Raw genomic sequence first — 72,089 nt, forward strand, 5'->3', positions numbered from 1 at the left:
CCACTGTCTGGGAGCTTAATGGGGAGGAGAAGCAGGTGGCAAGTGTGCGTAGGTGTACCTGGTTCCCCTGTTCTTGGTCTAGTCCAGTGATGGCAAACCTATGACACGCGTGTCAGAGGTGACATGCGAACTCATTTTTTTGGTTGATTTTTCTTTGTTAAATGGCATTTAAATATATAAAATAAATATCAAAAATATAAGTCTTTGTTTTACTATGGTTGCAAATATCAAAAAATTTCTATATGTGACACTTCACCAGAGTTAAGTTAGGGTTTTTCAAAATGCTAACACGCCGAGCTCAAAAGGTTCGCCATCACTGGTAGTCCACCTGTTCCAGGTGTTCACCGTGTCCCAGGAGGAGACTTTTTTCAAAAGCAAAGCTCCTGCTAGATGAGGGAGGACCAGCTGGCTAAGAGGAATCTGGTGTCACTGATTCCCAAGCTTGTTGATGTTTTGCAGTGTAAACTGAGTACACCACACTGAAATCAAGTACACACAGTCAGAGCATCTGTACAACTAACTGCTTTGCTCTTAGAGTTCCATCATTCAGGTAAAAGATTCAGAGAGAGGCAGTGTGGGCTTAGGATCACACTGCATATTTTTGTGTGTTATACACAATGGAAATAATAGATTTACATATTTCTGTGTTTATGTAACACAGTAAATAACATGTTTATGCTTTATAATAAACTAGGGGCCCACTGCACGAATTTGTGCACCTTGAAAGGAACTGTGGGCCGTGAGGTTGCGGTGGGCACAGGGGCGGGTCTTGGCCCATCCTCTGCACCCCCACTCGGCCCCTCCCACCACGGCCCCGGTCCCCTCTCTGCTGGCAGCCCCGCTCCTGCCACTGCCGCTCTCATACACTGATGGCGCCGGCCCTGCTCGCACCCGCTGATGGCATGGAGCGATTGGGGCTGGTGCCTCAGTGGGTGCGAACAGCCACTGCTGTCCCGATCGTCCCTCAGGAGCGGAGTGGGGGTGGTGTGGAGAAGCCCTCAGGGGTGATTGGGGCTGGCAGTCGCCTCTCACACCTGCTGCCAGTGACGGCCCCGCTCGCACCCGCAGCTGGCATTGAAGCCGCCGCTTGCACCCGCTGCCTATGCCTGGCACTGGTCCCGATTGCGCCATCAACGGGTGCGAGTGGCGGCTGCTGGCCCCTATTGTGCCTCAGGAACAGGGAGAGGTGAAGCCCTGAGGGGCGATCAGGGCCAGCAGCCGCCGCTCCCACCCGCTGACAGCACCAAGCAGTCGGGGCTGGTGCTGGGCGCCAGCAGCGGATGTGAGTGGGGCTGGCATCCGCAGTAGGTGCAAGCGCTGGGTGGGTTGGGGGGGACGACCGTGGCACATGGGAGCAAAGAATTTTCAGTAACCACCAGAGGCTTGTCCCAATGACAGTGACCAGCGCCCCACCTTGGTCTGATGCACCTGCTTCACCATCCTGCCACTGCTGATGCCTGCAATGTTCCGTGCACGCCCCCTGGTGGTCAGCACATGTCATTGCGACCTGTTTGTTTGGTTCAGCTGTTTGGTCTATTTGCATATTAGGGTTTTATATATATAGATGACATGCTACCTTAAAATTATATTTAATTTATTAAAAACAAGTACCTGACTAGTGTTTGTTTTTTTTTCAGAATTTAAATGAATATGTTGAAGCATTAATCACCTTGAAGCAAAAAATTATTAATACAGAGTGAGTATATTCATGTGTTTGACTGAACTTCATGGACCTGGACAGACAAGCTGAAGTGGGAGACGATGTTAGACCCCTGAGCCTGAAAGGCGAACTGGAGTTTATCTTCTGAAGCCTACATGGTGTTGTGCTGATTATAACGAAAATCCTGTCCTCATCATTAACCTTCTGTTATTGGCCTTTACAACAACGTTCATGTCTTAGGAAGCGATTTTTTGCTAAACTGGCAATTTTTGTAAACCTGTCTTATATCTTCAAAGCCTTCTTAGTTTTAGGAGAGGGCCTCAAATTTCCTCACAGTATTTCATAGCTGTGGTGTGAGATTCAATTTTTTTTTAAATTCTAATGAAGTCACATAATTTATAGACTAAGATATTAATTAGATCAAAGGGATTTTTAAATGAAAAACTCATATATCGATACAGTGTTTTAAGGAATTTAAGATAATATGTACATGTTTGCATATATATAATTAAATTTATTGTGGGGGAAGAAAGGTGCCTTGCATATTTTGAAACATAGTTTAACATAGTATAACAATTCTTTTCTTTGTTGCAGTAATTTGTTAACAGAGTACCAGAAGAAATGTGATGATATCCTTTTATTGGCTTTTTTCTTTGAATTTTTAAATTTACTTATATATAATTTTTTAAAGAAATGTGAGATTTTCATGGTTATCTTTTGGAGGGCACTATTTACAGACTTAAAGGAGGGAGTATTTCTACCAGGCACAGTAAACAGTTGGTTTTTTACTGTTAATACATTTTCTGATAAAGACTGCAGGTCTCCTTATTTTAGAATTTTTTTTTTGTCATTGATTTTGATATTCTTAGGTTTCATAAGCTTTTTAATGAGTAGGTCTTTTTTCTTTATATATACATATTTACATATATATATATGTAAATATGTATATATGTATATGTATTTCAGAGAGAAAGGCAGAGGGAGAGACAGAGAGAGAGAGACATCAATGATGAGAGAGAATGCCTCCTGTACGCCCCCTAATGGGGATTGAACCTGCAACCTGAACATGTGCCTTGACTGGAAATCGAACTGTGATCTGGTTCATAGGTTGATGCTCAATCACTGAACTGGACAGAGTAGGTCTTTTTCATTGTACCCAGGACGTGCTATATGTTCTTTAGGCTCAGAAATAATGTGAAGCTGAATATCAGAATATTTGGGCATTTCTGCAAGAAGGGCCCTGTAGGAATATTCAGAATGTTAGAAAACTGACTTGTGTTTATCAGTGTTGTGACTTGTAGAGATTAATGTATACCTTGAGCTCATAGTCACCGTTTGTTCAACAACCATGTAGGGCACTTGTGTTATATTTGGCCTTTGGTTAAATAATTTCTTGGCAGGGTGAAAATGGTGTGTATAATTGATCCTTTCTCATCTTGTGATGATGACACTTACCCTGAATTATTTCTCTCCCATAAAATAAAATTTCTCTCATAAAAATACATGTATATTTTCAGGGAGTCACTGAAGTACAGCTTCAGCTTAAATATTGGGACAGATTGTGCTGGTCACCTTTGGCAGTTACTCGAAGCCTGCTTCATTCGGTATTATGTCTGACATCCTGGACTTATTTGTTTGTGTTGAAACCATCATATCTAATTTGTTATTAAAGTGATAAAATCAGGGTATAACATTGAGACTTACTTTTCATATCTGGTTTTTTACATTAAAAAGTATAAGTCATTGAAATTTCTTGTGCCTTATTTGTTGAAACTATCAGTCTACTTAACTATAAATGTGTATTATTGCAAGAATAATTTGTTTGCTTATAAAAACTACAGAAACAGTTATTGCAGTCCTTCTAATTATACAGAAAAATAGGTAGGCGATCAATTCTATTATTAGAAGAGTATGTGTTCATCCTTTTTGGAAGAAATGGTATAACCTTTTAGAGATAATTGCACAAGTAAGCAGGAAAATTACTTTTCTAAAAGTTGTTAGAATAGATTATTAAAAATTGATAAAACTTTCTATTATTATTGACTTTCCATTTGTGATATAGTAATCTGCTTCTGTCTCGAACCCACAACCTACATATGTGCCCTGACCAGGAATTGAACCCCCAACATTTTGGTCTACTGGGATGATGCTCCAACCAACTGAGCCACACTGGCCAGGGCTAAATACAGATTTTTGAAAAAACACATTTGGCATTTGCCCCAAATATGTATTTGCTATACCTCAAGTATTTAGTAATTTGCTCTATAACTTGAGGTACCAATGTTATAGGGTTTGTATGGCTTTCTTATATAACTTGCTTTTTTACTTTTTTTTGTAATTCTGACCATTTTGTTGTTTGTTTCTCTTTCTAAAGGGAAGAGCAAGTTTATTTCAGCAGATGTTTTTTGAACTTTTCTTGCAAAGACTGCAGTAATTTAGGTTGAATAAAATATATTAGTTAATCTTGAGAAGTTTATATTCTAATAGAGGAGGATACAGACTAGTTACAAATAAACATTTGCTATATTGTGATATGATTAGGAATTTATAGGAGATGAAACTTAAAGGAATTATTATTTGCTATCTTTATAACATTACTGGCAGCTTGAGATGGGGAATGAAGTTATCAAATTGTGTAAATTGTAAAAATGAGTGAATATCTAGATTTTATGTTCTCCTTGTCTTTCCTCATTACTCATTGGATATAGTTATGTGTAGTTTTAGTAAGAACATATTCTTATTTGATAGAATTATTGAATTATTCTCTAGATCAACGGTTCTCAACCTGTGGGTCATGACCCCTTTAGGGGTCGAACGACCTTTTCACAGGGGTTGCCTAAGACCATCGGAAAACACATATATAATTACATATTGTTTTTGTGATTAATCACTATGCTTTAATTATGTTCAATTTGTAACAATGAAATTGGGGGTCACCACAACATGAGGAACTGTATTAAAGGTCGCGGCATTAAGAAGGTTGAGAACCACTGCTGTAGATCATTTGAGAAGTGGAAGACAAGTTATTTGGTTGTTCTGATGTATATATAGGATTCGAGGGATTATCCATTGGTTTCATATTGTCTTTATTCTTGGAATTTAATATTGATCATTTAATCAGATGCCTTTTTAATTTAGAGAAGTGGATATTTTTACTTTTAGTACATGTTATAAATAGGAATAACTCAGTAAAAATCTTTTCACTATGTTATATGTATGTTATATATGGAACTTTGAATATTGTTTTCTAGGAATTATGATCTTACCTATATATACATTGCAATGTTATTTTTAAGTGAGTTTTGTCTTCAGACAAGTATCAGTAGATAAAATTCTCAGAGTTTTCTTTAACAAGTTTTACAGTTGCAGTTTGCCAGAAGGTAAGCTGTCTGTTTTCATATTTGATTTGGGGGAAACATTTCTCAGTCTATATTTTAAATGGATGGATTTGAAAAAAGAGCCACTTATGTTTGACCCATTATTTAGAATGTTGCTTTGATACTCATAATAAAAGAAGATTCATGTTTCACAAATGAATTTCTTATTAAGGTATTAAATTATGGCCTAGTTTGACTTTTCAATAACTTTTAATGACTATTGAGATGAAGCTTATTGCCATATAATTGTTGTTGTCTATGTGAATTGCACTATTTAATGTGGTTATTTATTTTGTATATTTGAAACAATTTTAGATAAACTTATGCCAAAATTCTAAACTGATTACATTTATCACTTAGAAGGAGGCAAAAAAAACATGGTTGTTAACTGCATCACATAATTGTCTATCATTTAATTTGAATAAATGGTGATGAGTTCAAGATTGGAAGAGCCAACTTACTTGGCAGATTGCCCTTTAATGTTTTCTCCAGCAGATTGAGAATCTGCTATATCTGCTTCTCAAGTGGCTTTTTGATACACTTTTATTAGAAATAGACTATAATGCCAAAGAAATAAAAAGGAATGTGAGGGTCATGTTGGTATAAATAGAGAATGTATTTAAAAAGATAAATTCTTTCATTCCTTTTTGTTTCTATTTAGAAAATAATCAAAAGTCACCAATAGATATATTTAATAATTCACTGTAGATTCTTTTGTATAATGTTAATGCATTGTCCATTTTCAGGGAGAATAGTACTCTGCATCATCAAGTAGAACAGATGCTTCAAAAAATTTCTCCTCTGCAGAAATGTCAGGAAGAACTGGGATCTTTAAAAGCTGAGCTAGAAGAGAAAAAGGTACCTAAAATAATTTTCCTCCAAAATCATATCTTCAATTGCTTAAGAGCTGCTAATTCACTGTAATTGGGATAACGAGACACTTTCTATGTTAACAAAGGAAATCAATACTAATCAAAACTCTTAAGTGTGTTAGTACACTTAGTGAACATTGAACTAGTTGATTTATGGCCTGATCCTTACAGTGATCATTGGATTTGTAAATCTGTGTTAGTTTCTTATGCTTTATGAGAGGTTCAGTAGTAAAGGATTCTTCTAGTTGTGATTTTTTATGGCTCCATGTGTCCTGCATTGATTACCTTTTCACATTGTTTTTATTGTTTGTTTGTTTTTTTTGCTTTAAGTGTAAAATAACATACAAAAATTTAAACTTAAAAGTAGCAAAATCATATTCTCTATTTCAAGATCAAATTATAATAAAACAGTTTATTTAAAATAGTATAAGCTTGTTTTTCTATATAAATTTTGGTTTAGTCTTTATAGGAGTCTTAGAAAAGAATTCCTGGCTTTTCAGATGAGAAATATCTGAAGCCAATAAGTGAGGTGATTTGTATAAGCAAATTATGGTCAATCTGGGATGATTCTTGGCTTCTTTACCTGTTCTTTAAGCTCTTCTCAGTATTATTGTGCTGTTCAGTCTTCAAATTGTAGCATCTTAATAATGCCATGCACCTATCTGAGGTCGTACATACTTTAACAGTGATTGATTTTCCTATTTCTGGAGAAATTCTATTTTACATATTTTACTATTCAATAAAAGTTAAAGAAAAACAACCAAGACGTTGAATTTTGTCTACCACTGATCTATATAAATATAAAAGCCTAAGTGACCGTATGACCAGTCAACCGAACAACCGGTTGACCGGTCGCTTTGATGCACACTGACCACCAGGGGGCAGACGCTCAACAGGAGCTGACCCCTGGTGATCAGTGTGCTCCCACAGCCAACCTCCCGTGGTTCCTCCCCCTGGTCGGCTGGCATATAGTAACCTTTAGGGTATATGTATTGATTGGTGTTAACACATTTTCTCCAGTTACTGTTAAGTATAATGACTTGTTTTATATTTTTGCATACTGGTAACAATAGCTTATATTAAGCTCTAAAATTTCTTTAGGTTTTGTTGAATTTTAATTGGTTGAGACAAAAATATTAGCAATTCCATATTATGAAGATTTGGACTTAAAAACTTTATAGCTTTGATTGGACTATTAATCATATTATTGTAATATAAAAAGCTAAGTGACCTACCGCATGTCCGACCAACGGACGACTGACCGACTGGTTGTTACATATGATGCACACTGGCAATTTAAAAAAATAAATGTTGACTCGCGCATGCGCGATATACATAAAGCTCTCACTGGTGCCAATTGCATGCATGTGTTTCAATCTGTTATTGTCGATTGTGAATTTGATTGTTTTTGTTGACATTCAACGTAAACCACATCGCGATTTATTCATCGACAATTCAACCAGCCAGTACATATGATGCACACTGGCAATTTAAAAATAAATGTTGACTCGCCCATGCACGATACATACAAAGCTCTCGCTGGTGCCAATTGCATGCGTGTTTTAATTTTATAATAGTATACTATATATACTATTTTGATGTAATTTTTTTTGAAATATATTTTTTTATTGATTAAGATATTACATATGTGACCTTATACCCCACGTTATCCCCTACCCCCCCATGACCTTCACCCCCCCCTCCCCAATGTCCGTGGCGCTTAGGCTAGGCCATAAAGGTTCGCATATTGTGGTAGATTTTATTGCGGTATTGTAGTTACCGCACCAATCTTTCCTCTAATTAATTTCCTTTCAATGTCCACGAATCCGTGCACCTGCCCACTAGTGTTTAATAAGGATCTAGTCATAGCCTTTACAATGTTCAATGAATTTTACTTTGGTTTCCTGCCTAACATATCTGTTCAGTTAATTTCATACTAGTAAATGATAATAATTTAGGTTTTCTAGGTCAAAGTAAGTTATTACTGATGGTCATGACTTTCAGATTGATAGTATCTATCTATTTTTTAAGAGTTCTCTAAAGTTATATCAGGAAACTCATCAGGAATATGCTCGTATAAAAGAAGAATGCTTGAAAACTGATGCTCAGTAAGTAATTTTAAAATTACTTTGGAAATAGGGATTTCATCTTAAAAAATTCTTAAATCAGTAGTGTTTCTCTTTTCTCTGTCTTTGGGTTTGTTGGCCGTAATTAACTGCAATCTTGAATGTCTTTCAACCTTGGTGTCCACATCTGTAAAGTGGAAATTATAACTACCTTGAAAGGTTATAAAGAGGGTTAAATAAACCATCACAAGTCAAAGGACTATGCAAAGAGAAAACTCTGTAAACATGTTAATATTTATATGGCATGCATGCTTGTGTATCTCTGTGCTGTGTGAAAATACTATTTACTCCTTTCGTTGTACCAGTACTTTTAACAGCTACCATACAGAATGGATGTCTTTGTTGCCATTCATAAAAAGGGCTGTTGAGAAGCATCCAGTTGATTATTTTGAAATTTTAATCCTATATTCACATTATTCAACAAACTTGTAAACTACACAAATAGTAGTTAAATTGATGTAGCAGAAACTCAGAGAGTACCTCTCTTCTCTGACTCAAATCCATCCAAAAACAAGTGCACATCTCCAGCCACGGCCTCTCTTAATAGTGGTGTTGTGAGTACTCCCGCCATCCGTGCTCTTGAAAGTAGCATTGCCTAGTTAGAGGCTGCACTGAATCTAGGAGACCATCCAGACTATCAGCTTGATTCTTAGTTGAAGCCACTGCAGTTCAGAGAGAGAAGTACATATTTCTTTAGTCCATTTTACAACTATTACATACTAAATGGCATAATATTTTTCTTGTTCTACCATTGGAATAATTGCTGGTAATTTTAATGGTTGATGTGTGATGCTCATTGTGACTGACATTTACTTTGTTATATAAACATCAGTAATTAAAAATAAATGTACCACAAACTAATGTATATTTTTTTTTACCATTTTAACATGTAAAATTTTTATTTTTAGGAAGAAGAAACTGGAAGCCAAGGTGAAGAAGCTGGAAGGTATTGGAACTATTGTTATCTAGCTACTTACTGGTAACTATAAGATGTTGGAGTACTGGATTAAGTAGTTGAGTAGTCGTGGTTTTGATGGCATATCCCTGGGTGATTGCTTTAAGGATACCATTAGGAAGAATCTGGATGCTATATTCCTTTCATTTACCAGATAGTAGCATGAAAATGAATGTGGCAAATCCTTAAAATGTTGTTCCATTGAAAGTAGTAGCAGCCTATACTTTTTCTGTAAAAAAACAATTAATAAAAGGATTTAATTTTGAAAGTTGAATCTCAGAGCTTTTTCATTTTTTTTTTTCTAATGAAATCAATGGTTAATAGAGAAAGTTACTACTTTTAGTACCCAGAAACTTGATGCATTTAGATAGTTATGACTATACCCATGGAGGGATTTCCGTGAAATTCCCTACTTTGGGGATTGTCACTTTGTCCTTGATCCTCCCCACACCCCATTGTCTGCTTAGGGGCTTCTAGTCCACACTGGGTAGGCAGAGTACAGAGGGACCACTAGGAGGATCTGGTCAGTCCTTATGGAGCAGCTATTAACCCTTTCAGGAATTGAATGCAAGATCTTTCCTTCTGTTTTCTTCTCCCTTCATTGAGTGGTTGGGATGTGGAAATAACATCCAGTAAAGACCAGCAAGACTCTGCCAGACCCATCCCTGGTACATGTTTTTCTCATTCCTGCTGTGCTTACTGACCCTGCTCTTTGATATTTCATCATACTTGCAGTGCTCTGCTTCAGAGAATGGTGAATTTTTCACTTAGAGCAGCGGTTTTCAACCTGTGGGTTGCGACCCCTTTGGGGGTCGAACGACCCTTTCACAGGAGTCACCTAAGACCATCGGAAAACACATATATAATTACATATTGTTTTTGTGATTAATCACTATGCTTTAATTATGTTCAATTTGTAAGAATGAAAATACATCCTGCATATCAGATATTTACATTATGATTCATAACAGTAGCAAAATTACAGTTATGAAGTAGCAATGAAAATAATTTTATGGTTGGGGGTCACCACAACATGAGGAACTGTATTAAAGGGTCGTGGCATTAGGAAGTTGAGAACCACTGACTTAGAGTGTGAAGCAAGGATTTAAATTTAGTTGGATCAGGACATACAGATAAAGGAAAATGTTTCTAGTCATCAGTTTACCTAGATTGAACTTGAGTATTTTTGAACATAACTATTAAATATTTTAGTAACAGTTTTTTCCTTGATTTGGTTGTTGCACAGACATCAATAATATGGCAGTACGTACAACAGCACTGTGTATCTATTGAAGGAAATGCTTTCAAAGGGGCCTGAAATGCCTGTAAGAATATATGCAGCTTTTAGAACAATTCCTTTGAAGCAAAAGTGTAGCCTTTGTTTTCCCTGTGACAAATTTTTTTTTTTTCCAGTAAATGATAGAGCATAATAATCCGGTAAAGAAATACTTAGGCTTATTAAAAGGAATCGGGGCAGGATTATTATTCTGGTGTTTTATGGCATTTTACTTTCCATAGCAATTGTGAATGAACATATTTAGTACTATTCAGATTCCTAAAGTATACTTGGATGATACAGTGCTTCAGAACCAAAAACAGAAATGAATAATTGGCTGAAGATTCAGAGAACAGCTATAAATATGCCTTAACAGTACAGTACAGTTGATCCTTGAACAACTCAAGTTTTAACTGTGTGGGTCTATTTACACATGGATTTTTTTTCTATAAATTGTATTTTCTTTTTCATATGATTTTCTTAATAACATTTTCTTTTCTCTAGCTTACTTTATTGTAAGAATACAGTATATATTTCACATAACATCCAAAATGTGTGTTAAGTGACTGTTCATGATATTGTTAATGCCCCTGATCAACAGTAGCCTATTTAGTAGTTACTTTTTTGGGGATTCAAAAGTTATATGTGGATTTTCAAACACTTGGTGGTCGGCGCCCCTAACCCCAGGTTTGTTCAAGGGTCAACTGTAGATCATAATAAAGGTATTAGCAGTCATGATATTAGCTTATTGAAATAAATTCCAGAAAGGAGTAACAATATAGTAAGCATAGAGAAGATTGTCCCTTCCCCCAAATAAAGAGAATGATATTAACTTTATTCTAAGATAAAACCACAGTTCTATAATCTATAAACCATGAATGTTGCTGATGAAAAACAAGGAGGGGGACTATGGCCTCCTTCTCTTTAAAGGTTACACGTGTTGGAAACTTTCCTATCTAGAGGGTTTGAGTTGGCTTGTCCTGGGATTGTAAAGGTTCCTAAGGGCCTGTGCCAATTCTATGGTTTTGTAGGTGATAGAAATAATTTTTTAAGTTAAAAGTTTTTCTCCATTTATCCCTGATTAATAAAATGCTGAAGGCATAGGAATCTTTTACACAATTTTTTTTCAAAGTTTAAGAAATGAAAAAACCGCCGAAACCGGTTTGGCTCAGTGGATAGAGCGTCGGCCTGTAGACTGAAAGGTCCCAGGTTCGATTCCGGTCAAGGGCATGTACCTGGGTTGCGGGCACATCCCCAGTAGGAGATGTGCAGGAGGCAGCTGATCGATGTTTCTCTCTCATCGATGTTTCTAACTCTCTATCTCTCTCCCTTCCTCTCTGTAAAAAATCAATAAAATATATTAAAAAAAAAAAGAAATGAAAAAACCTCAGTAGATTAGATTTTGAATATTTTATTAATGGTACTTGTAAAGTTGGTAAATTATGTTTCTTATTTCCTTGTACTCTTTAAATAAAGAGGCTGCTGTCAAGCAAACTCAGGACTTCAAGCAACTAAGGAATGAAAAGAAAATACTTGAAAAGGAATTTAAAAAGACACAGGTAAAAGATAACAGCACACACACGTTAACTTTCTGGCTTCAGGGCTCCTTAGTGACCTTGTAAAAATGCAATGTCCTGCTCATGCAGGAGTCAGGAATGAGGCCCCTGGTGGAAACAGCCAGCAGTACTGTCAGGCTGCCCCTTTCTAGAGTGGCTGCACTCCTGTACATTCAAACACTGTTAGTGTTTTGTTTCCACAGGAAAGGCTTGATGAATTTTCTAAACAGAAAGCTGAAAAGGGTGAGTATTCAGTTAATGGCTTACATAAAAATTATGTTTGGTACACAAAATTCTTCTTTTAACTATTTTTCCCTCCATATTTTTAGAGTTGAGAAACGTTGGAACACAAATTTCAAGTGATACTTCCGGAAGCATAAATAGAAGTGAGTATATTCCAAGTTCTGTTTTTATTTCAGTGTATTACATTTAGTGTTTTGAGAGGTTGCTCTTACCTATAATTGTGCAAGTTGCAGGGCTTAGTAGATGTTTCAATGGAAGAAGAAGCCGTATCCTATTTCATGTATTCATTAGATCCCTGTGTGTTGTCACTATACTATGTGATAAAATAACACATGGAAATGAAGTATAAAAAAGCAGTATTGTTTAGGAAATGAAAACTAGTTAGAAATGTAATTTCCAACTTTTCAATGAATATGTATAGTTTTCTCATTAGTTTACAATTTATTGAGTTAATTTCTTAGGTGCCAAATATATAAAAATGAGAGGCCCGGTGCACGAAATATGTGCACTGGAAGGGGGTCCCTCAGCCGGCCTGCACCCTCTAGCAGTCTGGGACCCCTCGGGGGATGTCCAACTGCTGGCTTAGGCCCACCCCCTCCACCCCTGCCCCCGGACATCCCTCTTGCAGTCTGGGATCCCTCACTCTTTATTGCCCGCCTGCTTGCTCCTTACTGCTCGGCTTGCTGCTCCTTAGCGTTGCCGCGGAGGTGGGAGAGGCTCCCGCCACCACCTCTGCACTTCCCAGCCATGAGCCTGGCTTCTGGCTAAGTGGCGCTCCCTCTGTGGGAGCACACTGACCACTAGGGGGCAGCTCCTGTGTTGAGCATCTGCCCCCTGGTAGTCAGTGCACATCATAGCTACCAGTTGTTCTGGTTGTTCCACCATAAAGGTCGCTTAGGCTTTTATTATATAGATTGTTAATGTCAGGCAGGAACTTGAATCAAAGTCCTATAAGTGATTTTGGAAGATAAGACTTTATGGAAGGCCAGAAGTTACCAGGAAAAGTAAAATGGCAGTCACAAAAGTCACAGGGAAATGACAGACATGCATGTGTACCTTTTACCCCTGAATAATCTTATAGATGTGGAGGCATGACCCTGGAAATGGAGAAATTTGGGCTTTCATTTTAATATTTCTGTTTATTCATTGTGGGACTATTTACTTTCCTTCTTTGTGTTTTCATTCTTGATTTCTAAATTGGAAGTTATGAGTTTCTGCTCTGCCATTTCTCACTTTTTTGATAGGGATAAATTTAAACTGTAAATAATGGTGTTTTCATGTAATGTGTTATTTTTTTTCCAAATGGATATTATTAAAAGCACTTATGATGTTTTGTACAATGTAGTGTGTCTCTTTAGAAGTCTCCTTTACCTTTTTTCTCTTAAAAAAATTTTTTTTTTTAATATTCAGAGCATGAGGTCTTTTGTGTATGTGTATGTGTGTTGTGGTTTAAGGCTTTAGCAAGTCACACCTTTTAGTTGCCTGCTCATTGATTTATCACTGTCACTGATATATAATTTGTGTGCTTTACACTATTTTTCCCGCTCTTATCTATGGAAAGTGAAACTCTTAGCAATAGCTGTTGCTGAGAGAAATAGAAGGTTGGACAACACTTGGCTTTCCCAAGTAACAGTGGACTGTAAAATGTAATGTGATCTCTTTTTGACTGGTAGATTTGCTCTAGGATTCAGCTATTCTTGAGCCTTACTATTTGAACCGAACTCTCCCACTCCCTTTCTATAGTTGCTCTCTGTCCCTACATTCTTTTATTTTCCTTAAAGAAATTGCTACTATCTCAAGTAAAATTGTTTTGTTTTGTTTTTACCTTCCCTTACTATAAGGGTAGGGATATTGTTTTTTGTACATTAAGTCTTTAAGAATCTGCTGAATATTGTGGACCTTGATGGGTTTAATTTATAATTCTTAAATGATCTTTAATGCTTTTCTTTATTAACTAGAGGCCTGGTGCACAAATTCATACATGGGTGGGATCCCTCGGCCTGGCCCAGGGCTGATCGGGGCTGGCCGGGGGGAAGGACCATGGGAGGTTGGCCGGCGTGGGAGGCTGGCTGGCACGGGAGGTTGGCTGTGGGAGCACACTGACCACCAGGGATCAGCTCCTGCGTTGAGCATCTGCCTCCTGATGGTCAGTGCATGTTCAAAGCACTGACTGGTTGACCAGTCGTAACAGTCACTAAGGCTTTTATATATATAGATCCTTGACTTCTCTGAAAAAGATTTATAAGTTAAGCAGAAAGGGTGTTGATTTCACTTTTAATAAAGGCTGCCTGAGTGCCACATTTGCCTTTTTTCCCTTTTAGCTTTCAAATTTCAGTAAAAATGGCAGAAAATAAAATATAGCCCTTCTTTATAGTTAAAAACTTTAGCACCAGTGAAAGAAATAAATGAGGAAAAAAGTAGTTGGTTCAATTGGCGATGAAGCCCCAAATTACAGAGAAAATAGCAGCCCGCAAAAAGCAAGCTTTTATGGCAGAAACTGAGTTTCCTCAAAGCAAAGGTGGGAGGGAGAAAGAGCAGGACAACAGCATTTTGCCAGATCATTGATTAAGGGATGAAAAATGTGCCATCTTCTGGGTTCAGAAATAGTTGCTGATGTTTGTACAGAGGCTATGGCCCAAAGTTCAGTTGTCTAAAGTGTTAGTTATGCCATGGGTGCGAAGATTGGGTGATTATGGCTGTTCCTAGTCCCAAAAAATGAGATATTTCTATATTCCATGTAATTCCACACAACTGCGTTCACTCTCCCTCCCCCTCCCTCTGAAGGAGGGATCGTATAGGCTTATGAAATAAATCTCCATTTATTGTGAGTATAGTACTAAAAATGTAGGCTGAGGAAACATACTCTGGTTATCAAAGATGTTATGCCAAAACCTTCATCCAAAACAGAAAAAAAGCAGGGGCAAGAAAGAAAGGCACCAAAACTTGAGAAGAAGAGCTAGGTCCTGAGGAAACAGTATGAAATTATAAGCCACATAAAATGTTAAAAATTGAATTGTATTCCTAGAGAAAGTCCAAGAACATATACATAGGCTGTTGCTATGAAATTGGAGTTGGGGTTCTGGAACATTAATAATGTGATTGTAGGAATATACCCACTAGAAAGGCTGAGTTGTTGAATAGACAAATACAGGATAGGTGTCTCTGAGACTTAGTCTGGGTGTCTCTGAGAACATGATACAAAAGAACAAGGAAATAAAAAGTATTAGGGAAAATACATGAATCTGGAGGATAAAGCCAGATAGCATAGTAGTCATCTATTAGGACTTCTTCAGGGAGAACAGAGCCAAGGGAAAAAAGGTGATTAAGAAATACAGAGCTGAGCACAGATTGGATATTTATATTAGAAAGGCCTCCTAAGTGTTGGACATGACTTTTGTGTATGATCTTCATCTCTAATACATTTATAGGGAATACATTTTAAATCAAATGAAGTAGAAAGATTAATATATAGAGATGGATAGAAAAATTCCAAAGAAATGCTAACTTGAAAGCTATAATGTAAGGCAAAAATAATTCAAGCCTAGATATGAATTTACATGGATTAAAAGGAAATATCTAGGTTTATTAAAGGTACAGCTTACCAAGAAGAGACTGTTGTCATGGATTAAAGAGCATGAAATTATAACTAGTGGCCCGGTGCATGCAATTCGTGCACGAGTCGGGTTCCCTCAGCCCAGCCTGCACCCTCTCCAATTGGGGACCCCTTGGGGGATGTCTGACTAAACTGGCAGTCAGACATCCCTCTCGCAATCTGGGACTGCTGGCTCCTAACCGCTCACCTGCCTGCCTGCCTGATTGCCCCTAACTGCCTCTGCCTGCCTGCCTGATCATCCCTAACTGTCCTCCCCTGCCGGCCTGATCTTGCCCCCAATTGGTCTCCCCTGCTGGCCTGATCTCGCCCCCAACTGCCCTCCCCTGCTGGCCTGATCTCACCCCTAACTGCTCTCCCCTGCCAGCCTGATATCTCGCCCCCAATTGCCCTCCCCTGCCAGCCTGGTTGCTCCCTACGGCCCTCTCAGCTGGCCTGATCTCGCTCCCAACTGCCCTCCCCTGCCGGCCTGATCACCCCTAACTGCCTCTGCCTCGGTCCCCACCACCATGGCTTTGTCTGGAAGGAAGTCGGACATCTAGAAGATGGCCGGTTGACCCGGTCTAATTAGCATATTACCCTTTTATTAGTATAGATAGATTATATAGGATAGGATTGCTTAAATGGGGGGGAGGGTAAGGAAGCCTTTTTCAGCAAGACGAGATGCTCTTGGCAGGCAAAAATACATAATCCCTATATCTGGACTGATAGCCAGCCATATGCACTATACTGCCAAACTGGTCATTAAAAAATTGAACCGCTTTCTTACACCTTACACCAAACAGTTGTTGCCCTTAAAACCCCTCCTCAGCCCCCACCTTAGGTTCTGCCTTCATAGTTCACCCATATTAGGTTCTGATTGGTCAGTTTCTATGCCAGTAAGTGTCAAAAGCTTCACCTCCTAGGCAGCCATTGGCTCCTCACACTTCATCCAGATTTGGTTCTGATTGGTTGGTTTCTATGCCAGTCAGCATCTCCGTGCCTATCTCCGGGCCTGATCAGAGAGGCGGGGCTGATCAGCAGCCCCCGCGGATGCCCAGAGAGAAAGAGAGGCGCGGCTGCTGGCCAGGCCTGGAGAGAAAGAGAGGGCAAGGGCTGATCAACAGCTGCTATGTAGGCTACGGATCAGACCCAGCTTCTCTCTCCAGGTCTCTGTCTGGGCCTGATCCACAGTCCCCTCAGCAGTCAGTGCTGGGTCATCACGGCAACCCAGCACTGACTTCAGGACTGACTTCTGGTTGGTCGAGCTTTCGGTCGTTTTGGACGTTACGGACCCTGGGTTTTTATATGTTAGGATAATAAAAGCATAATATGCTAATTAGACCAGATGTCCTTCTGGATAAAGCTGGGGCTGCAAGGGAAGCCTGAGTCCCAGGTGCCTGCCAGGGGCCGCAGGGAAGCCCGGGTCCCCGATGCCTGCCGGCAGCCAGAGGGAGGGAAGCCCGGGTCCCGGGTGCCAGAGGGAAGCTGGTGCCTGCAGCCGGGGGAAGGAAGGCCTACTCTTGCACAAATTTCGTGCATCGGGCCTCTAGTGTCAAATAAAATGCTTGGAAATTCTAAGGGCAGTAGCCAAGTCTGCTTTCATGGGAGACTTTAGTATGTTTCTCAGAAATAGAAAAGCAGACAAAATAGGAGATATAATTTGAATCATAATTGCAAGATTGATGAGTTATACATGATATGACTTTTAAAATCCTAGAATTTAAAGTATTTTTAAATAATTTAAAGCTCACTATTTAATAATATCTTATCTAATATGAGATATTAAAATATTGTTGTTTAATAAGATACTAGTAAAACTATCTCTTACATGCCCCCAAAAAGCCTTTCAAAATCTATCTGGTAACTGAAAGCACATAAATCTTTCATAACAGAAGATAAAAATGAAAATACTCAACTTTTGGAAACAACAGTAGGGCGGTATTTACTAAATTTTTGAGATTTTTCCAAATGGTATTCAAAGGAATTAATTGTGGTCTCCAGTGATTATTTTAGAAAGCAAGAATAACAGAAAATGAGTGACTAAGAAGATAGGAAAATACAGCAGACATCAGGAAAATAGAAGGAAACAGTTGATGCAGATGAAAACATAAATTAATGAAATAGGAACTAAACACTTTGAAACCATTCAGAGCAATTGGTGGATCTTTGTAATGCTGGTGAAATGGACAGTAGCTTTGCAAGTCTGATCAAGAAAGCAAGGAACAAACATCCAATAACATCAGGACTGCAAAAGCTATAAAATTATAATTAGAGAATCCTAATTCACAAGTTTATATTCAGATTTGATCATGTTAATGAAATGGACTGTTTTCTAGGAAAACATACCGAAGTTATCAGAGTAGTTGCAAACCTGAATGGAAAAATAACCCAGAAGAAATTTAAAAAAAAATTAGTTAAAACTCTAACACCATAGAAGACCAGGTGGCTTTAGAGGTAAAGCCTTCAGTGAAAACTAATGTCTTCATCATTTTATTTGTTTTAGAATTCAGAAAAATAGTCAGTGCTTTCTGTCTCATTCTCTTACATTACTATTCTCTTACATTAGTACCAGAGCCAGTTAAGAATAACATGTACATGCATCCTCAAGAGAGAGCTGTCACTTAGGAGTATAAGTAAAATTTTAAGAACTCAAATCTAGTAACTGAGAATATAGACAAATTATGACTTAAGGATTTCTTTGAGAAATACTGCAACAATTGGTTAAGAGAAAAATGACATGACCTCAATTCAGCATGCATTCCTCATAAAAAAATTGGTAGGTAATAATAGGAAAAAAACAACATTTGCACTTGAGAAAGGTGAAACATAAGAGCCATTACTGTCAGGAACAAAGCAAGGCTGCTTCTTGTTACCTCTGATTTGTGAATATGGGAGGCTTCAGGCAGTGCTGCAGAGAAAACACAAAAGACGGAGCTGTAAATACTAATAAAGAGGTCGAAATTGTCAGAATTTCAAAGTTATGACTGAAAAAATCAAAAAGTCTCAGCTGGGAAATACAAGTACAGGAGCTTGGAAAAGTGGTGATGTAAACATTGAACATGCGACATATCATTATGAACCTATTAGAACAGGAATGGAATAAGAACAACCCATTCTCAGATGGCAATAGAACCATCAGATGTTTAGGAAAAGACCTAAAAGCAGTGTGCTATGCCTCTGTGAGGAAAACTATGAAACACTCCTGAAGAACGTTAAAGAAGACCCAAATGCATAAATAAACATCATGTTCCTGGATTGAAAGACTTAAAGGATAAGGATGTGAATTTTCCTCAAATGCATTTGTAAACATACTAGAGGCCTGATGCACAAAATTTGTGCAAGAGTAGGCCTTTGCAGCCCCGGCTGCGTTGAGGCCCTGGCTGCCTTGCGGCCCTGCCCCGGCCCACTGGTCATTCGGAAGGTTGTTCTGCACTCTGGTCTAATTAGCATATTAGCTCTTTATTATATAGGATGGTCTCACTTAGAATACCATTGAAGTTTTATGTGGGGGAAAAAGCAGATGGTGAAGCTTTATCTGGAAGAGTAGATGTTCAGAATAATAAAATTTTTGAAAAGGAAAAATCTGATCAGATACTAAAACAATTATAAAACTATTATGATTAAGAAGTGTGGTATTCATGTGGAAACTGACATGTCAGTGGAATAGAAAAGTCCGGAAATACTGACAGATGCCTTAGATTTTGATAAAGGAAGTGCTTTAAAAGATTGGGTTAAGGTGTGCGGTTCAATTTAATGAGGTTTTCTTCTCCCAAATAATTAATGAAGATTGTTTTGTTTTATCTTGCCTGGAATAGATAGCTCTTTTACTTGTAGATTAGAAGTAATGAAAAAAATGCTCGATTAGGATAGCTATAGCTCTGGATAATAGACTCCATAAGAAAAGAAAAGTAACTTTTTTTCTTTTTTTTTAAGGTTCCCTGTTTGCTGCTTTGGGTATACCTAATAAGCAGGGATCCTGGTCAGGTCATTTAAGCAAAGGGGATTACATTGTTTGGAAGCAGGCTTTGGGGTAGGTTAAATCACAACATAGATAAGCTGCTTGATCATAGAATTTGGAACTCAAAAATGGATGTGCCTCACACATGGTTACTGTCAGAGTTGACTGGCTCAGGGGAAGTTGGAAATGTCCAACTCTGTCCCAGTCCCTCTGTCTGAACCTCATTATTTGGTGTGATGCAGTTTGCCGGCTTCCTTAGGGCTGACCTATTCAAAATTTGTGATTTCTTGGAGATATTTAGATTTGAAAGGTTGGTCTAGACTGGATTAAAGATTTCAGTATTTTTAATAAGTGCTTCAGGTTAACTTAAGAACTTAAGTTCAAGGAAACTGTAATAGAACTTTGAGGTGGCCTAAAATGAAATACAGCTTATTTTTAGTTGAATTTTAATTTGTGTGAGCTGTCTTTTTATGCAGACTTAATTACAAATTATCAATACTTTTATGAATATTTTTCCTTTTAATTTTTTTTGGAATTTGTGTATTCATTAATGTTAAACTCACTTTAAAACCATAATTAATATTCTTAATGTTATATGAATTGTATTGGGCCTGTCTTAGTTACAATTACTATTGGCCTTTCAACTTGAACCAGTGGTTCTTAATTATTTTAGGAATCCAGGCAGACCCTTTTAAAAACTTATAAAAAAATTCCAAAGTTTTTGCTTTGCTCATAAAAGCATATGCTTCTCTGTGTGATTATCTCTCTCTGTTTATCTGTTTACACACACATCTTTTTGTCTCCCTCATTTTCCATTAAGACTACTAATGGCTTTTCTATGATCCATGCAGCCCCCAGGTTAATTACAGTCTGGTCAACTCTGAGGGTTTTCTAATAACCTCATTAACTGAAGAGATACTGCTCTTCTGTTCTTTCTAGAATACATGGAGCCCAAATCTCTTATATTGGTCATTATATCCGCTTCCTTCCCGATCCCATATCACTCTCTAGAAAACTTACAGGCCAAAGATTTATTTGTTTCACATATACATAAAGGTAATAAAAGCCATTAACAACAGATAGATTTGGTCTGTTGACTCACATAATCCCATTTCCCTCAAACAAAACCCTGTATTCAGCCATCAATATTTGTCTAGAACAAGCATGTCAAACTCGCGGCCCACAACAAGTATTTTTGCGGCCCAGTCAATATAATGGTATACAAGAAACGTTTTAATAAACTTTTCATAACTTAATTTTTACAATATCTGTTATATATACTTATTAATAACGAACTACAATGTTCGCTAATGACTGATTACTATAATCGTGTGGCATTTATTTCCCTTAAGCATCTTACGTGCAGGCGCATCATTTCTCTCTACTAATACTAGCAGAGAATATTTTAGAAGCCAATTGCCACGTCATTAGTCTTGGACTGACTTGTTTGGTGTGTGCAACAGAAAATATTTCACTTTCGGAGAGTAAGAAAAATAGGTTGATTTGCGTTATGCTTATTAATTTGTGCAGTTATTCAGTGTCTGGTAAGTTAATATTTAAGAAAAAATATTAATATTTATTAAAATGTTATTTTATGTTAACGATCACTCATTTATTTCAGCCCTTTGTACTCAGCATGTTTCTATCAAAATAAGTCTACCTTTCTATGAAAAATTGAAGCTTTTTTTTTTTTTTCCGGCCCACATAAACTTAAACCTTGTTTATTTGGCCTGTGTTAGCCTTTGAGTTTGACATGCTTGGTCTAGAGCATTGCAGATCTTTCTGTCAGTAGCTAACTGAATTATGTGCAGTAATTGAATTTGGGGAAGATGTTTAAGTTACTTTGTTTTTGTGTTCCTAATAAGTCCTGATTTCACAGGACTATCTTTTGGCCGTGCATACATTGAGCCACGTAACATGTCTTTAATACTGTATTCTCTTTCCCAGGAAAAGTAAAACTACTTCTGAAGGAACTCTGGCTCTGTATAAACACAGCAAACAGAGCACCTGGTGAAAGCAGCAGATGTGTCCCAGGTGAGAGAGAAACTTCCAGAAATACATATTGTACATGAAAGTAGAAATGTTTATCATGGCTATTGTGTGTCTTTAGTTTTTAATGTCTCAGTGTAATAAATAATGGACCTAGCCAGAATGGGTACTCCTAATTATACCAGATTCCTTTTCCTACATTTTACCAATCTCAGTAAATGCATTTGGGTTTTAATTTTTAGTAGTAGCTTTCATCAGAGAACATTAAAAGAAGCTGGCTGGACCCACAGTGGAGGTGTATTTGGCAGGTGTGTGCAGAAGACTGAGGACGCACAGCTTTTCCAATCATTTCATAAGTTCTATCCACCTACCAGCAGTTTAGCTTCCTCTCTGAAATCAATAAAAAAATATATATTTTAAAAATAAAGTGCTTAGCTTTTTTGTTGTTGTGCTAGTTTCTTAGATTAGCTGCTATGAATTCACAGATAGTGAAGATGTAAGTCTGTAGAAACATACACCTAGGTTTTCTTCTCAGGCTCTGAAGGTCACTCACATTCCCTAAGGTTATAGGCAACATTTCAGTTTTCTGTATTAGTCAATAGTCTTACTTTATTTTTATTATAAATATTTGATTTCATGTTGTTAAATATGTTATTAAAAAGGACATTTCTTTGTTTAGTAATATTAAATGTTTCTTTAAAAATAAATATTTCAAGGGTTAGGTCTGTTCCTTAATGTTAGCTTTTTCAAGTAGATGGGAAAACATAATGTCTTTGCAATTTTATATTATAAAATATATTATTTTTTGTTGTTTTGTTTTCATATGAGAAAAGTTACAAAAATAGTCAGAAAATCCCCTTATTATTTCTCATTCATATTCCCTGAAGTTTAACATTTTCCGTAACTTATAATCAAAGCCAGAACACTTAGAATAATACTGTTAACAAAAATGAACCTCATGTGAGTTTCACCTGCTTTTCCACCAATGTCATTTTTCTTTTCCAAGACCCCATGTTGCATTTAGTCGTCATTCTTCTCATCTCCCCCAGTCTGACAGTTCAAACATCTTTCCTTGTCTCTCGTATTTTTTCTACTTTTTGGAGAGTACAGATGATTTTGTAGAAAACCTATTAGTTTTGGCTTATCTGATGTTTTCTCATATTAGATTGAGGCATATATTTATGGCAAGAACTTCACAATGGTGATATTGCACTCTGCTTAGGGTACTGTACCCAGGGAGAGGGGTTGTGAAGATGCATTATCACTGGGGATGTTAGAACCTTTATTATTTGTTTAAAATGGTGTCTGCCAGGTTTCTTCATTGTAAAGCTATTATTAGTTAATTATCTTTGGGGAGATACTTTGACACTCTGCAAATATTCTGTTTCTCTCTAACTATAGCCCACTGATTTTAGCAGCCAACAGTGGATCTTATTTGCTATTGTGGCTACTTTGTCTATAGTATCTCCCTCATTTCTTTTGCATTTATTAAATGAAATTTTTCTGTAAGAAAAAGCTTTTCCTTTATTAATTCACTTATTTCTGCCACTGTAGTCTCATGGGTATTAAGTTTATTTTATGCATTATACTTTAGCACTGTTATTATGTATTGTTCAGATTGCCCCAGCTTTGGTTATTGGGATTGTCTTTTGGTTGGCTCCTGGGCTCTTTCCGCATACTCCATCCTATTCTGAGTACCTCTTTATTTTCTGGCACTGCAAGATGTTTCATGCCCAGCTTGTATTTCCACTCCTCAGCTCTGTTATCAACCACTTTTCCCAGGAGCCCTGAGTCCTCTGTAAAACATTTTTATAGCTTTTAAAGTATGACAAATAGATGTTTCTAATGATTTCCAGGACACATAGGTCTTTACTAGTAATTAGCACCACTCACTTAACCAAAATCGAGACCCAAAAACCATTGGCTTTTTGTAGTAATTTTTCTGTGGTTTAGAGTAAAAAGTATTCATGTGATCTGACTCCTTAATTTGAACATTGTACAAATATGGTAATGGAGTAGGCTTGATGTCAATGGATTATAGATCACTTGTCAAAGAAAATTGTGTTCCCTGTCAACCTGCGTGCACAAAACTTTCTCCCAGGTACTGCTGGTCGTAAGGTTCACCAAGAGAATGGGCAAGTCTTCAGGGCCCAGGGCCTGTTACACTGCTGTGCTCTGCTGCGGAGGAGCCACGGGAATCCCATTCATCCATCTACCTGTCTTCTCATCCTGTTTGTTGTGAGCGAAGCATACTTACATGAAGTGTGTTCAGGTTTTATAGGCTAGTTTTCAGGAAGGGATCAGTTTTTTAAAATACGTTTTACTTGGACATTGCAAACACTTTGAACTGTTAGAATAAGTTGGGATTTTTTAAAAGTTTTTCTGATATTGTAAATATTTGATATTTACTTTTTTTCTACAGGAAAACCTGTCCAAGAAAAGCCCATATCTGGAGAGTCCAGGGAAGATGTTGTGCCCACCCGGGTAGGAGACAGTCCTCCCAGAACCTCTGCTGTGCAGACATGTCAGGCAGAGCAGTCCATGGAGATAGAGGGTGACGTTTCTGAGTGTAAAGATGTGGGAAAGGAGACACCCAGTGCAGCAGCCCACCATAATGATGACCAGCATCCTGAGGTTTTACTACAGAGGAATGAGGAGGACAGTGCTGACTTTTCTGATCATGATCGCTCTTTTGATGAAGATCTTCAAGCTGCAGTTGACTTCTTCAAACTTCCCCCTCCTCTTTTGTCTCCAGTACCATCACCCCTCTGGGGTCTGCACACCGTGGCACCTTACCTTCTTCGCTTGCACCTGTGAGTTTACACTTTGAATTTGAGTCACCAAGTGGGCACATCCTATTATGTTAGCCATACTCAAAGAACATTTGTGGTAATAAGACCAGATTTTATTAGGGAGTAATAAGAGAATTTAAAAAGCCTGCCAGTGCCCTTAGGATCAACATGTAGTTGATTGAAAAAAGTCTGGCTTTTTTCACTTTCTATTATGATCAAATGTTTGTCTTTATCCACAATCAAATTGTAAATCTCCTATTGTTTGTTCTTATCTCTCATGCCTGTCACTTAGCAGATATGGAGTGAATGAATTAAATACATGTTTGTAGCCATGGACTTTTTCAGAGATGGGTAAAATTCATTTTTATAGCATATATTAACCTTGGTTGCTAAATTTCCCACATTCATTTTGTGAACGCATCACCTTTTTGTGTGTTTATAGAATGGTTTATCCTAATTTCTTAGGAAGTTAGTTTTGATGAAACAGATTTATGTACTTTTTGGCTTAAGGAGCAGTTAAATATTTTTGAGTCACTTCATTCAGGACACATGCTTGTCTGTTGTGTTCCAGACATTGTGCTAGGCTCCAGGAATGCTGAGGTAACATAGGGTATGGGATGGTTGGCACTTGGTTGAATCTTGTGTGGCAGTCGGACCTTAAGGAGTAGGTAATTACACAGCCTCAGTAGAGTACTTCACTGCTGGGAATTGCACCCTGCTGGAGAGGACTTAGACAGGAGCTTGGTCCTGAATGGAAGCTGGGTGGAGGGGGAAGGGTGGAAATTGCTTCAGGAAAGTCGGACCATAGCTCAGTGCTGAAGAGGAGTGAGGCATTTGATAGAGATATAGGACTGGGGTGAACTTGATACAGGAACATTCACACAGACCAGGTCCATAATGGCTGTGTGTGTCCTAAGGACTTTCCATTTTATCCTGAAGGCAGTGGGAGATTCTTGATGGATCCAAAGAAGTGAACCTGATGATAAAATTTCATTTGAAAGGTTTGGTTTAGTCACTGTATGAATGGGTAGCGGGTGGGGATGGTCAGGAAAGGGACAAGATCATACATAGGGAAATCAGTAAATCAACAGTTTCCTTAATTCTTGATACCTTAACCCAGTAGTGGCATTGTGGTTAAAGAGGTGGGACCGGTTTGGAAAATGTTATGAGGATGTATGAGCAGCCTTTGGTGAGATTTTCTTTCTGGTGGTTAGGAGAGATGGAGGAGTCAAGGATGTTGGAAAATAACAAATGTAAGAAGAAGCCCTACTTGGGCGAGGTAATGTGTAAAATGTTAGATATTAGGTGCGTGTGGAATTTCCAAGTCGACATATGCAGTGTGCATTTTAGATCCCTGGGCATGGTACTCGAAGGGAGGCTGGGGTGAGACACAGGCATTCAAGATGCATCAGGATGGAGTCCCAGAGAGACTCTGGGAAACTGTCAATACATATGTGACCAAGCAGAAAAGGGGAAGAGGAAAGAAAGATCGAAAACAAGTGCCCAGACAGTGGAGGAAAACCAGATGACTGTATTCCAGCTCGGGGGAAGAAAGGATTCTTTTAGTAGGAGTGTTTCTGTTAGCAGTGTCTAGTTTTCCCCAGACTGCCTTTTTCCTTACAGAACAGGAAGGCCAGGTGGTCAATAAATTTGCTTACTTGGTGGATCACGTGTGAAGGCGGTTAGCAAACGAGGGGGCTAGTTGAGGGTCAAGCAGGGTTTCTGGAGCAGAGGTAGAGATAGGCTGGGTGGGAGGGAGAGTTGTCACTGCATACACTGTTGAAGGGGAAGAGGTGGAGCAGGTCTGGGTAATAACAACATCCAAGGTATAGCACTTGTAAGGAAGTGTGTGGCGAGAGTTGTCCATGAGTAGTCACCCAGAGTGATGGCCCATTTGATGCCCTGGGCTGGAGTCAGATATTTCTGGAGGAGTGACTGGGAAGTGGAAGAAAAGAGAGGGTTGTGTAGCCAGACTCAGAAGCCTTTTTAGCCAGAAAATGGGGAAGGAGTTGAGAAGTAGGAGTGTTTGGAGGTTAGGAGAACAAATTGTACACTAGGCCATATGTGGACTGGAACTTGTAAGAAACTGTTATGGGAGAAAACGTGTGAGTGAGGGTAGCTCTGGGAAGAGGTGGGCTTCATTTAGAAAAGGGCAGAGCAGTGCCATACTTGTGATCGAGACTTTCCCACCTTATAGCTATTATAGCGATTCCAGAGAGTAAATCACTTGTCCTCCTATGTGTTCTAAAAGGTTCTTCAGGAAGGATTTACTTTGGTTTTTTTAATGCATTTAATTGATATTTTAGTTGGTTGAATTGGTATTTAATTAACTAACTAGTATAACTCATTTATTTTAAGGAAACCTACTTTGGAGAATATACAGATTCCAGTGATAGTGACTCAGCCCCACATGGAAGTTCTGAGTATATTTCAGAAGATGATACACCTGAGGCACAGGATTGTTTTGGCTCATCCAGAAAAAATAAAGGAAGTGGTACATGTGAGGAAAAACTCAAATCACATGAAGCCACCCAAGCTCCAAACACATTGAAAGTAAATGAAGTGACAACTGTTGGGTTTGAGGCATTTACAGCATCACTGAGAGAACCTTCAACCACATTCTCCTTAGCTCGTGAAAAACACTGGGCAGTGTCATCTCAATTCATTAGAAGTAGAAAAAGAGACATTTTAGGTGAGGCAAAAAGACCAGGAGAGGTTAGGGAAATAGATATGTCGATGCAAGCTGAGGGAACACTTTGTAAACCCACCGGAATTGAGAGTGTTGAGAAGTTGTCTGGTGGCATAGCACAAGGGAAGGAAGCAGCCCTTGGGAAGGCAGACATGTGTTATTCTCCCATTGCCAAGAGACCATTAAGTGAACTCATGAGGTCTGAAGGAAAAACCCCATTATCCAGAATGATTGGATCATCCAAATCAAACTTTACTAAGTGGACACCAACTAATGAAACCACTTGTGAAGCAGATTGTATATCAGTTTCTGATCATCTTCAGGGACTCTCTAGAGAATTGGAAAAGGAAAGAGAAGACATGCCAGGGTTTGCTTTAGGAGAATCATCTGAACCTGAAGAAGATGCAGATGATGTAATAGATGCAGCAGAGCTTGATGTTGAAGCCAAATTTTCTTCCTCTTCTACCTCGGGAGCATTATCTGTCCACAGTAATCCCCAGTTTTCCTCTGGGTTGAAGGGTGGTCATGATACTCATGTTCCTTCTGAAGTAATCCCTACTGAAGCGCATCATTCAGAACACAAATTAGCTAGAACTTCAAACATGTCAGGTCTGCAGTCTGAGCCATCAGAATGTTCTTCAGGAGCAAACGACCCAGAGGATAGCTTGCATGCTCTGAACCCTGAATTGGGAGCATCTGATTTTCATGATCAGAGTAGCAGTGGGGTAGAATGTACAAAAGTTGTGAAAGATATGACCAAAGTGTGTGCCCTTCCTCAGTCAGTATTCATGAAAGCCGTGAAAGGTGGACAGTGTGAAAGCCAAGGTCCAGGAGCTGAGCTCACAAGTCAGTCAGATTTCACAGCATTGGTAGAGTCTCAGTCTGGCTTGATCAAGAGTGGTTTTGTTAAAAGCACTTCTTGGCACCATAGTAATCTGTTGAGGAGAGGTGGTGAAGAAATGCTGATAGCTAAATCAGAACATCAACAAGAGACCAACAATCAGTTACAAAAGGCAATACCATCCATAGAAAATAGAGAGTCAACATCATTGTTGCCTAACCAAGTGTCAGTTATAACCAAGCAAACCAGGCCTGAAATGATGCAGGTTGCTAGATTGGAACCTTTGAGACTACATAGGAATGAGCCTGCCTCAGCAACAGAAAATGTTGATAATGTGTCATCTATAGCAAGATGTGCAGAAAGAGAGGATACAACCCAGAATATCAAGGAGGTGGCCCAGAACATCAAGGAGGTGGCTGCTACAAAAGAGACTTCACCAGAAGGTTCCACCTCTTGTAGAAAACTAGATTTTGATTCTTCAGGTGGTTCTTTACCAGTAGAAAATTCTCATTGTTCCAAAAATAGTAAGTTATCTTTCTTTTCTGAAAACATCACAGTCTCAAATCAAAACATGATGGAACCCTCCGTGCAGGGAGAGCTGCAGGAGCAGTGTCCATGTCAAAATGCCACAGATTTGGACTCATCTGGGTTGGGTGCAGATAAACTTCCTCCAGCCACAGAAATGGCAGCGTCAGAAGATTTTCCTATTAAAGAAATATCCTCTGGAGACCCAGTCACATCTGATGGTGAAGCCCTGGCCATTTCAAAGGACTCTCCTAGTGTAGAGCAAAGCCTGGAGGAGCCTCTGGAGCAGCCATCACCAACTCCTGGCTGTGCTCCTGAAGGTCCGGGCCCTACAGATACTACTGCCTTTTTACCAGCGATTGGCAGAAAAGATGAAGAAACACATGGTGTCCCCCAAAGTAGCCTTTCTGGTCCTCTGTACTGTTACACAGGCATTCGGGAGGTTGCGGGTGGTGATACTGAGGTGGAGGAGAGTGAGGCCCCTAGCTGCAGTGAGGGTGAAAATGAGCCTGAAGCTGTGATGGGTAAACAGCAACAGGATGCTGCCGAGGCCTCCAGAGATGTAGGAACTGCGGATGCTGGTGCTGCCGAGACAAGGCCTTCCACAGAGGTGGGCTCTCTGACCTCAGCGCTACAGGACTTCAACATCAGTACTCTCTCTGAGATAGATAGACTTTCTACGTCAGAAGTTGTTATGTTTCTTGAAAGTTGTCAGTTGAAAGATTATAGTTCAGGGGACTCTGCTCCTGAATATTCTAGCAAAGAAACTCTAAATGAAGAAATGAACAAAGAATTAAAGCAAAATGAAATATCAGGAGAAAAGTACAGAAAGCAAGTCTGTGAAGAAGAAACACTCAAAACCTGTGAAGAGTGGATTGAATCAGAGGAAGATGATTGTCCTTTAAAGGACGCGAGTCAACTCACTCAGTGTTCTTTGGAAACGTTGTCTGAGGTGCTCACCAAGATTGGGCAGGAACTTCAGTCCAACTGTGAGGACTCAGATGGAAAAGATGCTAGTAATTTACTGCTCTTCAGTATACATGACAGCTTAACAACCGAACCCATAAAAGAACAAGTCTCACCTCAGCAAACAAGTGGCTCCTTGTTGCATCCTTCAGATCCATCCCCGTCAACAGCTGGTTTGGATGCTAAGGGCAGTTCTCCCACTAATGGGGAATCTATTGAAAACACTCAAGACAGACCTGAGGATAACTCAGATGTGACCAGACTGATGGACAGTGGAGACGAAGTCCTGCCACAACTAGCAGAGCCCCCAACCCAGAGTTGTTATTCAGGAGACGGGCAGACAGCTGAGCACAGTGCTGGTTGTGAGGAGGCAGAAAGGACATTTCAGTGTCAGATATCTACAGTAACTTCCAAAGTTATAAATAAGGACCAAAATCTAGTCATTGAAAAGGGGGACAACTGGACCATCATAAGTGGGGTACCACTCATGCCAAATGTGGACCAGGTTATCCTCTGTGACACCCCTGGAGACATCCCTGCTTCCCCAGATGAAGAAGAGCCGGGAGCTGGCTTCATTTCTGTTATTTCTGCGGAGAAGTCCCCTGAGACCAGCCACCCTGGCTCTCCATTTCAGGAGCCCCCCTGTGATAGTAATCTTCCATGCACCCAAGAGGATATTTCCAGCAGTGGTCAGAGTTCTAACTTTGATAAAAGTCGTTTACGGAACAGACCTGTGAAACCTAGTGTAAGGATTAGTTCTGAAATTTATGATTTTGAGTCTCAGATTGTTGCATCGGATCACACATATTATAACTCAAAACTGGAGCCAATTGACAAAAACAAGAATCGATCAAAGATTTCAAACAAAGACCAGTCAAACAAACTGGTAAAGACTTCAGCACCAGGCAGAGTTGAAACTAATCCAAGTGAAGTTTCTCAGTCATCTTTAGGGGACAGAGGTAGCACAAAAACCCAGAGACCTCAAACTCAAACCATTCTGGCCAATGCTGACACCTCTACCCCTACAGATTGTTCTGCTGACACTCTGAGTAAAATACGGCAGGAGGTGGGGCCCCCTTTGCCACCCCTGCTTGCTCCTTTGATTGCCACGCCTCCAAGGACTTCACACCCAGTTTCTCCTCTGATATCAAGTTCCAGTCCCTCCTCACCCACCTCTCCTGTTGGCCAGCTTTCTCCATCATGTGAGATCCCAGTGCCACCCATGATGTCTCCTTTGCTGGAAGATCCAGCACATGCCTCCCCTTCATGCACATCTATGTCTCCATCTGCTATACCTGCTGGGGAGAGGATATTATCATCTCCTTTGCAGTTTTGTGCTACCACCCCAAAGCATGCTCTTCCTGTGCCTGGCAGACTGCCCCCCTGTGCGTCAGCCCACACTGCTGTGACTGGTCCGCAGGAAAATTCTGTTAAAATTCTTGACACCATGTACCCAGAGTTATCTGCCAGGGCCCGCACTCTCAACATCCTCAAAGGGAATATTCAGCTCACGCGAGGGCCACCTGGTGACCGTCAGAATTTACCAGGGCCTGTCAATGCTATAACAGGCTTCAAAGCAATCACTTCCATGTCAACCGCCTTTGTCAAAACAGGGGGCAGCTCTGGTGGTGACTATAACCAGGATAAATCAAGAGATTTGGGGACCCAACAAAATTCAGGTGGGAAAAGGACATTGTCATCATGTACACCAAGGAGTGCTAAAAGATTGCGTCTGGATAGCGGTTCCCCGGAACCAGAAACCTCAAGCCCCACTCCAGAAGGAGTCAAACACCCCCGCAGGAACCTCCCTCAAGTTGAAGTCACAGCGACAGATGAGGAATCAAGTTCTGTTCCAGCTGCCAGTATGGTTTCACAGTTGCCTCTGAACCCCAAAGAAACTGTGGAGTCCCATGATAAAGCCATAGCTGATGCTCTGAAGAAGATTGCAGAGTCCTCCTTTGACCTGTTGCCTGTCATTCGGAGTCATGTATATGTGGGGAATATCTCCAAAAAGCCTGTAATGAGAGATCAAGAGAAAGAAGTTGTTTATGATTTCAGCACAACAAAGAAGGTAGGTGGCAGCTGTATCTGAGAGTTTAGGAGTTGCTCATCAGGGACAGGCTGTCAAGGTGGCAGATGACCCCAATAGAGGTTTTAGTTCAGAAATGAACAGTTATCCATACAAACAGGCCTATACTGTATTTCTAGCCAGCATTTTATGCATTTGAGATAAGACACTAGAGATTTGGTCATTTGTGTTCATCAAATAACTTAAAATTTTAAAGGAAGTATTCTGTCAGAACTAAAATTGCATGTGTCCCATAGAATTTGACATGTTTACAGGCTCGAAATTATTTGCTTGAAAGCATCAAATGCTTATCACATAATAGAGCCTTTTTTTCCTGTAAATAGTATTATGTACACATTTGAGAGTTTGATAGTCTTTCAGAAAGACAGCCTGTGGGTTTGGTTTCCTCTTCTCAATGTATGTCGCAAGTCAAACAGCAGGTATTCAGTTTCAAGATGAGGGTTGTGCACATCTACAGTTTATTAGGACTGTCACAGGCTTATATTTTCTAAATGCCCATATTGACACCTTGTGTGGATGACTTCCAGTACCATGCACTCATACGTTATTGGTTATCTGCACAGTCTCCGATTCATAATGGTATAAATATTTTTCTTAGATTGTTTACTTCCAGAAAGCATACAGAACACTAAGTAATTTTGAAAAGATGTTTATTTTCAAATAGATATGTCAAATTGCTTAATGCTTTTCTTACTGAGCAAGAAAATGTTACCTCATATTTAAAGATCTGAACAGGATAAATGTGTAGAGTACACTGGAGTTGAGAAAACAAGAAGGGAATAGGATAGATTGGGCTTAATACATGCACACACACAAATTGTAGCAAACACCAAGACACTATAATTGGTGGGAGTGACAGCAGGCAGCCAGGTGTGCTCAGATTTGCCTCTAGCACCTGTAGCACTGCTGACCACAGGCAACTGACAGGTGTGAACTTATCCATTCCCCAGAGCCCTTGGCTTATCTGCTAAGCAGGTCAGTTAATACCCTCTTCTACCTTCTGATAGTGCCTGTGTTATTTTTCCAGTAGATGCTAAATTTTGCAACTTAGCTTTTCTTTCATAGGCTAAAGATAAATATCGTACATTGCCTTTTGATTTTTTTTTTCTCCACCTCAGCATTTAGCGGAGTGCTTGCTTCACTCTATTCTCTCAGAACTAAAACTTCAGAAGATATCTCTGGAGCACAATTACATTCATGCACTCTGCAGAGTGTATGTGGGTATTTGTCGGCAACTTGGAGACTTGGAAAGAGCTCGCTTGTTCTGCTACAGCCTACTTAAAGAAGGTATGTTCCACATGACGGCTTTTTTTGTACTGAAAATATATTATTGTGTGTTTACCTCATTATATTTGGTTCTATATTTTTAGCTGAGCAATTGCTGTGTATTTTTTAAAAATTGTGTAATGATTTTTACATTTACCAGAGGGCATGTAGAGCCTTAGGTATACCTGTCCATCCCTGGTTTTCAGTAGGAGAATTCCTGTGACTTGAACTTACTTAAATCAGCATTTCACTTATATAGAATACAGGGTCTCTCATTACTGTGTATTTGTTTCATTCCTTGTGCAGCTACTTTAGAATCAGATCTAGTTGACACAAGATAAGGGAATGATTTAAAGTCAATGGTAAAGTACATTACTGTGTCATCAGCTGGAAAGGACAGAAATATGAGATGGATTCATAAGCTCATGAAGAATATCAGAGAAGAGGAAAGGAGGACTGTCCTTTGATTCTCTTTTCCCTTTACTACTATTTCTTCAATCTCTACTGATGATCAGATTAGGGGTCATTCTTCATTATATCATATCGTCGGTGGAGACATTTTTAAATAGTAAAATGATATACAAATGCAACGTAATATATTAGAAAGTCTTATCTAAATTGCAAAGACTTATAATCTTTTATTACCATAATGTTTGTGGGCTTACAAATCAGGATAATTGAATGTATCCATCACTTCTAGAATTGTGAATGAGGCTGTTCACAAGTAGAACAGAGAATCAAAAAGATGTGGCTTCACATCAAACAGAATAAAAATCTTCATGTTGAACTGGCTACAACCAAATTGCAAAACACTTTTGATAGTTTCTTATAAAATTAAATCATTAGTTTATCATATGACCTAGAAACGTCACTCTTAGGTACTTACCCAACAGAAATAGAGACATATCTTTACATGAACCAGTACACAGATATTCACAGTGCCTTCATTTATAATATCCCATAACTGGAAACAGATGTCCATCAGTAGGTGATGAAAAGCAAGCATGATTATGAGCAGTGGCATTCTACTCCCCCTGAAAAAAGGAGTGGACTGCTGATGCATACAACAGGGTGGATGAATCCCAGAAACATTATACTGAGAGGAAGTCAGACAGAAAGGGTACATGTGCTCCATGTAAATTAGGCAAACTAATTTAAAGTAACAGCAAGCAGATCTGTGTTGTCTGGTTTTGAGGTGAAGTGATTCATTGGAAAGGCTCAAACCCTGGGAATTTGGCATGATGGCAATGTTCTATATATTGACTGGTGAAGGTTACATGGATGTATTCATTTATCAAAATTCATCCAACTGTCTGCTTTAAAAGAGTGTATATTATTGTATTTTAGCAGTACCTCACTTAAGTTAATTGAACAAAGGACAAGCCACAGTGTGGAAAAAGTTATTTACAACAAAGGATTATCATCCATAATTTAAAAAAAAAAATATTTTCAAACCAATTGCTTTTTGTGTTCTACAAGGGTGTTCTCTTGTAAATGCATACAAAAAATAGCCTGAAATGACACTAGCCAATTAGAAGGGCTCTGGGACTGGGGCAGGCTAGAGAAAGGGTGATTGCCTTGTCTTCATGTTTTAGAGTTTATTGCTCTTTTCAACAGTGGTATATATATATATATCCATGTATTATATTTCAAATTTAAAGAAAGTTTGTCAAGGGGATGGGGGAAAAAGAAGAGAGAAGCAGATTTTTAAATAACTGAGGCTGGGCCTCAGTGGGTAGGAGGCCTTGCAAGGTTCAAGTGAAATTACTAACATTTACTCTTAGTTATTTATTCATTTGATCAATCATAAGGTTTATTACCTTACTTTATTTCTTACAGATTTTCCAGAGTCAGAAAAATTGACTTTGTTCATTGCAAACATGTGGCATGATATATTTATCTCTCAATCAGTGATTAATAAGGCAATGCAGCTAGTTGCCAGGCAACGTGCTAAAGGAGAGGTTCTGAACTGTTTAAGAGCTTATCTCAACTGGGAGAAGGTGAGGTTTATTTTTACTTCTTGTAATACCATACTTTGTAGATCTCACATAAATGTTATTATTTGGTTTTCTATTAGCCGATAGTCCTTTTAGAGATAATATATTCTGTGCCTTAGATCCTTTAAAATGTCATTTTAGCCTAAGCTATTTTTTTTTTAAATGTTGTTCATTAAGTATGTATGTGACTCTTTGGGAAGAATTGTAGACCTGTGTATTGTGTTAATTTAACAGTTTATTTTGTGCACTAATTTATGACTGATGAGATTATACATATGTGTAAGGGCTCCAAGGAGAGCTGTAAATAATTTATTTCTACAGTATGTACTAAGAAAGATGAAAAAAGTATCTCAACTTTTTCCTGTTAAGATTTTTCTGAATCTTACATTCTGTATTTTTTTTTCTAGTTGATGGAATTTCTATTACTTTATTATTTTCTTTACAATATAGTATCTAGGTTGGTGTTTTAGTAGTTTTGATATTAATATTTATTAGATTCTATTTTCTTAAAAAGAGCAAAGAAAAAGGCCACTCTCCCAGGCTGCCTATAGGGCCACTTGGCTCCTGTGTCAACCTCCACTTGTGTAAAGGAGCCTTCTCCTTTGGCCATTTGGGATGAAGCCAGATGTGATGATTTGATAAGAAGAGACATTATTTATAAAGAAGATAGAATTTTAGTAAATGTATTTACCCTGTATTAGATTAAATACAAATATAAAGTCAAAGCTATAAAATATGAGGAATACTTGTGGGGAAAATACTATTAAAGTACAAGACTTCCAAATTCTCTTACAGATTTCAACAGATCTGATAGACAAAAATCAGTAGAGACATAGTGGAATTCAATAATATAAAAGGTAAACTTGAATGAAGAATTTGCATTTTTTCATATTTTGTAAATGTGGCACTTTTATAAAAACTAGTCATGATTTGGGCCACATGAAAACTTTAATATTTAAAAAGTAATGATTCTACATACACAGTTCTCTGGTAATCAATAAAATTGGACATAATTAATTCAAAGATTTCAGAAAAATTCCATAAAAGTGACTTGGAAATTTAAATACACAGCCCTGGACAAATTGGGAACAAATAGAAACTCAACAGTAAATTCACAGTCTTTCAAATGTCATTGAAAAGGAAAATTTTCATAACAAAGTTCTCTGGTTTTGGAAAACCTGTATTCATTAAAGTAGTTTAAATGTCTTTATTATTAAGCAAATAAATAAAGTTGGCTGGTTATCATCTTAAAAATTAAGTCTGTGACAGAATCTAGAAAAAATATAGTTTAAGGTAATACAAGTAATCAAGTAGAAAACAAAAAACACATAAAAGGAAAGCATTGTCTTTAAAAATACAAATAAGACTGATAACTCAGTTCAGATTAATGAAAAAAAGAGAAAAGCCAAAAATATCCAAGAATTTGGCTGAGGATAAAGATGTATCTACATTTATAGGATAATGACCAAGAAGACTACCACTTACAATCAAGAGCAACAGATTTGGAAAACTAGAATGATTTCTTAGCAAAATAAAACTGACCAAAATTGGTTTTAGGGGTAGAACACTTGATTAAACCTGTTGTTTTCAATGATCATAAAAGAGGTTGAGAAGATGATTAAGAATGTACTATACAAAAATCATGTGTAGGTTCCACTTGTATTTTGCCTTATCTTTATGGAACCAGATAATCCCAGACTTTTTCAGAAATAAAAGATTGAAAGTGCTCTGTTCATTTTTCATAATAAACCCTAGTAAAAAAAAATTGCTCAAGAAAACAATTATAAATCCACTATGGTATTTACCCAAGAGAAGTCAAATTTATGTCTACACAAACACTTGTGTACAGATGCCCATAATATCATCCTATGTAATAAAAGCCTAATATGCTAAGTGTCTGGTTGTCCGGTCGTCTGTTCAACCAATCAAGGTGTAATATGCTAATGATATGCTAAGACCACTCAACCGCTTGCTATGATGTGCACTGACTACCAGGGGGCAGATAGTCGACTGATTGACCAGTTGCTATGATGTGCACTGACCACCACGGGGCAGACAGTCGACCAATCACTATGACATGCACTGACCTCCGGGGGGCAGATGCTCAATGCTCCCCAGGGGGAGCGCCGTTCAGCCAGAAGCCAGGCTCATGGCTGGTGAGCACAGCGGCGGTGGCAGGAACCTCTCACGCCTCCGCAGCAGCATTAAGGATGTCTGACTCCCAGCGGGGAGCAGACCTAAGCCGGCAGTCAGACATCCCCGAGGGCTCCCAGACTGTGAGAGAGCGCAGGCCAGGCTGAGGGATGCCCCCCCCCCCTTGAAGTGCATGAATTTTGTGCACCAGGCCTCTAGTTAACTATAGTCTAAAGCTATAGGGTGCATGGATAAACTGTGCTATACCTAGATAATGGATTACTACTGAGCAACAAAAAGGAGCATTCAGACTACCAATGCATGCAAAAACTTGGATAAATATTAAAAACCATGCACAGGTGTGAAATAGTGGCTAGTACTATCTGATTCAATTTTGTGAATTTCTGGAAGAAGGAAACTAGAGTCAGAAAAATGACAGAATTTATAGTATTTAAAGCTTAAATGTTTTTATTATAATAACTTTAAATCTCTGATTAGAGTTAATGAAAATTTGCATTACAGTCTGGATTGCATCTAGTCTCTTTTCTACCTGTCTGGATTCTGCATCCTGCTTAGAGCTTTTTATCTGGCCTACCAACTACCATTCTAGCATTATTTTAGGACATGTGCCATAACTGAGATAAACCTAGTTCCTTATTCAAAATACAACTTTCAGAAGGTGTCTTTTAAAACTAAATGGTTAATTGATGCTTGTTTTACTCTTTGAGGCTACTTATAAGATGTGTTGTTTTACTTGAACTCTAAATTTTATGTTTTTGTTTGCTAGAATGCTCCTGCAGATGTTGGCTTCATGGTTTCTAAGCTGCTTTTGACCATACAGTTATGTCCAAAAACAGAATTTCAGTCCAGTGAAAAATTTGGTGAAGACCTAAGTGATAACACTTGGGAATACATATTTGCCATTGATCTGCTCTGTTGCCATCAGAAATGGATTTGGACACATGATACCATTATAAGGTACAGGGCTCTTTTGTAACTTACAATAAAATTGAGTAATTCTTATATATATGTAAAAGGCTAATATGCACAGTCTCCGCTCGAGAGTTAGACTGGGAGACCAGGAGTTCGATCGCTCGCTATGACGTGCACTGACCACCAGGGGCGGCACGGAATGAAGGAAGGCTCTAGCTCAGCCATGGGCAAACTATGGCCCGCGGGCCGGATCCGGCCCGTTTGAAATGAATAAAACTAAAAAAAAAAAAGACCGTACCCTTTTATGTAATGATGTTTACTTTGAATTTATATTAGTTCACACAAACACTCCATCCATGCTTTTGTTCCGGCCCTCCGGTCCAGTTTAAGAACCCATTGTGGCCCTCGAGTCAAAAAGTTTGCCCACCCCTGCCTAGCTGGTAGCTGGCAGCCAGGGAAGGAAGGCCCCCACCGGCAGCCGGAAGGCCCCAATCGGCCCTGATCGCCAGCCACACTTAGAGACCCTACCCGTGCATGAATTTTGTAAACCAGGCCTCTAGTTTAATTACAGGCCCATGGTCGGCAAACCGCGGCTCTCGAGCCACATGTGGCTCTTTGGCCCCTTGAGTGTGGCTCTTCCACAAAATACCACGTGCGGGCGCGCACGTACAGGGCGATTGAAACTTCGTGGCCCATGCGCAGAAGTCGGTATTTTGCGAAAGAGTCGGTATTTTGTGGAAGAGCCACACTCAAGGGGCCAAAGAGCTGCATGTGGCTCTGGAGCCACAGTTTGCCGACCACTGTTATAGGCTAATCTATTGAATGATTGCTGAATTATGGTTTGAATAATTTTTACTGTTTAAGGTGGCTGCAGCATTTACAAGTGACATTTTGATTTGGGTAAGAGTTAATAAAACTACCCTTAAAGTACTTGTATCACTATCATATCTCCTTGCTTTATTTTTTTGTGCAAGTACCTGTACTTTTCATTATAGTCTGTTATTCCTGTCTCTCCCAAGGAGAAATGACACATGACAGAGACCCTTTGGTTCACTGGCATGCTCCAGCATGTAGGATGGTGCCCATGTAAGGGAGATGCTCAACAAATATTTGTAGAATGGAACATAATGACCATTATTTTAATATACAAATACTCTGGAGAACCCCACATGGAACAGAAATGTTCAAAATTCCAGGTTAGCAGTTCTTCTCACCTGGGGTTTCAGGAGAGAAATAAGTGCATCTAGAATTCTGGCACTCGCTATGTACCATCTTTGGAAGAATGGAGAAGAATAGTCAAATTTCTGTTCTGTAATTCTTAATTTTCTTGGAACCCTGACTGAGAAAGGCTGATTTGAAGGAGTTTATGACATTGAAATGGATTCACCAAAGGATTAATAGTCCATATCCTTGAGATACTGGAGGAATTTATTCTTTGGAAATTTGTTCTCTCATTTTTTTTTCCTCCTTAACCAAGGGAAAGATTATATATTTAAATGTCAGCAGTGGGGAATTGAATTATTTAATGAGATACAGCCATATTAAAGTAGCTGTAAATGGATTTTTATACATTGACATGGAAGTATTTCATAGTCTTATTAAGAAAGTGACAGAAGTCTATCCAGTGCCTTATTTCTGTGTAATGATGTGTGAGTGCCTACCTGGGCTTCATCTTCCTGACTTCATGGGAATGAAAGCCCAGAAGGCAGGTGGCTCCTCTGTCCCCCAGTGACTTGACGAAGGATATCACCAGGGATGATGCCAAACAGGTATTTGTTCAAGGTCCTCCCGCAAGTGGTGAAGACACAGTGTTGAATATCAGGATCTCTGCCTGAGTGACTTCAGACCCTGATTCCTAAGCACTGTAGTCACTTCCCCATGTTTTTAACTTACATGCACATGTAGAAGTGCGTGGAAAGAAAGCCCAAAATTAGAAGAGTAATAATTATCTAAGAATGTGTTATTTGGGATGCTTTTGGTTTACATTTCTCTTTTGGTGTCTGCATTTAGCTTTTCTAGTACTATAAATGCTATGTAAGATGTAAACACATTTTTTTGAAAAGAGAAAGCAGAGAGGAATTGGCACTGTTTTCTGAGATTAGAAATTTTCCTAAATTCAGCTAGCGTTTTTTGTTTTTTTTTTAAATTTCCATTGTTTTAGTTCTTTTTACAAAACAGCCTATTTAACCTATCTCTTCCCATAGAAACTATTGACATTTGGAACACAGGAGCTGTGTTAACGTCTGGAAGGTTTAAGTGAAAATCCAGTTTCTCCCTTCTTGTTCTGTGACTTGGGAACATTGTTCAGCTTCTCTATGCAAAATCTTGTAAAAAGGGTTAAAACAGAGAATAAAGATGTAAAATGGGTGTTTATAACCTCTTTTAAGCCAGTGTGGGCACATTTATCCTGATAGTGGGATAGTTTGTGAGCTTCTAGTGTCCTCATTTTAACCTAAAAAGTAACATCTTCAGAAGTTCCTCTTGTTCACTAATTATCTACCTTTTACAGATCATTTTTTTAAAAAAATATGTATTTTTTTTATTGATTTCAGAGAGGAAGAGAGAGGGATAGAGAGATAGAAACATGAAAGAGAAACATCATTGATCGGTTGCCTCCTCTTTGCCATCTACTGGGGATCAGGAATCAAACTGTGACCTCCTGGTTCATGGGTTGATGCTCAACCACATAGCATCACTGGCTGGGTTCTTACAGACCATTTTTAAGATAATGCATACTCTCATACATATGTGTATTGTTGTTACTTTATAGTAAGGAGCTGTGGCCTGTAATGGATAAGTGGATAAAATACAGAAAAGGACATGCTAACATTGCATATATTCCTGACATTATTATAGCATCGATACTAAGGCTGATCGGTGAGTTGTCTCTCGGATTAAATTTTTTCTTGACCATATTCATGGTGAGGTAATAAGTGTATAATAATATATGTTCACTGAAACTTTATCATAATAACTAATTTTTTAGCTTTTAGAGTAGATACTTTTGCACTTAATGCAATCTCTTTACTCACTCTTTCTTTATATATTAGTGTTTTTATCCATCTTTGTCAGAGATTAAGGTTAATGTGAGTACATTTTATTTATAATTGAATTCTTGCTTCTCAGATACTAATATTAATCTACATACATGTACATACTTACACATATATACACCAGGATACATAAATTACTATAAATTATACTATAGTCTCTTTTGGTTCCTAAAATAAGACTATCTCCTATTTTTTACACCCCTATTTTTTTCATACTTGCCCAATAAGGATCATTTTATGTACTTCCATAATTGCGAACTAGTTTTGTGTTGTTTTACTCTAATCTGAATATACAGAAATTAAAATCATTGTTTAAATGAGATGTAGACTCTTTAATATCAGATCTAAGGGAAGACCTCAGTGGACATTTGGTTTTACTCCTCCCTCAAATCACAGATCTTTATTTTTTAAATTTACCTATTCTTTTTCCTCTTTGCCTCATCTCTGACAAGCTGCTCTCTAGGCTCTGCAGAACTATCAGAAATGACCCCCCAGCTCAGGATGGCTGGTGGAAGTTTTTCTAAAATTCTGAACAATAATAAATTTCCTTGCAATGACAGGCTCACTTTATTCATTTTTAAGAAAATGTCTTCCTCAGTTTGAATAGCTGTAGTTTGTCAGTTTTTCAGTGAAAATTTGGTGTTTCATAGAAAAAAGACCAGTTTCCCTCCCAAATGAAACATCTGCACAGGTGCTTTTCTGGAGATAAGCAGTGTGCCTGGTGTACAGGGGGAGTGTTTCAGGGGCACTTCCCGTCCATCACAGGTTGTGTACCAGGGGACTAGATGTAATAGGAATGACTGTGACTGCTTCTTGAAGGACATTCGTAAGGTAAATTGGCTTTTTTTGACTGCAAGCTTCTGGTGATGAAGAATGACCTCCATGTAGCATGGCACCACTGCCTTGATTGGGGCTGAGGGTCCTTGACCAGCCATTGCTTTTCCACTGTCAGTCTGTGTCTCAGCTCTGATAGGAAGGCACATAACCTTCTTAGCATTGTTGTGAAAATAGTTTTGACCTTGAGGACTCCAGGGGGTCTGAAAACCACACTTGAGAGCTGCTGTTCCACATGGCGATGAGAGTCCTGTTACACAGCTACATTATAGCAGCAAAAGGTTATACCTGAGTGTGTGTTTGATGGGATCACAGTCTTAGAGTTGGTCTTTTAACATAACAGAAGTTAGCCATTTCACATTGAACCTACTGAAACCACTCATTCTTCTAAATTCCCCTTATTTATTATAACTTAACTGAAAAAGCAAAACATTGTATATTATCTGTATATGTAAATAAAAAATGACCAAGCATTTTGCTCACTCCTGAAAGACAAATTGTGCTTTACTGATTTTTGATCCTTGCCCGTTTAACCTGTTTTCACTTAAGAATAAGTACCCATTTTAACTTCAGGATCACTAAAATTAATGTACATAATATTTTATGAAAGAAAACAAATTTTAAATTCTTATGAAAAGTTAATCAACATTTAACCAAAGATTATATTTTGTTTTATTTTTTTACCCCTAGGTCGTTTAGGCCAATTGGGTTTGAAAGAAGGGTTTCCTTCTGCTGTGAAAAATATTAGTTCGGTCATCGGTATGTTCATACAGCATGCCCAGGATGAAGGTACCCTTCTGTTTATGAAGCGCTTGCATTTCTTGTACTAACCCATGCTTTGTGCTCACTGGGTCTGGGCATCATGCTCTGCTCCTCTCAGGGCCTGATTGATGAGGAGAGGAGATAAGGATAATTTAAAAAGCTGTAGTCTAGCTATAAGTTCAGCATTGACTATGAACCAGAGCCTCAGCTCTTTACTTAGTGCCATACCTATTTGCTTATTAAAATTGTGTTTTAAATCTCTGTATTTGCTTTACTCTTAGACTATTTTTTTTAGTCGTTATTATGAGCCCCACTCTGTGCTGCTCTAATTGCCTTGTAGATTAGGGGGGAAGTAATTTTAAAGCTGCAGTACTGTTTTGTTTTCAGCATTAACATTTATATGTGTGGGTTTTGTTACATTTTTATTTTAAATAATAGCAGTTTTGCCCTGTTGGACATCACCTCACTAAAAGAAATCTGAAATATATAGTTAATAATAAATTTTAATTAAATAACTCCTAAATTTTAAAATAAAGTATTTCAGTAAGTAGACCTTAACTAAAATTTAATACATTTTAATTAAATAATTCATAAATGAACTTATGCTAAATGAGAACTATAATCTATAATATGTAACCCAGCTATAATCTATAATTATATGCTATAATTTATAATCATATACTGTAATATAGTATGTGAAAGTATGGTACAAGAGTTAGTTTTTCATTTGTTCTCATTTCATTATGATTTTCATTTCCAAAGTCCCCTTATAAACACTTCAGTGGATATTTAATGGAGTCATTTGTTTGATGAATGCTCTGGGATCCACATTTTGTTAAAATGTAAACGTGGGAGTGTGATGCTTCCAAAACTACTTTGGGAAGCTTAGCAAACGCTGACATGAGAAGGCTGAAGCTCTACTGCCCTGTGCCTCCGGGAACAGGCTAGCCCCTGTCGGCACACAGCCAGCACCAGAACCCTGCTCAGAGCTGTGCTGCATTTTTTCATTTTTCCCACTTGTAGACAAGTTTAAATTAATTCTTTTATTGTGGATCTTGTTTTATATTTAGTTTTTATTGTGGTAGAAAGTGTTCTGAATAGTATTCAGTGGGTTACACCATAAAAAATTTGAATAATGGACACGTTTTTATGTGATGATGGATGTGAAAATTCTTTTCAGATATACCATGGGGTATACAGCTAGCAGCTGTGTATGCCCTTTGTGACTTGAGTCCCAGCAATCCAGCAGAAATATCCAAGATCCTGGAAGCCTGGCGCAAGGAGACCTCTCACAGTGTTCCGTCTGCAGTGGTCCGCTCCCTGGAGGAAGTCAGTGCATTGTGTGCGCAGGAATTCGGCTAAGCCCCGCTGCACTGCTCCTGGAGAAGTGCCTTCACCTATCTTGAGTATGAACAGGTTAATCGGCTTTCAGAATACAAACTGAGGTTTCACAAAAAAGACACAAGAGAGAAAATGCGAAGAGGCTGTCCTCGCTGTGGCAAGGAGACAGAAGAAATACACAGTGACACAGCCGTGTTTCCCTAAACCACGTACTTAAATCACTTACGTCTGTTGTGACTACGTGACAAATGGATTATATTATTGTGTCTTGGTCAAACAACAAAAACTTGAACTTAGCCCTTTTTGCTGCAGAAAGTGCCCTTTTAGTCGCTTTTTAAAATTGACTGGCATTTTATAATGAATTTAATATGAAAACATTGATTTGGTTCCTGAGTTAATTCTGGCCTTTGCGTTCAAATGAGTGACTAGAGAAACTAAATTGGCTAAAAAAGAACTAGAAAACTCTCCACTGTCTTAGATGGAAACGGGCTACAGAAGTTTTTCTCGTTGTATAGTGTGCATCTGATCCGAGGAAAACACGGGGAGCCTCCGAAACTCACCTTTATGCGTTTTCTTCACAGGCGTTCCGAAACTAAAGTCCCTTCAGCTATTTAACTATCTGCCAGGAAAGGAGACTGAGAAGTCAAGTCCACTGCAGGGTCTGTGTCAAGACGTGTACATACGGATTCAGAGGCACCCAGAGCCATTCGCCGTGTACATAGGGACAGTGCGATAATGTGTGTCACATTCGATGATGTTCCGCTTTCGGAATTTTAGTATTTGTACAGAGAAAATGGGTTTAATAACTCACCGTGGTTCTGATTTGTCTTATATCCATCATTTCTTAAATCTCTTGTATGTGTTTTTTTATAATAAAAATAAAAGTAAGCCATGTACATTATTGTTCTGATCAGTGAAGACGACGGCCATTCCGAAGGAGATCCCGCTTCTGCATAGACACGTGCTGCTGCACCAGCATTTCGCTGTGAGTTCTCCACAATACTCAGTGCTAGCAGAGACCAGATGCCTAAGTGTTGGTTGGCCTCCTGACTAGATATGTTTGTTTAATTACAGTTGCTGCCCTTTACAAATTACATTTGATAAGTGTTTTACTCCTTTGTGTTTTTTAAGTAATAATAACAGAAAACAGATTTGTGAACAACTCTGTGTAGCCCTTTGGAAGCTGTTGTTTGGTGTGTTCACTTTTCTGCCAGTATTTATTGAGCATGTGCTCTCTGCCGGTTCCTCGCTGGGGGGTCCTGGTGAACAGGCAGTGAGAAACAAGTTTTCAAAGACCTGTGATCTGGTGGTAGAGAAAAACCCTAAGCAGTCACCCTAGTAAGTCAACAGTTGAAAATTTTGGTGAGTTTGGTGAAAAAAAACATGGAGGTTTGTAATAGAATAGCAGGGTAGAATCTGCTCTTCCTAGGTGCTGGTCAAGGAGGGTCCCTCTGAGGAGGTAACACTTGAGTCAGGACCTGAGAGAAGGGAGCCAGCCAGCCTTGAAAGTAGGGGACGAGTGTATCTCCTGGACAGGTGAGTGTCGCTCTGCGAGGGAAAGAGCCTCTTGTGTGCAGAAAGGCTGATTGAGCCAGACACTCTGTTTAAGGGACAAGTGTCATTTGTCCCGTTATACAGGTAACTGCCAGTCCCTGGGACCTACGCAGCCCTGGGCTTGTGCAGAGATGTCACCTGAGATTACAGTTCACAGGCTGTTCTGTGGTAAAAGGGTGTGAGAAGGGCAAGAGGTGAAGCAGAGGGACCTTCAGGAGGTAGGGCAGAGATGACCATGGTAGATGGATTCCAGATGTCTTCTGGAGGTCAAATCAATGCTAAGTTCCTGAACTGGGGTAAGGACAGGTAAGAATCAAGATTCCAGGTTACTGAGTTGGGCTCCTGGGGGTAGGAATCACAAATCCTGGATGCTGGTTTGGGACATGGGGCTCTTAAGACATCCAAGTGGAAGGGGCAGGGGCCCTTACAGGCAGGCATGGAGTTCAGACAAGATCAGGCAGAAGTTAGGAAGTTGATAAGTGTGTGAAGGCTATTTAAAGCCGTGTGTGTGTGTGTGTGTGTGTGTGTGTGTGTGTGTGTGTAGCGTGCACCAAGGGAGAAAACTTCCCAGAGGACAGAGGAAGAAACCCCAGAGGGCAGGAGGTGGTGATGTAGTAGTACCTTGGTTGTTTCCTTGCCAGATCTAAGAATGCAGGCATTGGCCATTTGTGCTTGAAGCTGCAGGGTCAGGTGGTGGGAGCCAACCAGGTGATGGTTGGGTTTTGCATCCTGTGGGTGCTGTGACCTCAGTAAGCATTTACCACGTAACAGTTGGCTTAGAGTGATGCAAAGTAAAAGGGGAGGTCAGGAAGAGAAGAGCAGGTCTGCACACACATTTTTTATTTTTTTGAAAATTTGCCTAGTGGATGAATTTGTTAAAAATGTCCAAAACATTTTTTTTTTAACCTCAGCAATTTTATGTGTTTTTAGTTGGTGGAGAATAAGTAACACCTGACACTTTCTGCTGTTGCCATTCTTCACCAACTGAGAGTTTGTCAGTATCTGCTCTGTGTTGTGACCTGATGATAAATAGGCCTGAACTTGCCTGTGGTGCTGCGTCACCCTCAGAGGATGAAGCAGTTTAAGCTGTTAATAAATTTAATTTCTGGTATTCAGACAGAACGTTGTTGTAGGGTTTTACTATTTGAAAAAAATTAAAAAGTGAATAAACATTTGAACCTGGAGTTGGGTGGGGCTTTAGGCTAGCATAGGAGTCTGTGCACCAGAAGGCACACTGGTTCTGGGCACCCAAGCTGGACACCACAGGCTGGCGTGCTGCCCTGCAATGACTCTGTGCCAGCGGAGCAGTAACAGCCCAGGAGCCTGAGGAGCTGTTCCAGTGAGGCAGTGATGAGGGAGAGCGATAGCCAGTGGCCAGTGGTCTTTATGGACAACTTCACGAAGCACATTCCTAGGGATGGCTCGACTTCATTCCAAGCACAAAGTCGGCCTGTAGATGATACTTCAGGCTGTAATTTCCCACCCTGAGACAACTTGGTCAAGTGGCTTACTTTGTTAAGAGAACATGGAACAGGATCTGTACTTGGGGATAGAAAGAGCTGCACTGTGGCCATTAGAGGGCACTGCAGACTCTCCCGTGAACTAGGCTGGCCAGAACACTGGATGCCTTCCTGGGACAGGCTTAGGTGCAGTTTACACAGAGCCTTGCTGTCAGGGAGACATTTCAATTCACACTGTGGGTGTTGAGTGGAGTTAGTGCTACCACCTAGGGCCATTATCTCCAGAAGTAAATGAGAGAAACTGTACAAAGGATAATGTCATTTGAGAGGCCCCCTCCCCCCCCAAAAAAAAGAGGCAAATACTTTGCCTATTTGGTCAGATTCTTTCCTGGATATTTTTTGATTCTAAAGCAAAATGTTTTGACTAAAAACAAAATGAAGCAGTGGCAGGTGGGTGAGTGATAATGGGTGGAAGTTTCCGTGAGCACTCTCCTGATCAGTCAGGTATAAAAGCAATTAGTTAGGAAATCCTGTCCACATTGAACATCAGTTTATTTCAAATAACATTTCCAACACATCCTCATGTAGAACCACATTGTAAAGAGTCTAGTGTGACTAGAGCTTATAAATGTGAGTTCAACTTACCTAAGACTACAGATGCAAGAAAGGGCTCAATGATGAGTGTTCTAGAAATTGAGGGGAGTTTTGAAGGTAAGACAACCATTAAATTAAGCACTCCTCTTCCACTCGCCTGACACTTGCTTAGGGAAATTCACCGTTCTCCGTTTTGATTGTGAAACAAAGGGGAAGTTCTTTTTCCAGCCCCTGAAGAGATGTTTAAGACGTGCTTGTTTTTATGAATTAAAGACTAGTCACTATATCCCAATCAGTTCAGCACAGTTTCATGGTTCTATGTAAGCAAAGACAATTGTGGGTGAAGCGCCACTGAGAAATGCTACAATTCAGTTTTATGAAAATGAAAGCATTTGCTTGCTTCTACGGACTTTGGGGTTTTGTGAGCAGTGTTAGCATCTTGGCAGGCGTTGCTTGGGCCTCTCCTGCCTCCCTGTCCCTTGCATGCCAGGGTTTACCTTGGGGCCAGATGGACCTCTGATTCTCCTGCAGAGAGGGTGGTACTGTCCAGCATCCTCTGAGGGGCTCTATGCATGGGGACAGGACGAGAAGACCTGGCTGGTGGGCCCCCAGACCAGCGGTTCTCAAAGGACATAGCCTCACCCCAGACCCACGAATGCCAAAGTGGGAGTCCGGTGTTGTGTATGGAGTCCCCCAGCAGTTGGGGAACCTAAGAGCTGCTGCCATCCTGTTCAGCCTGGCACCTGCCCTCTGCTCTGGGCTCTGCCTTCATAGGCTCCCCAATTGTCCCCCTTCTTGGTTCATTTCAGTGGAAATTTGGGAGCAAGTGGAGGATAGCTTGGTATCTGCCTTCCTCTATCTTGAACTGAGCCTGGTCCCTTTGTTTTAAATTTTGTGTGTGTGTGGTCTTTAAGGATATTTTTTCTTAACAAGTAGTTATTAATTGCTGCTCTGAAATAATCTCACCCTAAATCATGAGTGTACAACTGACAAACTTAAGAGAACAGCGGGATGTTGAAATGCCCACCCTGAACCCAGCACACCTTGGCACCCAGAGTAACTGCCTCTTGTGATTGTCATGTTTTTATATGTAAATTTGTATTATTACATATTCATTTGAATAGTATAAATTATAATCCAATGTATTTTATTAATCTTTTCATGTTATTCATGTGTTGTATGCAAGTAGTAAATTAAATATTAAAACAGGTCACACACTGGAATGTCTGTCTCCCTCTCGTCCCTCTCTCCGGGAGCAGCTCTGTCTCCAGCTGTTGGCAGCAGCTTCCCCCCAGAGACCCCCAGGCCCGTGGCATCCTGTGGGGGGTGGGGGGGGGTAATGGCCACTCCCAGCTGTACCGATGTAACAGAATGTCAGGACCTCACCTGCTCTTCACCCATTTCTTCTAATAATCCCCAAGATTAATAACACAGGAGGTGTCTTGTGCTCATCTCCCTACTCTGCTCCCCCTGCCAGTGTGGAAATCAGGTCCTACGTGCCTGCATTTCCACTTGGAAGTTGTCCCCTAGGGTGGGAGCCATGGTGAAGGGAGGACTTCAGGTTATATGAAGTGAATCATATTTAGCCTTTCAAAGTGAGTTCCCCTCAAAAGCCTAGAGTGCTAGTCTGCTATGGAGGGCTGTCCCTTTGCTCTGGCCCCAGGATTCTGGATTCTGTATGATGGAAGGAGGAAGGGAGGGAGGAGAGAGGTGCCTGACCTGGAGTCAGGAGTGCTGTGTGCCTGCCCAGCAGGGTTCTGTCACCCACTGATGGGGCGCACATTCTGGAGTGAAGGGCTGGCCAGCAGGTAGCATGTCATGGGGTCTGAGGCCACTTTCTCTACCCAACTTTCATCCCATGGGGACTCATGTACCAAACTCCTAACTCAGGCCTGTTTTATGATTCCCTGAAGTCCAAGCCAATATCAGTTAGATTCTTCAAACCAACCCTAATACAAATGCAGGAAAACCTCAAATGAAGCAACTATTCTGACTTTTGAAGAATAATCACATTTAAAGTTTTGTGACAGCTCTTTAAGAGAAATGCACCTAGTAGTGTTTCAGTTGGAATTTAGAGGCAGTACATGTGGTTTATGATGAGGTAACCTTGTGTTATGAGGTGACCGAGTCACCTTCCATTTGTCTGCACTGCTTTGTTTTGCACTACACTTACTGGTAAGGTGACCTTGATTGTGTGGACCAGTGAAAGGGGGCTGGATGTTAGCAAAGCAATGGACAAAAAAAGATAAGACCACAACCTCAAGAGTCCTCCCCCAGGGCACCTTTCCCATGCAGTAGGGAAGCCCCTCCTTGGTCTGCCCATCAACCACTAGGAGATGAGAGATGATCAAGAACTCACTTTGTTTTAATAGAAAACAACAGTCGCGTTTGCAAATATTTGGACAAACCAAATCTAACCTCCAGAAACTTTCTTCATAGGAAGACTATTGGTAAATACTCCGCGTTTCTGTGGGGAGTGAGGCCTCCTGACCGGTATATATATATATATCCCTATATATTTTTTGATGCTTCACCTTTTTGGGGAAAAATGTTTCTGGAGAAAGGATGGAATTTTCACAAAAAGGCACTTAGCCTACTGCGATTTCTTTTGTTAAGTGGAGCCCCCATTCAGCTCCCGCAGCTGACCTGGGCACAAGGAAGGTCAAGGGGAAGGTGAGGAGGACATTTGGGACAGCCCTGTACCTACCAAGCATATGGTCCAAGCCCCACTGCCATTTCGGGAAGCTCCCATTAAGAATTCAGCAGCTGGCCCCTGGCCCGTGTGGCTCAGTAGGTTAGAGCATCGTTCTTGCCCCAGAAGATCAGGCATTCAGTTCCTAGTCAGGGCACATATCTCTCTCACATCCTTTTTCCCCCCCCCCCCCCCCCCACCAGCCTCTCTTTCTAAGAAAAAAAAGAAAATTCTGCCTGGCAAGGTTTGTCTCAAGCTTCTGCTTTTACCTCATCCTGGGGACATCGAGGAGAAGAGGAAAGAGGTTTTGAGGTGGAGGAGAACCTGCCATTTGTAGGGTGTTTACTTCCTCCAGAGTCTTGTTAATGTGGAAACATCTAGAAAAGCAGAGTTGGGATCCATTGTGGCAGGAGCTCTAGGGTCAGATCTCTTCCCGAGATGTGGGATCAGCTGAGGGAGAGATGCTGGAGATAAACAAGCACAACCCTGGTCCTCACTTTATAATGAAGTGCATTATAAAAAGGTCATGAGCCCCTTTTTCAGGTCAGCCTTCAGGATGCCAATTTCACAGTGACTTGTTTAGGAAGCAGGGAGCACACGCTGTACTGGAGCGCCACCTTCGTGGAAGGCAGAGAAGCATGACGCATGCAGTCTATGCAGGATGCTCACACCACCCCTCTCTGATTTCCTGCCACCGAGGGCCGGCCTTTGCATATTGAAAATCTGTTTGTTCAATCGGCAGTGGAGCAGAAAATAGAATTGGCAAGGCATTCACTCTTGACCTTTCCTAGTTTGTATTTTTAAAAGAGAATGGAATTTAACTCCAATCATCTTGGCCATCATCCAAAATAATGTTTTTAATGCATCCTTCAGTTTATAAAGACTGTTTGCATGAAGATTTAAGTTTTCTGGATTTGGATGCCATTTTTAAATGCTTGACTAATTTATATATAGAAATGCAGGCATTAGAAAAACTCAAGTAAGATAAATACAGTTCCAGAAACTGTCAGTTCACCTTGCTTTTAAAAATGGCTGTCTTTAGCTATATATCCCCATTTTATAATGAACTCAAGAAAAAAAATCTCCTGAATAGTTTGTTTTTATTCACAGATTGAGCTTTGTATTGATCCTTTCCCTGGCATCCTTTTCAGTCAAATTTCACAAACCCTTATGCTTGAATCCAAATGTGTCATCATTGTTTGTTTTGTTTTTTTTTTAACCCCATGCAAGTGTTTTCAATGGACAATTAATGCATCCAGAAATGCTGTCAGTTTCCTAGCTCTGCCACTCCAAGATGAGGCCTAAAGTCACCTTACCTACCTTCCCAGTAGGGGGCACCTGCGCCTTGGTCATGAGCCCTAAACCACCCACACCCGTCATTCCACACCCATACACAGAAACACAGTTTTAGGAGAGGAAACAAAGTAAAGGACATCAAGGTGTATTTCAGATTAACCCAATGCCCTCTTTTCCAAGTGTGCTCCTGGCGTATGTTTTAAAGAGCAAACTTTCACGGAAGTAGAAGGTGTGTCAGCTGGAGGTGGTAGTGCTTCCAGAGGGCATGGGAACAGACTTCTAGCACAGAACTTCTACTCCCTTCCCTTTTAACATGACAGTGCAACTTACCTGGAATTATTGTGGCAAACACAGGACTACACACATGTCTCTCAGAGGAAGGTTAAGTGGAGAACATCTGTATTCTTTCATGACTTCGTGTGGCTCTTTGCATCCTGGGACTTGTCTTTTGTCTTATGTAGCAATGATGAAGCAAGACACTTGTACTACAAGTAACATTTTTCTAAGAGTCAGGTGAGAAACTTTGGTGGGGCCAAAAACCTTTTTCTGTAGAAAATACAGATAATACCCCATATTCTCTCTTTCCTATATCTCTATTTCTATCTCTATCATTATACCTAAGCTGTATCTATATCTATACCCATACTATATCTATATCAAGATACCTATATTGATATCTATATGGGTATCTATATCTATCCATCCACCCATCATATTAGAGTTCTTCAAAGACACAGAAGCAGACATCCCTGGCTAATACATGTCCTATTGGTCTGTGTCTCTGACACCAATAGGAATCCCCAATTTGGAGAACCCGGACTAACACATCAATGTATTTGCCTCTGCACCAGCACAGCATCCTGATTCAGAGGAGGCAGGTGGCCCCATGTGAAAGGCCATTTTTTTGAAGAAAAACACTCCTGAAGTGATTGATGAGGGAGTCTTCCAGCTGGCATATTTTGGGAAAGGAGCATTTATATTTCTGATTTCAGATTCCCTGAAACAGGTGCTGTATTGCTCATCATATAATTCTTCATGATAGACCTGTTCATTATTTCCTTGATGAAAAATGGTAATCAGCTGAAAAATTGTTAAACTGCAATCTCTACATCTCATGGTCTGTGGGTATTTTAATAACAACGTACCAATACCTGTTGAAGGCAATTTATTTTTTATTCTTCTAGTGAGAACTCCACAGGTGGGTGAAGGTCAGGTTCTCACAGTCATTATGAGATTAATAGCTCTATTATGACTGGAACCCCCCAGCGTGAAGGGGTATGGAGAATTTGTCCACCCCATCTGGACCACACCTTCATGGTCACACCTGTGGACCCTGAGAAAGAAGATACCTACTAAGAAGGGCCCTTGGTGGTTAACTGGGTTCAAAATTTTAAAACAGAGCCTAGCAGCCATTTGTGCACAGGGCCCTCTCATGCAAACTGCTCTTCAGGGAGAAGCCTTCACTGAACTACCTTTTCACTGAACTGCCTGCCTGCACTGTTTCTGCCATCTGAGCCAGCCCTCATAACATTCCTGGAATCCTATTTCAACCAATAGAATGGAGGCTTTCCCCATCCAATCAAAGCTGCACAGCTATACCTCTTCAGCTTCTTCACTGACCAATCAGACCTGCTTTATTCTGACCAATCAGGACAGTGTTTTTTGGACTGCTTCCCTCAGAATTTGGAGTTCTCAATTGAATGAGAACAGAGCAAACAGGGATCAGGGGCAGGACTTCTGTCTACATAAGTCAGCTCCCCTCTGGCTCTGAGAGCACATTTTCCCTTTCCACTGAAGACTGCATTTTCCAGCTGGAGCTGAAACACCATGTCTTGCTGGAGCAAGAGCAAAGCAGGCCAGCGCAAGGCAGAGCAGAGCTGTCTAGTCAGAGAGGGGCCTGGTCCCAGGGCTACCTCAGCCATGCTGTTTCACAATTGGGCTATTTTGCACTGAATAAAGTTTCCTTCCTTGCAGTGCCCCAAATTGGGGATTCCTATTGGTGCCAATGACCATCAATTGGCACAATGCATGCATGTGGTCCCACTCATCTTCATGACCACTCGCACCTCCCCTTCCCTCAGGAGTTATTAGGCCCTTTGCTTTGCCTTCCCAGCTCAGAAGCTCCTTTCAGTACCTCTGCCTCTGAAAGTCACACCATCCTTGCTCTCACATGGGTGCACTGCACCAGCTACAGCCTGCGGCCCTCAGTGTATCTGATGATGATACGGGGCTGTCACTGGCACATAGTTAAGACAATTACATCCACTAAACAACAGCACAGGGAATATGGTCAATAATGTTGAAATAACTACATATGGCTCTGTTATCAGTAAAATTGGGGTATACTCTTTTCCACTGGGTACTGGGGGTGGAGTCCTTACGATATCTCGAGAAAAAGAATTTTCTGAGACTTGCATCAGAGGATGAGCGATTTTTATTTGCATGAAATTATAACCCTGGGTTTCCAAAGTCCTATTTCAGTCATAGAAGACGTGTAGCTGGGGTTTCAATAAAGCATAAAGCAGAGCCAGTGTCCAGAGTTTCCATTCCATGTTGCAGTGGGGTCCAGTTCAGCATCAGGCTAGTTGCAGTCCATTAGTTCATTATATGTGGGGGGTCCAAATGGTTGTGGGCCATGTGGACGAATGCCAGGAAGCAGGAGTGAGAGAGCCCTGCAAGCTAGGAGTCAAGCACAACACTCCAAAAAAACTAACTCCTTTGTTCAGGGGATTACATATCCCAAATTTCACGCCCTTGCAGTGGCCACGCCCATTCTGTTCAATGACCTGTCCCCAGGTGTGACTGACAGCAAGCACCTTCCCTATGTCATCCCAACTTTACTGGGCATACATCCATTCTCCTCCCTGTCCAGGCCCTTCTTCCAACAATCTGCAGGGGAAAGGCAGGTGACTCCCTGGAGACTGTAAAGCTTTAGCTTCCTGGTGAAGCTGCTAAATGACATGCTTATAATATTTGGCCTTCCCCCTTTGTTCCTTTCCTGTTGTTAATAACTAGATTAATGGTAATGGTATCAGTTCCAGGTGGGTATTTGAAATACCCAGGGCACCACTTTGTAAAGTATATGATTGTCTAACCACCATGCCGTACACTATGCTGAAAATAATATAAAATAATATTGAAGGTAAACTTTAATTGAAAAAAAAAGACTATCGTATCTGAAATAAGAGAGGCCACAGGCTCCAGAGCAGAAGAAAGGTAAAGGCAGTCTTGAGGAGGAAAAACGCAGTAGGAGCTGCTCTTTGATTCCTGGATTCCTCATAAGGAGTTTAAATGATCATGCTGCAGACCATGATGGACCCCATCCTACTGTCCTCCAGACAGTTTCATGTGCTCCTGCCCCTGACACCCCTTTGCCTCTTCTCTTTTCTTCCTTTTCAAAGACACATAGATGGAGAGTTCAGGTGGGACTAGAAAGCCTATCCCACTTCCTCACCTCTCATCTTGGAGCCTTCGGTATCACCCTAGCCTTGGGTCAGTTTTCTCTGCTGATCATTAGTGTGTTAATTTCACTGTCTCTACAGTTCACTGGCCTTAATTTTGCCTGTCACAGTGGGTTGACCCTTTGGCAGGGCCCATGGGAAGACCACTATCATCATTTGCTCCTGTTTCTTTAGACTTGTCTCCTCCCCGTCCCACATCCACCCCCGCCCACCTGCACTGTGCAAGCCCTGATGGGCATGCTTCCTGTCTACATGCTCTGCTCTTGATCCCCTGAATTTGTTCATGATATTCCATACCCAGGGAGTTCCTTCCCCTCAGTCTCTTGGGCAAGTTCTAAGCTTCTCCACATGGCCGAAGGCCCACCCCTCTTTGCAGTTGTCCTTGCATCATGTGGCAGTTATATAACTTCTCTCTTCAGCATTGGCTGCCCACCTGTCAGCAAGCAGTTACACTTACCTGGGACTGGAGCTTTTGAAAAATGGAGATAATAGCTTTTTTTCAGAATTGTGCTAATGAAGTGGGATAACACACAGGAAATCACCATGCATGTTGTAGGTCAGTGTACAAATTTTGGTGATGAACAACCCACACCTGATATATAAATATCACTTACACTACAAACTAGAATATTTAATTTGCCCATTTCCTATTCAAGCAGAACATAGAGTTTTAATCTGTCTGCATATGAGATGCACGTGGCCAAGCACTTGAACACAGTTGGGGAGAAGACAGAGTTTCTGCAGGTCCAGCAGCATCTGTCACATGCACAGAATTGCATGGGTCCTCGCTGCCAACCCAGAGTAGACGGCCGACCACACTGGTGATTCCGTCAGTTGTTCTCTTCTTGTTTAGACGACTTAATTGGCGGGTTTTCTCATATTGTTCTTGGAAAACTGGGCAGCTGATGATATCAGTTGCAATCGTGGGATGCATCTTTAAGCAGATATTTATTTACATAATGTGCTACTTCCACAAACAAGCTCCCAGAGACCAGATGTTTTAAAGGCAAGGCCTCAGTAGCTGGGGAAAAAGTAGGTCGCACAGCATGCCGGCCATTAAGCAGTGGGATTTCAAGGAGCACTCTTTGGATTGATGCTTTAAGTATTCTCATAAATGTCTTAGTTCTAGGAGCTACATTTACCTGGAAGAAGATGAATTGTTAGTTGTTTTGGAAAGTAAGGGCAAGAGTATTTGAATCTATTTGGCCAAATGCACTCTCATTTCAAATATGTTTTTGTAAATTTTTTTCTTAACTGCTATTTCTATAAAGCCTGTGTCCTAACCTATAGCTACCCTCTGAGGAAACTATGGAATGATAACCAAAGTGGTAATTGGATCCTGGTGACACCACTGGTCAAGATGTTTTTTTTCTTATTCTCTTAACGACTCTTGTCTGGGTCTCTGTAATACATTATTCTAATTCTCATTCACTGCTCCCCTGAAAACCCCATCTAAAACTCACGATACTCAGCCCTCAATGAGCTTGGCCAAGCCTCAGAGTCCTGCTCAGCACAGCCATCCACACAGCTGCTGGGAGTTTTTCACTGTTTTTGGTTCACTCCCTCCTATGTACCCTGATCTTGCCATGGCCTCTGAGTTTCCCTTCCAGTATATTACTCCACGTCACTACTTACCTCTCTCCCTCTGACTTGACAATCATTCTTTTTGCTTCTCTCTCTTCTTCTAAGTCAGACTTGACCTGTTTTTTATCCCGAGCTGTAATGTGCCTATTATTCTAGCTGTCCTTGTTATCATTCCACATCTACATATGTTTGCGAGATAAATAAAGCTATGAATTTTATGCTTCAAATTAGATTTCTCTTAACTGCAAAATGCAGTTTAGCTGGAGAGGGTACAGTGATACAGGCATGCTCATATATTATTGGTGTCACTCTAAATGGTTATAATTCTTTGAAAATAAATTTGACAATATGTCTCCAGGGCCTTGTAATTAATCCTCTTTAACCTAGTAATTAAACTTCTGAAAATCTATTCTATAAAATGAATCCCAAACTCAAGCATAAAATCACACCCAAAGATATTTAGGAAGGATAGCATCATCCATAATTGCCCGAAATGGGAAAGAGTCAAAATGTCCCATAATAGTAAAAGGTTTTACTATTCACAGATTGAGCTTTGTATTGGTCCTTTACCTGACATCCTTTAAAAATAGAGATAAATACACCAAAATAGTATTGTGAAAAAAATATCCACTATAATATTGGATGAGCAGTGAGATGAAAAAGATACTTAAGGACTGACGGAGAATGTGCTGTCAGGGTAGAAAGAGGTTGAGAGGTGGGACTCTGGACAAGTTTGAGTAAGTAGCCAAAAGTCACACTGGTGTTCTGGTTATTGAGTGCTGCACAGCAAACCACCCCAAGCCTAGTTGTATAAATCAGCAATCATTTCGCTATGTCACAAGTCCTAGGGGTCAGAAATTGTCTGGGGCTCAAAAGGGAGGTCTGAGTTCTTACTTGGAAACACTGGATTAGCTGGCATGACCTGAGGCTGGAGACTGGAACCATCTGGAATCTTCCTCATTCACATCTGGCACATGGGGTTGGATGGCTTGAAGGCTGGGCTCTGCTGGGATGGTTGAGCAGAGAGCCCACACGTGGCCTTGCCATGTGGCTTGGGTTTCTCACACATGGACTGGGTTCTGAGAAGGAGGTTCCAAGAGCAGACTCTCCAAGAGACCACATGAAAGCCCATGACTTGAGACCTTGCTCCAGAAGTCACATAGTGTCATATTCACCACATGGATTGGCTGACGCAGTCACAGCCTGCCTGACTGAAAGAGAGGTGACACAGATGCAGTACCTTGAAGGCAGGAGTGGCAAAGACATTGTGATACTTTTTCTAAATACCATAGTGGACAAGGGATACCATTTATTTTTTTTTCTTACAAGAATGTTAAGCACCAAGGTGTACAAGGTGTAAGTGGATGGAGGAATGCCACTGTTCAGAGTATCTGTAGATCAGATCAGAAACTTTAGAAGCTGATAAAGCAAGTAGTCTCTCTCCCTCCGCCCAGGCACCTGTGTTCAGCCTCGAGAGAAGAGCTCACAACACAAAGGAGCTTTAATGCCAAGGGTGTAATGCACAGAGGGTCTCATGGAGTTTATGGGAGAGCTATAGAATAAGGACAGTAGCTCGTGTTGGATGGTGTAAAAACATTTCTATCTAAAGGTTGAAGGAGTTAAGTCACATTCTTGGTTCCTATGATTCATTTGTAGAAAACTTTTTGTTAACCTTTGAAGATTTATAAGCAAAAATTAAAATCCCCACCATGAGTCCGGAGATGAATTAGTTAATTATTGAGTGCTCATTATTTACAGTCCTAGAAAGATTTTAGGAAATGGACGTGCAAACATTATAGACCTGGTATGTTTATATCTGTCTGACTTTTCCAGGAAAAATAAAAAACACAGGAGCAGAGCCAATCCATAAAATTGTCTTACCTACCCGCTTGTTTTAGGAAGAAGAGAAAAAAATAACCATGTACCCTGTAATACCATCACAATTATGGAACAATTGTCATTGCACACGGTTTAATGAGACCAGTGGTAGGTAACTAAAAAACACCTGAGCTGTTGCTCTCCCCACCTCAAACCTATAGCCGGTACCACTTTTTAGACTGGTAACCTTTGTCGTTGTTGACTTTGATTCAGCCTCAGAATCTTTCTCAACACAGTGTCAAGTGATTAAATTTGGCACATGAGGTAAATTTGTTTTAGAGAGTATGTTCTCTAAGTGAGCTATCATACTCATTAAGTACAGAGGTAGCAGCCTCCTTTCCTGTCCAGGCCACACACACCTGTGAGCACGTGTCTGTTTATTCATATAGAGGCAGCTCCCTAGCCAGATCTTCACTTTGTACAACGAGCAACTGTTCTTCACCTCCTTATCCTCCTCCACACCCAGCTCTTGCACGAAGCCTGCTGGAGAGGAAGCCAGGCCAAGGGTTAGGGACGGGCACTGATAGATGATGAGCAAGGCTACAACTCAAACTCAACGTGAACTCTCCTTCTCCAGGCCGCGTCTCCGGAGGAAATGGTTAGTAAGTGAGACTTTGTTAGACTGGCTTGCTTGATTATATTTCTTTGACCTGTCATTTGCTTTCTTAATTAAATTTTTCTTTCCCCCCACTGAAAACAGATGATTAAGTTTGAGGTTAGGCTGTACATCTCAAAACCTCTTATCCTGCCCCAATCTGGCATGCTTTAATGAGAGGTGGGCAATTCCTAAGAACATAATGTGATGAAGCCAGAGAAAGATTTCCTAGTTTCATAAAAAAATTAACTCTTTAGGCCTTTTGTGACACAAAAGGAGGCAGCAAAAAATTATAAAAGCTTTATTAAATTAAGGAGGTTACTTGACAGATATATGTAATGCACAGTACCAAGTCAGGGTGGAGCTGGGACTCTAATGGTCAAGTTTACAGGTTGAGAAAGGAAACAAACCTTGGCAATGTTGAGCATGGGCCCTGATTCCCAAAGCTGTGCTGTGGGTGCTCACAGCCCCAGGTGCTAACCAGGACTGATGAGTCCAGTGGTCGGGATGAAAGCCGCTTGCTGTGCTGTGCTGTGCTGTGCTGTGCTGTGCTGTGCTGTGGGAACCATGCCCTCCACAGGAGAGACCAATCCTGGGGTGGGGACGAAGGCCCAATGTCTGTCCCTCCTCCCCACTGTGCCCGGCATTGTAGTTGGCCTCGTGACTTCTGCACATGGTTTGCATTTGTTTGTCCCCATTTGAGACAAAGCCGGCTTTAGTCTTGATGAAAATTTTATAGTCAAAAGACTAATAGAGCCACGAAGTCCCTAAATGTAACATGGTCCTGTGTCTTTATTTTACATACAAAGAAACTGAGGCCCAGCGAGAGCCATTAAAAAATGCAGGTTAGATGATGAAACCGAAGTAGTTTTCCATGAGTCTGATCAAGAATAAAGGCAGCCATCACACGCAGATGACTGACAGAACTCAGGTGGCCTGTGGTGGGAGGAAACAGTGTCTGTCAGAACTCCATGTGTTAGCAGGGTCACTTAGGGGAAGCATAGTTTCATCTACTCCAATAATTTCTTCCCTTCACAGATGTCAAAGGGCATGTGAATGCTCAGTGGTCACAAATTCCTGGAAAGGGACTGGGCCTGTGGCCTTCATTCTCCCAATGGCTAAGGGACCTATTACTCATTTATTAGAGCTGCTGTAACAAAGTACTACAAACTTGATGGCTTAAAACTACAGACATGTATTCTCTCACAGCTCTGGAGACTGGAAGTCTGAAGTCAAGGTGTCTGCAGGACCATGCTCCCTCAGAAGGCTCCAGGGGAGGGTTCTTTCTGTCTCTTTCAGCTTCTGGTGTTGGCCATCCATCCTTGGTGTCCATGGCTTATAGACACATTGCTTCATTCCTTTCTCTGTCTTCACTCAGCCTCCTTCCCTGTGTGTCGCTGTTTTCTCTTTTTATTAGGACACCAGGCATTGGGTTAGAACCTCACCTAATCCAGAAGGATGTCATCTTAACTAGTTACATCTGAAAAGACCTTTTTTTTTTTTAACTAAAATTATGTCATGAGTTTCAGGGGAGACTTGAGTTTTGGCGAGTCATTCTCCAACCCAGTACAGACTTATAAGTGCTTATCTTCTCCAGCTCAGACCCAAGTCCCAGGGCCCCTCACACTGCTCATCCTGCTTGACTAACTTATTCTTTCTTTGTAATTAAGACCTCCTTAAAGTAGTAATGTATTTTGGTGGTAAGAGTCTCCTGAGAACTGTAAAACAACTAATGGGAAGATAAAGTTACATCTGCACTAGCATAAACCAGTTTTAAAAAAATTAAGAGTAACTTGGAAATATGATTATATACAGGGTGTCTCCAAAATGTATACACACTTTAACAGCTGGTAGCTCACTTTTGGAAATGAAATATATTTTAATAAACACTGACTTAATAATTATTCAAAGTGTGTGTATACATTTTTGGGACACCCACTATTTTCTTCTAATCTAGTTGAGTGAAGAAATCATGTCAGAAATCCACGGAAATATATGTTTTCTATACATAAATCATGAAACCTGAATATTTAAGGACTCAAATCTTTTTCCTTAGCAACAACACCCAACAGATCATCTCTCTCCCTGGCTCGGTATGCGTCAGCCAGGAATGGGGTTATTTTCTGGGCATTTATCTTTTCAGGATTCTCCTTGACAGCAATTATAGAGGTTGATGTGTTGTTGAATGTTTTTAAAGCATCATTATCCACTTGCCTAGATGGTACTATCCATTGTTGTGTGGGTGTTAGCAGGTGGCATCCAACTCACCTTTATTTGTGGGTGTGAAGTCTTTTCTGACAGCAATAAATCTAGTTATAACTTCCTCAGACACATGGTTTCTGCTTTTCTATTCATCCTTTTGTGTCCTACTGTTTTAGTCATTGTCTTGACTTCTCATGTTTTTACTGTAAAATCAAAATTGCCCCTTAGTAGCCTAAGGCTTGGTGGCCTTGAACTCAGTATTCTCCTGGCATCATCACCTCCAGGGGCTTGTGTGTCACAGCAGGCTTATTCTTCCCCCTTCTTTTCTTTCCTGATTCCGAAAGACAGAACTATTTAAGTATTCTATTATGAAATTAGGAACATGTAGATTGCTTTTCAAGTGTGTTCTCTTTTCAAAGGACTGTAAGCTTAAGGTGCACACATCTGTAGTCTGTAAAAGGCCTTGAGAATACATCTTTTCAATAAAGAGAATGCCTTTTTATTTGCTTTGATTAAAAACAGCAGCATTCCCTGCTGCCAAATAACTCACCTGCGTCTCATCTCATCACTATAAATAAATGGAACAAGCCTGCATCACAATGAGCTTCATTCAGAACATCAAGGCAAAGGGTCTCAAAAAGGTTTCCTGCAGGCCGCCAGTTAGTTGCACTTTCAAGTTCACAGGCAGTCAATTTCTTAACATCTTTAATCTCAGTCATCTGGTCATATTGCCTCCTATGACTGAGGTCCTCCTGCTCTGTGTCCATTGAGCTCAGAGCCATGTGTTCAGGCTTGTCTGCCATGTGTCTGGCTCATGCAGTGTATTGTTGACAGTTGACATGCATCCCTGCCATTTTCATATGATTTGAGAGGGAGGACACACTTTACCACTGCCTCTGTGATGGGCATGGTTAAGCACATTTAATTCCAGAGGCTTCAGGTGGAGTACTCAGGAATGTGGGAGATTGGAAAAAAAAGAAAAAAAAGAAGGCAGAAGCAATCTACCAAAATGAAGTTGATGATAGTGGTGGTGAAGATGATGATGATGTTGATGATGATGTTGTTGATGGTAATGTTGAGAATAACAGTGATGGTGATAACTGTGATGATGGTCTTGATGATAATTATGACAATGACAATAATGGTGACAATGACAATAATGGTGATGATAATGGTGGTGTTGATGGTGCTGATGATGGTCATAGTTATGATGGTGTTGATGGTAATGATTGTGGTGATAATGACAATGATGATGGTGGGGCCTATGAAGTATAGAGCTGACTATGTTTCAGGTGCTTACCTCTAGTTTAATCTAATTTAAGCAGTTACTATTATTAGCCTAGTTTAGTTGACCTGGAAACTCTCTATAATAGAATCTTACTGGAAAATCTATGATATGGGCTCTTGGAAGGGCCATCTCACATGTGTTGTATTGAAATCAGGATAACTTCACATGAATGTCATATGACTCCATCAGGTGTAGAGGGCAGAACAGAAGACAAAACAGTTTAGAGCAGTGGTTCTTAACCTTGGCTGCACATTAGAATCACATGGGAATCTTTTTAAAATCCTGATTTCTGGGCCTCATCCTCCTGAAATTCTGTTTCTTTATTACTAATGTTGTGGCCCCACCCCATAACAAAGAAACAGAATTTCCGGAGGATGAGGCCCAGAAATCAGGATTTCAAAAAGATTCCCAGGTGATTCTAATGTGCAGCCAAGGTTGAGAACCACTGGTTTAGGGGAAGGTAAGAGAAGATAAAAAGGGGTTAATACACCAGCCTTCATTAGGAGTATCACATTACTTTATGTCATCAGAGTGAAATGGGCTCTTTCGGAGTTACTGGTGAATGTGGATTGAGATAGGAATATCATTTCTGATCATAATTTTACTGTTTCCTGAACTGGACAAAGCTTTCACTGGATTTTAGGCATGGTAGGAAAAGATTGGTCTGCTATCCTTTATCATCTATCACCAGGTTTGTCAAACTTATTCTCTTTAGGGCCAGAGAGTCCATAAGTTTAGACTTTGCAGGCCATACAGTCTCTTTTACAAGACTCACCACCATGATTGCAGTGGGAAAGCAGCCACAGATAATATATAAGCACATGTGAGTGCTGTGTTCCAATAAAACTTTATTTACAAAAACAGGAGATGGAATATATTTTGTTCATGGGCTATCATTTGTGGACCCAGAGCTATAACCTTGTCTATGAGGATGGTGGGCCTTAGCTGGTGTGCTTTCATCTCATTACTGTATGAACATTCATTATGTATATTTGAACACTGAATAAACTCCAGCACATGGATAAAGACATATTTCTTGCCAAGCCACCACTGTGCTTAAAGGTGAGAACATGAGTCTTTTATTCACTTGTCTTCCATTGAACAAAAGATTTTTTCCTTTAGTGGAGGCATTCTCAGCCTTGCATTCTACTTCTAGAACATGCAGTGACCTTAGAAGGATTCCAAGCATCATCATGTTATTTTCAGCAGGAATTCTCCAGGCTGAATTCTCTCACTGGGCATTGTAGCAGGCTGAGTGCCTCCTCATTCTGGCCATCACTGCAGCTGTCATCATGGAGCAGGAGATGCCTGACTTTGAGTTATAAAAACTGCAGCAAAATGAGACAGGCAACCCAAGGGGACATGACTGACAGGGATGGAAGAGGCCCTGGGATGACCAGGCAGCCAGGATAAAGCATTTGATCCTTGTCAATTCCTGTTTTAAAGAAGTACACTTCAAAGTTGGGTGGAGAAGGAGAAGCAGGGCCACCGCCAAGCTATTGGACTATGAAATACATGTTCCAAGCACCCCCAAAAGGTGGCTTTTGAACAACCATAATAAAAAGTTACTTGAGTTTAGCTATTGTAGGTCTTTGGAGTCAATGAAGGAAGAGATTAAAAGAAGAAAGATGTTATTTTACTCTTCGAGTGTGAACAAAAACAGCAAGCATCTAATGTTAGTTTATCCAGCTCTGATCTAACTAACCTGTGTCTCCCGAGGGTTCTTTTCAGTAGAACAAGATGGATCGCTTCATCCATTGAGCTCATGTGTTTCCATTGTTCTCAGTGACAAAAGGGGGCTCAGAATGGACGTGTGTGTACTGCTGTGCAGATCAGAGAAATTGCCTTTCAAGGCAATCAGCTTTCATCAGAGAATGAATGTGTCTGTTGCTGATGCTGAGGAGGAATGACCTTTCCAGCTGTCTGTAGAGTTCAATTTTGTCTGACTTTGCTCTCTATAGCTGGAATTCTCTGATGTGAGGTGCAAGCTTGTTTCCAGTAGCAGGAATGACAGTGATAAATCTTTCCTATTCACAAGGCACTCGTTTGAGAGACTTTGAAAGCATATTGTAAATCATGGGGGAACACCCACCTCTCAAATGCCTCCATTTTGAGGGAGGGATCTGTCTGTTGTTAGAAGATCTTCAGGAGATTTCTGTGGAATGGTCACATCAGAAATAAAACAGTGAATAATGTTGGATGCTAACAATACTTTGGTGATGCACACAGCACAGAAATGGACTCCAGGATTGTGTCAGTCTGGGTCCAAGCAGAAACTAAAATCAAATACAGATAGTTCAGGAGACCTTAAGGAAAGTTATGTTTTCAGAAGTGCAAGTTTAAAGGAAACGACAAAGGAAGAAGACTTATTTTAGACCAGGAGGGCCCAGGCAACAGAGTGTCTCTACTCGACCAAACTCTAGTTGGGACTCTCTTCCCTGAACCCTGACATTTGGACTTCCATGTCCATCTTCACATCACCTAATTTTAGCAAAAATTATGCTAAGTTGGTCTAGTCATAATCACCCATCCTTCATACCTATTCACCCTGGATATATGACCAGGTTTCTGATCACCCTGCCTGTCTTCAGCAAGAATCTTGTTAGATCAGATCAGCCAGAATTCCTCCTGGGCTATAGATTTTCACTTTTCCTTCTCGTATGCAGAAGTAAGCATAGTTTTTCCCCATTAAAAACCCCATTGTGGTAGTCCTTATAGGTAGTCCCTGAGTAAAGTCAGCCTTATTGTGTTTAACAAGTGTCAGGGATCATTGTTTATTATTAAAGGAAAGGAAAGAGTTTTATCTGAGCTAAGAGGGACTGGGGACTGTGAAGAAGGGACCCCAGTCATTTTAGGAAATGGAGAAGAGACAGCCTGACCTCTCCCTCTGCTTTCCCTCCAATCTCCTGCTGGTGCCCCTCATTGGCTGAACCCAAAGGAAAGCCAGCCTACCAGGGAGCCTGTTGAAACAGTTACAGGGTCCTGTGTTGGGAGAGTGAATGGGGAACAACTAGCATAAGGTATGCATGTTAAGTTTTAAGTAGGCTGTAGACTGGGTACACTTGGCCTTTCTGTGCTTCCTCTTTGCCACTCTATGGATCTGGTTCTTGCATGATTTGTGGGAGTTGGTGGGGGGGTGGTGGGGGAGCTGTATGTGTCAGCTCCTGAATAGAAGAAACTGTCTGTAGGCTTTAAAGACTGTTGAATAATAACATCAGAAATAAAGTAGTAAAAACAAAACATTGAGAATGCTTATGGCCATGTCTAACATGTGACAGGACTGTTAGAAACATGGCATACCTATTTTGCCAGCCAGCTTAGAATTACTGACTCTGAGAGACAGAAGCAAAGTGGAGGATTAGGCCTACGGGGCTGTTTCTCATTTATCGCTGCATCCTAGAGTTTTGAGTTATAGCAATAAACAGGAGAAAGTGTCCAAAAATATGACTGTCTGGATAAGCCTGTCCTCTTTGGCAAAGTATGTCTTGGTCAGAACAGATTCCATGTCTCTGCAATGACTCTGACACTATGAATTCACAAGCAGCTGGAACATTCTGGAAGCCTGAAATATGCCCTTTCTGGCACCATCAGAAAAGAAGAAGAGATGATGAAGCATGCAGGCAAAGGTCAAGTCCTTCCATAGGATGATGAAGTCTGAGATCAAGGTGGGCCTTGCAGACAGGTAGTACCGAAGAATTTGATCTTCAGAGTTCTACCACTTCTATTTAGAAATCTCTCCTAGCCCATCTTTACCTTCTTTTGTTTAAAACCACCCCCTTTTTAGAATAGCTGTGTCTTTGCCTTCTTGTCTTCTGTTTGTGCAAGACCTCAGGGCTCCCTGGCTTGATCAGCATTTGTAGGAAGCAGACTGTGGTTTAGGTAACTCAGCTGCTGGTCACTGGTCCCGTAGGTTGTTCACTTGCTAAGTGTCTTGCAGACATAACAGGTGACATCTCCCTAGGCCCAGCTAGATACAGGGCTTTACTCCAGGGTTGGGGACCCATTGATGCTAGTAGTAGAGATATGCTTGGGGTGGAAGGTCTTAAAGTTCTGATGGTTAGGTGGCCACTTGTCCCAAAAGCTGGCATTGACCATGATTACACTCAAATCTCTCTAAAAATTATTAAAATATTAAAAAAAAAAAAAAAGAATGAGAACAACAGAACAATATGCCTGGCTAATGGCCAGGGAATGACTTATGTTCAATGATATGTATTCATTTATCTTGTCCCAGAACTGTGCAACCCAGTGCCAAGGGGAATGAGCTATTTAATTTACCATCCACAAACACCTGGCATATTGATAATGTTTGCTGTTCATTTGGCTTTATTCTTCATAAGTCAATAGACCCTGAATGGTTTTTCATACTTAACTTGCCTCCCATTCAATAGAATTCATCTAATCAGATTGTCTCAAGTAAAGCTTCCCAAAACATATTTATTTGCCATTGATATAAAATTCATATAAAATAAAATCCACCACTTTAACAGCTTAAGTATACATTTCAGTGACTTTTGGTACATTCACAATTGTTGTAAAACCATTACCTCTATCTAGTTCCAGAACATCTCATTGCCCCAAAAGAAAACCCTATACATGTTAGCTGTCACTCTATATTCCCCACCCATCCAGTCCTGGCAATTACTGAGCTATTTCTGTCCCAACTGATTTTTATATTGTGGACAATTCTTATAAGAAAAATTACATTATATATAGCCTTGTGTCTGCTTTCTTTCACTTAGTATAATATTTCCAAGGTTCATCTATGTTGTAGCATCTTTCAGTACTTCATTCTTTTTTGTGGACAGAGTATATGAATACACCACATTTTGTTTATTCTTCCATCAGTTGATGAATATTTGGGTTGTCTCCACCTTTTGGCTATTGTGATATGCCTGTTTTTTAAAAGTCCTATTTCTTTCTTCTTTTTGTCACAGATTTTAAAAATTACACATCGTCTTCTAGGCTCCTATTAGACTCCAATTCTTGTGGCCTCTTGTCTAGTATTAAAGAATGGTCTTTATTTTCTTAGTATCCCTTTTTGATGATCAGGGCAAGGTAAGGCATCCAGAGGTAACTGACTTCTACAAAGTTGTGCAGCAAATGACACAGGTAAGTATGCAGGCTTTGGACATGTGAGAGTCAGTTGAAGTTAACCTCTTAGCAAGTCTCTCTCCAAGGTATTCATGCATTCTGGAACTACCCCAATCCCACATTGCTGTGTAACTATGGCCTGACTTATCTTAGACTTGAAGATGATGCTTCAGCCTGAGATGAAGGCGACGGCAGGGTGTGACCCGCTCATCTCCCTGTTTGGACAAGTGGATATTGGAATCCTGTGTTTGTGAGAAAGAAGACAGACCCAGGATTTGCATGTGAACTAATTCCTGTGTTCAGGGGGGCAGAGGGACAGCTTTGATGTATTCATGGCTTTCAAATAGTCATGGTTTCTTGACTTCTGCTTTATTGACATTTTGGTCTGGACTCTTGTCCTAGGGGCCATCTTGTGCTCTGTAGGGCTGTGAGCTGCATCCCTGGCCTCTGTCCACCAGATGCTAATAGCACCACTCAGCCCCTCTACAGTCATGAGAGTAAAGAATGTATCCAGATATTGCCAAATGTTGTTGGGGAGGCAGAATATTCTCTGCTTGAGAACCACTGGGTCAGATTAAATAAATTCAGTAGACTCATTATTTTCAAGATGGCTAAGTCTGGTTCTTGGTGGGCAGGAGGGGGCAGATGAAAGCACCAAGAATTTACAGGTGGAGGAGAGTTATCTGGAGAGGGGAAGCCATGCCAGATGGGAAGTATGTTTATTTAGGTTCAGAGGGCTGCCTTATCTGGGGACACTTTTTAACGGAGCAGCTGATTACAGACTCAGGGCTCATTACTCCCAAATTGCACGTCTGTCACTGCTCATTAGAAGAGCTTTCATTTTAAATCTGTTTCTGGTTTCTGCCCTCTTTGAAGAGAATAGTGAGTGAGGTCACAGGGACTAATGGCTACTAACAGCTACTCCTGAGATTGCTCCAAGAAAAACAAATCCTCATGTTTTCTGAATGCAAACTGCTAAAATAAAGATACTAGAAGTAGCAGGTCATCACCAATCAGATAGTTCTATGTGGAAATCTTTGGGTCAACTTTCATGTTCTTCTCTCAAGACACCCTTGGAAGGTAAATGGCAAACTGGTAAATAAGGCATACCAGCAGACTCTTTTAACCCAGAAAACTATGCAGTGTTAATTAGTCTTTGCTATGCAAGTCACCTCTGCCTTGGCTTTTCCCCTGGTGGTTTCCCATGTTGACTTCATGAGTTCCATTTGGGAGTTTATCCACCACCTGCCATATTCACTGACCCCCTTTTCACTTTTGGCTTCAGTGCTTTCAACCAACTCATTCTAAACTGTTTCCCTTCACCAGAATCATTTTCCCCGACATCCACAGAGCCTGAGAGAGCTGTGTCAGTAATTTCAGAATCAAGCCCAGTTCTGTCTCAACATTGCTTTCGCTTCCTCCATTCAGAGAGATTCTTTCTAATTTGTTTTCTTCTATGATGTTTAAACTTTGATTCTGTTCCAAGTCATTCTACTAACCCCTTCTGTTCCGCTTCAAATGTAGTGTCTTCTTTGCGCTTTTGTCTTTTTGTCACCAGCTGAAGAGCCAACAGGAGTTGGGAGACCTGGTTAAGTATGATCTTTGGTCACTAATGAGCTCTGTGACCTTGCTTAGACCACTGGATGGGTTTTTCCTCATTGCTTCACCTGAAAAGGAGTGCTGTTGCTTTCTGTCCCTGAGGTATAGTTAGGAGATAATGTTGATAATTTTCAAAGTGTTTTGTGATGTGAAAGTGTAAATGGAAGGTTGTGTCTATATTTATTTCTACTGACCTCGTTTCCTGAGTTCATCATGGACTGCTCTTTCGACCACTCTGTCTAGAATGTTTTCTTTATCCTATTTGCTCCTAGCTTCTTTTACATTTCTACTTAGTTCAAATTTCTCATTTGTTTTGTGTAACATTTTTAAAGGACATGGAAGTAAATGTAAATTCCAGAACCTCTGCCTCTGAAATGTCCCTGGTCCTGACAGCTGAGCTAGAACCAATGACTCTCAAGCAAAAGTGACCACTTGCCTCAAATGTATGGTCCTCCTTCTGGATGGAAAACTTTTCTTCAGACATACCTACTGAGCCCATCCTCACCTCCATTCCCAGTGGGAAACTCATGCCAAAAAAATAGAGTAAGGTCTCCAGTCTTGCCTCATCCTCTTCTCTCTAACTCTCATATGTTTCTTTTTGGGAAAGGGATAAGATATGGAGAGGGCAGTGTCTAGCTTAGACATAGCCACTTGGACTTGTCTCATGTGTACCTTCAGAATGGTGGCAGTGGCTTCTGATTCAGCAAGGTGTCTACTTATCAATTGGTGATGTCTGTGCATGCCTGGGGCTGGGGAGTGGTAGCCAACATGCCAGAATTCTAGTCTTCCTGCTCAGCCTGACTTCAGTTAATTTCAGATTCAGAGACATTTAGACTGCGGAGATTTTGTCTTTCACATTTTGCAGCTTCCCCCAACCCTGCTTTCCTTTTCCTCCTCGTGCAGTTCAGCAGTCATTAGTCTGAGTTCATTGGCAAAGGAAGCAGTTTCCGTCTCAGTGAAACTTCACAGCTCATGTGACTTTGATGATGCATCAGCCACAGCGGAGGAATTTTCAGAATTGTTTTTTCTCAGTGGTACAGAGAGGGATGGCTATCTTCTGCATCACATGAGGCATTCTTTCTCTCTGTTGTGTCATTCCTGCCCAGTGGCCTGGAGAGGGCTTTGTTTACCAGCATAATTCAGTTGAGACTAGTAACTTTATTTATGCTGGATAGTTCCAACCATTACATACTAATACATTGTCTCTATTGTAAAGGCATTCACTGAGAGATGGCATTGCTTGGTTGGGACACAGGGTGTCACCATCATTTCAGTTGTGCTCCGTGGACTCAACAGACACAAGACACTCACAGCCTCTTGCTGGACCATCACATCAGGAGCAGGAGTTTCAGGCTTTTTCAAGAAGGCTGGACTTTTAAATCTCTTACTCAAAAAAGGAAAAGGGAGAATTACACATTCCAATTTGCAATTAAATTTAAAACTCTAAAAAGGAGAGCCCAGGCTGGTGTGGCTCAGTTGTTTGTACATTTCTCCAAAGAGGACATACAAATGGCCAAGAGATATGAAAAAATGCTCCAAGTCCCTAATCATTAGAGAAATGCAAATTAAAACCACAATGAGATATCACCTCACACTGGTTAGAATGGCTACCATAAAAAAATCAACAAACAACAAGGGCTGGCAAAGATGGTGGTAGGGGGTGAGGCTGGTGGTGGCGGGGAGGGGACAGTAGTTCATTGCCTGGGTCCCTGGAACCGACATGCACCTTGGGCTGTGACAGCCTCTTTCTGTAACATTTCGGCAGTGCCACGCCTGTCAGAATCCCAGAGCTCCACCAGCCCTCCCCACGAGAGAACGTGACCTGACAGCGGCAGACAGTGACTGCTCTTGTAACCGATTCGTTCTGAACCTCTGCATTTTGCGCGAATGTGGTGTGGTTCAGTTCAGCTAACTAGAAAAAATTGCTTCCGTGGCCAGAATTTTGAACGGTGATTCGTTTCTGTGGAAGCACATATTATAATTCAAAACAGTCACAACAAAAAGGACGCATTAGAACATATGAGTCCCGGGCAGTCGCCAGCCCAGGAGGCCCCGCGGTAACTGCGGCAGATGTGACAGCAAATTAAATTTACAGCTCATTTGTGCCCCTTTTCCAGGGGCGAGCTCTCGAAATTGGTGGTTTCCGCCAGTGATTATAAAGTGTGGGGTGTCTTTCCTGGAAAATGGTTATGCATAGTTAAGAGTCATTAGGATGTCAAAATACATTGGTGCGGATACCAGGAGGCAGGACTGCTTGCTTTGGGCGAGTCTGCTGCAAACTGATGCCCCTAAAGTCTAAGGAGCAAGACGCAGAGAGGGTGACATGCACAGATGGTGCGGCACCAATGTGGGGACGTCACACAGCATCACGGTGACATTGGCTCAGATGGGTGATAACGGGAGCTCGTCTTCATGCTTCACAGCCCAGGTTGCTCATCCAGCCAAGGTCCCGAGACATCAGGGGGTGGTGCAGCTCTGCTGGGTCCAGATGGCAGAGAGGGGTGACAACGCTGACCTGGAGTGGGGCCGAATGGTTTCCCCTCTCCCTCCCAGCTTAGGGCACAGCAGCCTAATGGCCCAGTGGGGGCTCCATTGCAGCGCCTCTGGAATCAACACCATCACTCAAAGGCTACACTTGGAACATTCTATGCATTCAAAATTAACACTTGAAAAAACCACTTTCATTGACCTAGTGCCATGTGAGGTAGTGCCTGGGACGTTCCCACTCTGGTGAGTCCTAGGGTGGAAATTTCCTAAGAGGATGTCTGATCAGTGAGATTTACGGACCAAGAAAGTGAAGGTCAAATGCAAAAGCACATCCTCTTGCTGGCTCTGAGCCATGGTTGGGCAGCTGCAAGGGAACCAGCAGGGAGCAGTCCCCCCATGCAGGGCAGCTCGAGGGGTGGTGGCTGCCCAGGACCATCTGGGGGCATCTCCCTGCTGAGAGGTGCTTTGCCAGCTCTTTTT

General features: G+C 40.5%; 1 protein-coding gene across 1 annotated transcript; it reads left to right on the plus strand.

Moving 5' to 3' along the window:
- The first annotated feature begins 1,102 nt into the window (after window positions 1-1,102).
- Window positions 1,103-48,656, plus strand: ICE1 (interactor of little elongation complex ELL subunit 1). Its single transcript, XM_023755958.1, is given in 20 exon segments — window positions 1,103-1,186; window positions 1,638-1,696; window positions 2,255-2,289; window positions 5,022-5,040; window positions 5,784-5,895; window positions 7,941-8,017; window positions 8,944-8,981; window positions 11,743-11,825; window positions 12,026-12,065; window positions 12,152-12,208; window positions 21,563-21,649; window positions 24,027-24,365; window positions 24,368-24,417; window positions 26,755-31,488; window positions 32,625-32,793; window positions 34,612-34,772; window positions 37,690-37,880; window positions 40,606-40,712; window positions 42,413-42,511; window positions 43,665-48,656. Coding segments are annotated over 20 exon segments (6,723 nt in total). The 3' UTR covers window positions 43,847-48,656.
- The last annotated feature ends 23,433 nt before the right edge of the window (window positions 48,657-72,089 follow it).

This window comes from Myotis lucifugus, unplaced genomic scaffold (genome assembly GCF_000147115.1).
Source record: "Myotis lucifugus unplaced genomic scaffold, Myoluc2.0 scaffold_0, whole genome shotgun sequence".
NCBI classification, from domain to species: domain Eukaryota; kingdom Metazoa; phylum Chordata; class Mammalia; order Chiroptera; family Vespertilionidae; genus Myotis; species Myotis lucifugus.